This window comes from Rhopalosiphum maidis, chromosome 3 (genome assembly GCF_003676215.2).
Source record: "Rhopalosiphum maidis isolate BTI-1 chromosome 3, ASM367621v3, whole genome shotgun sequence".
Lineage (NCBI taxonomy): Eukaryota > Metazoa > Arthropoda > Insecta > Hemiptera > Aphididae > Rhopalosiphum > Rhopalosiphum maidis.
The window spans coordinates 44,052,031-44,124,119 of NC_040879.1; the positions used below are offsets into that span (position 1 = coordinate 44,052,031).

Sequence of the window (72,089 nt, forward strand, 5' to 3'; positions counted from 1 at the left end):
ACATTTTATTCTACATATTCTTATAATTGAATTTCGTGTTTGTTTAAATATTGTTATGACTTTATTTTTGATCGTTTCACATATAATATAGTTATAACATCATAGCATAGTATACTACGACATAAAAAATAATATAAATATTATATTTATTATTTTTCAATATTGTACAGGAATTAATGAGATAGATATGAATGATTTTGTGCTTACTCTAGAATATTATTTGTTTATTGTATTATTTATGAAATATCGAAATATTAAAGCAATAACAATGTTGTTTATTTCAAGCGTCGCGAGAAACAGTTTTTATGGAAATAAATGAGAACATATTAAAAGGCGTATGCCGTTACCAATAAAATGGCTTACCAATACACCACTGATTATACAATATAGTATATTATATACCTAATACCTATATACAGGCTATAGGCTTTGCTTTATAGTATACAACGCATGTCTTCCCGCGTTGCTGAAATCCAATTCGCCGGCATCCCAATTTGCCGATTATTAATAAATTCACATATACCCAATTTTCCGACTCTCAATTTGTTGACAAATCTGCTGCCCAATCATGAGTGTAACACTTTAAAGGGAGAGCGGGCAAAATAAAAAAAAAATCTTAAATTTAAGCTAAATAAAGGTACAACGTTATTTCAACACATGAATATAAAATAAAATTATATGCTATTATTTATATACTTAATATTAGTATTGGTATTAGATTATAATTAATTAAAATAAATTTTAATAAGTACAGGAAAAAACATAGATTATAAGCAAATCAAATATAATCAAACGTATTATATTTGGTATTAAATAACTACTCTAAGTTATTAATTAATAACACTATGGTAATATTTATTAAACTAAAAGCTATAATATTATACTTCCAGGTGGGGGATTTAATATAAAAATTATTTGAAATATACCTGAACTCATGCATGACTAATTATATTATATTATTTAAAAAAAAAAATTTAACTTTGTATATATGGGCGTGTTAAATTTGAATTCAATATCAACCTTATCACCAAGTACAATTCACGATATGTTATATATTATACAAAATTAAAAATCATTGTGAAATCAATACATTCATCGTTTTGCTAAGAATCTAAAATATTATAGTTTCATATATATATATATATATATATATGGTACTTACATACTAATTATTGATTCAATAACGAAAATTTGTTAATAATAATGATTTTAATTTTATTTAATTAGTAAGTACACTGATTCAACAAAAAAAATTATAGTTCCATAAACTCGTCTGTTAATAATAAACATATTATCGACTATCGTTCTATGTGTATAATGTATTTTAATAAATGTATTCGATTAATAACATTTATTATTTCTTCGGGTTTTAATTTGGAAAAAAAAATACAAATGTACCTATTAATAATTTTATGGGTAAAGAATTAATTATTTTATAATATTTTATCTTTGCATTTGGTAATCTCTCACTAAGTTTACAAAATTTCATAAATTTTAATCGTTTTAAAGCTACATGCTAACCTTCTAAAAGTGGTTGGTTGTCCGTGTCTTCAAGATGTGTGGAAAAACGTTTTTAACATTAAACTTAACGTTATTTCTGCTAACATTTTTGTCATTATCTGATGTTTCAATACTACATTGTCGCCCATCGGTGAATTGGGAATACTATTAAAAGTCAATAAAACTAGTATGTTTATCGAACGAATTTAATTGTCGACACACGTCGGTAAACTAGAATGTCGGCGAAATGGGAATGTTTTCAAAATATAACAAAACAGTATATTTGTCTGGGATGTCGGCGAATTGAAATTTGGTGAAGTGAGTGTAGTGAACCGTACCACGGTATATTATATTTATAGGGTAGAATACGACTGTGTCCATTGCTATTGCGCGCGTACCCTTTTGGCTTACGATTGCGCGAGTTTGCACGATTGTGCAATGTTGTCAAACCAGGCACCAGCGATAGTATAAATTCTAAGATTGTTAATGTCGTGTTTATCTTTTATCGTAGTTTTGAATTTCCCGCCTATCAGTTTATACAACAAACCATAAGAATGATAAAAAAAAAACGCCTAACGAATTAATTAATTATTTAAGTGAACTTGGCCAGCTTTGTAAATCTAAAAAGTTGTAAATTATTTTTATGTAGACTGCCGATTGTATACATTAAATGAATTTGTATTTTTTAACGTTATATTTACTATAGTTGCAATTAAATTAAACATTTATGGGTTAAAAATTAAATTATTCCATTGTGCATAATGTGGCAACGTCGCAATAAGTCTTACACGGAATTGTGTATATTGTATATTATATCTTACCCAAAATGTATGTTCGAATGTCCCGTCGAGACGTGCGCAATCGTATTTTACCGATTATGTATACCGTGTAAAAAAATACATTTTTAACGCTTAATTAGTGTAAGTACACTTACGCCGCTTAAAATAATAACATTGTGTTCAACGCCCGTGTTGTACGCTGATGCAATCACAATATATTATAAGTAGGTACCCAGCGGAATACATCGGAATATATTTTGTACCACTGTACCAGGTGTTATAGAAAGGGACGTATATTGTATGGATTGCTGGCGTTTGGGCGCAACTGGAAATACCTGTGGCGCATCGGCGAGGATCCTGCTTCGCTTTATTGTACCTTTCGACAGCTGGTCTGTATGCAACGCACACACACACACATGATGTATTATATATTTTTTTAGTTGGCAGGAAGGTAAGCATATATAGCAGTAGTTATAGGTGTATAGGTACGCCGCCATATAATACACGAACGCGGTTCATGCACGAACGGTCTCCCTCTTTATGCACACAATAATACATTTATATGCGACGATACAAAATAGTAGGTATACACAACACACACGCGCACGAGCAATATAAACGTGTATGGTGGCGTTGTTCCGTGTGTATGTGTATACAACTATAATGTATAACATGTATTGTATATACCTATGTAGGTCTACCCAGGTGCCGAGTTAAATGACTGTAAGAAAACCGTAACAACTATTGTTGCATTTGCTCTTCATTAAGCCGATAATATAGTTTATTACTATTGTGTCGGAAGACTTTTTTAATGGATTTAACATAGCCACACGTAAGAACACAATAATATATATATGTTGTTGTTTTTGTAGTGGTGGTGGTGGCGGTGGTTGTAGATGTTGTTGTTGTTATTATTATTATTACACCGAAACGCACGGGCGCCCCGAGACGAAGACTGCAGACGTATACTAATATATGTACTATAGTACAGTGTTCTACTATATACCATCAGTTTTGCCTTATCTGAATACGTCTTGAAAACACAATATTGTCGTATACACTGCAGTGCACTCCAGAACAAAGATCATAAAAAAATAATAATAATGTATCGTATGTGGTTTTCGTATAGTATTTCGTGTGATCCTCTCCCTCTCACTACAGGTAAAATGCTGTGAAGGTCATTCGAAAGGAAACTCATCTATATGTATCCATGCGCTGTAGGCATATCCGCTGCTTATTATAACCGAACCGTATGCAATAAAGGTTTAAGACAAATGACGTTCCGCAGTCACGACGTGTGTCATAAATCATAATACTAATATTATTATATAATTATATTAAACGATAAATTTATCGTGTTACAGTACTATGGAAAAAAGAAAATTGGTAGAACGCGAAATCGTTCGGATAACCATTTTTAATAATAGTATGTGTAAATCAGATTTCCAACTTTTCACTCGAGAAATTTCAGTGAATATATGAAAACGTAAATATTTTATTACATGATTCCATATCGAAATCAAATAAAATAAATGAACAGCAATAGAGGTACCTCTGCTATGAAGCTGTGCCTATACGTATTATGTTGCGTAACGCAAGTATGTAAATCGTAATAATATGTTAATTGAAACGATGTACTTCAATACCGACAAATTATGAACTCAATGTATCATATTATAATATATCACGTATGAAGTAAAAATGGAAAATATTTACAGTTTCTATAGTATCTAGTTTAATGGGAATCGCCTTGAATCTGATACGTTCACTGACCGCGAATCTTCTATGAAAATATATTATAGGTAATTATATTCCAAAATACGAAATAACCTAAAATACGTACTCAAAACAAAATATATACCTATAACGATTTACGACTACACTATAACTGATTATTGAATAGGATCATTATTACACGTGAAATTATCAACTATGACATTAACATGGCTGTGTTAAGAAAAAATTTCGCTTTGATGTGTCGTATACTGCACAGATTTTTAATATATTTATTTAAGCTGTTCTTATAAGACATAAAATCACAATAACTATATTGTTTTCTGTAACCAATGGCAATGACATATAAATAAAAAAGATTATAGTTTTTCGTGGAGTCAATTATACGCATTCGATATGATTGTAAAATAGAAACTAAAAAGTAGCCTATATGGTTATATGAAACTTATGTGGGTTTTGTTGAATCTATTGAAGAATATTTTATGGAAATAGGTCGAGAACTGTTAATTTTTCATGAGAATCGTCCACTGTTCTAAGCTTTTGATTTTATTTATAGTAGATATTATATTTATTAATTATAGCTTGAGACAAATATTAAATAATGCCAGTTGATTTACCTTGCCTTAAACTCTGTTAAACGTATAAATGACATGTATTACACTCATCTAGATGGTTTTGACCAAATATAAAGTGCAGATCGAAGATTATGTTCAATATTACTATAACTATTTTATTGTATATAATCAATAATCAATGACAACATGCGGATACGTAAAAAAAATCGTTTTTCTCGCGTCAACAAATCCCCGTGGTACCCTTATTGAAAATTTAAAATTAAAAAAATGGCTTCGAGGTGCATATCCTTATTCCTTGAGTATAGGATTACCTATTTATAAATTATAAGTACCAAATTTCAGAACCATGAGTACAATAGACTTGGCCGTAAATCGCTCACACACACAAACATTGTCTTTTTATTAATGTAAACGATAATATAAATATATATATATATTATAGGTTACGTACAATTTTTTAAAAGAAAACAGGACGTGACAGCTGAGCGGAAAAGTAACTATAGGCACACCATTAACGGTTTTATTCAAAATATGATGTCGTAAACGAAATGCTTCATATTATATTATATTGTTATAAAATACTAGTAATTATTTTTACTCTTCACAAATTCGTTGGTGCACGTTAATTTAAAAACTTTTTAGTCTACTCGTGTGGTTGACGGTTTATTTATACCCATAAGAAGTCTAGCAGTGTGCTTCTGTTCATTTCGCCTACGGATATAGGTAATATTATTGTGTTGGTATCCGGGATAATCTTTTCACAAGATTGTATCAACTCAAAAACCACTAAAATAAACGAACTATGTTCGGAATCTGAAATACTTTAAAATGTCGACGTTTTATTATTGCTCGTTTAATAATATTTTATAATATAGTGTTTTTTCTGTTTATATATTATACTTTATATGTAATATATAATACGTTGGTAACTGATACATTATACTGAATAGATTATATATAAAAATAATAAAATAAGTAAGTACGTACCCAAATTAAAACTATGTATAATATTATAGTGAGATTCATCAAGCATGCTCAACCCTATTTTTCCTATTAATAATTCAAATTATGATAATCGAGACTTTTTAATTTATATAATCAAAGGCCATATAATATTATATATATATACAAATTTTAAATTTTTAAATTTTTTGTACGAAGTATATCCTGTGAAAAGCAAACTCCTGTCTTTTCAAATAAGAACCCCCCTCTTTTTCCTGTAAATTATTTAGTTTACAAATTATAAATGTTGATAAATTAATATAAATTACTACAATTTTAACATCTTCCAAACCCATTATATCATAGAACTATTATCAATAGTACACACAGTTTAATGACTCAAAAACCTTGTATTTCAACAGGACATTCTTTAAAGTAGACCTAAGGTCTCGAGAACCTTAAAATATGGTTTAACTGCGTTATTAAAGAAAAAATGGGTTGAGTAAACTTGATGAATCGTCTTGTATATCAATAACGTGGCATGCATTTATGTACTCGTAGGACATAGGTATATATTTTATTGTTTGAAGTCAAAACAAAAAAACGTAACGTACTAATTTGCGTACACATTACAGGCGAAACGATTACCGTAAAATCTCGATTTAAAAATAATGTAGAAAAAAAACAAGAAAGTAAAAATAACATTATACCACTATAAATTATAATATACCTATACACATATAGTAATACTATATTCGTATATACGTTCTTCGTCGTAAACCGACGCAATATATTTGTAGTATTTGTAAGTACATACATACATACATAAGTAAGATATTTTGTGCTATATAATAATATAATGTAGTACACTATAGTCGCCTTACTTTTTTTGTATAATATATTAGTATTTTAATAATAATAAAAGTATAAAACTAATAGGTACACTACAAATTAAACATGTTAACATTAATTAGTGTTCTCCATTAGGGACCATTATATGACAAGAATTTGCTTTAAAAGTCACACGTTCGATTGCAGTAATAAACAGACGAAAGTCAATTTTCCTACAAATAAATATTTTTTTTTAATCATCATTTTTGTATAGTATGACATATAGGTACTACTATTTTTTTTATTATTATTAAGACTTTTAATTTATTTGATGGCAGTTAAGGTACATTTTAAATATCATATATCTAGATATCGAATAGCTTTTTATGTTAATATAAAATATATCAAATATTGAATAAATATTAGATAATTCTCTTTATTAGTAAGGATTTTTAGTTTGGATTCAAGTGGAGTAAAATTGCATGGGATACCCCGAAAAATTAGTGGTACACTTATATGACATTATTTATTCAAAACTAAATAGTAAAGACATCAACGTTTTAAAAGAAAAAGTAAGTATGTAGATATTCTGTTTCTAACTATGAAATTAAAAATGTTATGTTGTATACAAATATATGTAATTATTATTTATTATTATTATGTTGTAAAAAATTAGAATTTTTTGTAAAAATATATAAGTACATCAAAAATGGTATAATTTACTAATTTTACTCTAGAATATAAAAGCTGACTTAAATAATTAAAATAACAATTTAAAATGTATCATTTCGAGTAATATACAATGTATAATACTGTTACAACAGACACAATAAAGATTATACCTATTTTTAAGTTTTAATTTAATAAGGGTATTTTACCTAAATCTCTAGAAAAAACTTCTGTAAAAAAAAGTCCAGTAAATAAATCCAACATTCATTTTTATAGTTTATATAATACACGGGTACTATTATTTTTTGAATAAACACATATAACTATGTAATAATTAGGGGTCTGAAAATATAACGAGAAAAAGGAATTTCCTAGTACCACATAATTTATCCACAAAAATATTAATATTTAAAATTGTAATTAACTTAAAATAAATAAAGTATGAGTAGTAAATACATTTTAACATAATCGGGCTCTATGTCCGAGCTGGTACCTATTTATTAGTTATTACTTAGTATTGCCTCAATTAATATAAAAATGTCCATTAAACTCAATTCTACTATTTCGAAAACCCTGCAGTAAACACATTTCCATACATTAGTTTAAGGCAATCGTGTAATCTAAAAGATAAAATAATATATAAGTACGTCTGTCCAACAAAATGTATCTAACTTAATAAAGTCGTCCGCAAATAATAACTTAGTATTCATATTAATTCGAGTACTCGTAGACTTTTATTTTATTAAACTTTTTTTACCGGTTTTTTTTTATTGTTGGACTTTTGTTTAGGGGCCCCTTAATATTATTAACAAAAAACTATAGTAACGTATTTTGCTTACCTATACAAATTGGGTATGTGTATTACTATGTGTAAAAACTACCCGTCGTGCGTTATACTCACACACTGACACACAGTCACACTTACGTAATAATATTGTTCGCACTTAATAAACTAAGTGTACACGCAATAATGTACAAGGTGTGGCAAAAAACCTTCCCGGTTTGGTATGATTGTAATTTGGAGGTATATCAGTATATTTACATCGATAGAAACCAATATTTAGTATTTATCCCACACAATAACTTGTTGTTCACTCGGTATTCTGTGCGAGAAATGCTTCATGTGCAATAGTATCTTATCTTATCTCCTTGCATTATGATTGGTTACATTAAGTTGCTGTCGCGTTCACCAGATACGAACCCATGAGATTTATTCCTCTTGGACTATCTCAAACCCCAAGTGCATACATTTTATGCTAACGAAATTCTGTGTGTCCCGGTCAATTCGAATGAGATTTGTAATGAATACCACTTTGAATTTTTTAAATGTGTTATGCAATACAAATGTACAAATTTACAAATATAGAAACAATTTATAATTTAAAACTGTACAAACAATATTTTTGGTATGTCGGCATATATTTATTATGTCTTTCACTTGCATACGCAGTTAGACGTGCCAAGTCATTATTATTGTTTGTAATTTTCCGTTTAGAACGTTTCCGAATCTTCAATAACTTATGATATATAATATTATAAGGTATAGTTATAGTTGGCTCCTATAAGTTATAACAATAAGAAATAAAAACGCATATGCATGACTCACGTGAACACCGCGTGTATAATATATTATTATAATTTATATCAAATATGCGTACCTACGACGGACGACCACCTCGCCCTGACTTGTGTTGGCCGGTCCGTGTCGGAATAATTTCGACTGTGGTAAACTTGGTAAAGTAATAATAATATTATAATAATCGTTCGAACAATCGACTATAATATAAAATAATACCTAGTTTTTTATACACGGACGATGGAAAACGTAGGTAGATAATATAACTGTATAGGTATAGGTTATACACATATTATTATAAGACCATCGAAGAATATGGTGTCTGTACAGAAAACGTGTTTCCATATTCACCTTTACACGCATGACTTCAGCTTGTTTCCACTACCGTTTTGTGTCATGCTATCTAACATAAGTGCCTGCGTAATTCGAACCTTAAATCGCGATAACACCACAACAAAGATCAATATATATATATCTATTATGGTTATGTCAATTTTATAGGCATAGAAAATTATTCGAGAAAACACGGCAATAAATTAGGTATACATCATATACCTATTTTATTTCATTATGCAAGTAATAAAAATATAGGTTAATTAAGATTACTTACTTCATCATTAATACGATATCATGATGCTGACAATTAATATACAGTTTTAAAAAAATCGCCGCCTTTTTTCGTTATTAAACAGAGGCGGAAATCCATTGAAAAAGTTGAAGGGGGCTACGATTTTTCTCATAAACCAAAGCCTTTAGAAATTTATTAATTGTATGCAATATGTATGTATAATGGATTTTATTTTCATTTTCATTTAGCGAGATAGATCTCTAAAACTGGAGAGCTAATTTTGTTGTTTGGGGTCTTGTTAGATTCACATTGGCTAGGAGAAGTGCAGTGAAGATTTTCAGAGCTTTATATTTTATAATTAATTCACTACGGAGCTTCAAAAAAAAAAAAAAATTAAAACACATTTTATTGGGAGTTTTTTTTTATGTTTTTCAGCTTTATAGCTTCGTAGTGAGTTAACGATTGAAGATAAAGTTCTGAAAATATTCACAGCACTTCTCCTAGACTAAGTGAATCTAACAAAACCCCAAATAACAAAACCCGTTCTCTAGTTTCAGTAATCTATCACTCTAAGTGAAAATCTAGCAAAAAATAAAAATTTTTTTAACTGTGAAAAATTATTATACACGGTGATTCTTTTCTCATAAAATACTCATTATTTCAAAAAGTATTCATGCTTTTGAAAACATTTTTTTACATAGTTTCAAGTTTTTAAAAAAACAACGTTTTTATTAAAAAATTATATTTTTAAATATTTTTTTTCCTTACATTTATTTAAGATTTTTACTTTTTTGAATGACAACATAAAGTTTTATTTTCACATTTCAAAACAGAATAATTTTCTGAGTATCTTGATACATAAAAATCGAATTTAAGGCAAGTAGTTTATGAGTTATAAGTATTTAAAATTTATATGCGTGGAGTGGAGTGGTACGGAGTTATCCCGCAAAATGTTGGTCCACTACTCCGCTTGTCTAAACTTTAAATACGTATAACTCTCTAACTAAATTCGATTTTCATGTATCAAAATATTCAGAAAATTATTCTGCTTTGGATTATGAAAATTGAAATCAAAACTCTATGTTGTTATTCAAAAAAATAAATAACTTAAAAAATATATGGATAAGAAATATTTAAAAATATAATTTTTTAATAAAAACGTTGTTTTTTTAACAACTTGAAATTATGTAAAAAATGTTTTCAAAAACATGAATACTTTTTGAAATAATGAGTGTTTTATGATAAAAAGATCGCTGTATATTGTATTTCCAAATTAATATAATTTTATATATTTTGTTATATTCGACAGACGATAAAACAAATCATTATAGTACAGTGTTCCAACTTATAATTTTAATTTTCGTATAAAATATTATGTAAAATATTATACAAACAAATTTATAATATAAAAATTACTATAATTATTATGTGTTATATTTCTTGTTTTTTAAGAATATAATATATAAAAATGAAACTACAAAATTTTTATGTTTGCAAGGATGTTTGAGGGGGCTAGGTGGCCTTTTGAGAAGGCTAAGCTCCCTCAATCCCCCCCCGATTTTCGCCAATGTTATTGAACATCTTAACTTTTCGAGATTCGAGACCTAACACCGCCGTTCAGTTCCATACGATATTTGACAAGTACAGTAAAATTATAGACTTGTTATGTCTCGTACTAATAGTAATTAGTAGTATTGATTATCTATAGGAATAGAACACTAAATCATTGCTACTTATATAGCCGTAATAGAGTATTTATTGAATGAGCTATAACAATGTGCCTATAATAGTCAATAATTAATTTAGAGGAGGTCCTGCTACTGCTAAGCCTATATATAGGTATTATTGTTTAAAAAACATATGTAAAAATAAACTTAGAAAAACAAAAAGTATGAACAATTTAAATTAGTAGGTTTTTCATTTTTTTAAGTCACGGATACCTATTATATTATATATTATCATTTTTCTTAAAACGTTATTAAAATTGCCTATATTAAATTCCTTAAAAGCGCTTGTGAAATATCGTCTTAACTACCCATAACCGAGATTAACCATATCATTCCGATATATTAGGATTTTACTAAAGTTTTGAATTTTTCTCTTAATAAAAGCTTACCAGGATATCTAACATTACTAAAATGTAAATGATAATGAGTAGTTGTATAATAGATACGAATTTGAAATTTTTATTTTCTATCTCTCATTAGGATTTTTGACTTTTTGAGCGACAAATTGAAATTGCGGATCAAGCCACGTGTATTGGCACTCAATCTGCATTCAGAATAATCATTAAAAGCAAATACTAATAAGTGGTAATACGGCATATGACGTGAGTACGCGATGGATATAAGTATAATCTATTAAAAATATAACACTAATATATAATATTAAAGATAAATAATTAATAAACTAATAGTAGCAGTATCGTACAGCACATACAGGTCACCGACTCTTCTGACGGTGGTTACTGATTTTATTATTAAAATATGAGGTTAGATCTAAGGTCAAGACGTTAGCAAGCATTTTCGCTAAAGTTATATAACTGACGTTGTAATAATTCTAATTTTCAACTTTGTTTTTAGAAACCGTAAAAATAACATAATTAAACGTGCGTTAATCAAACATACATAATGTTGTCGAATAAAAATATTATCAACTGTTAATATTTTACGAGTATTATGTATATATATACATATATCCCAATAATATTACGAGTACTTGTATTTATATCGTTATGAATATGTTATAGTCATCGTAATAATAATTTAAATAATTATATACGCCGTAGGTAATCGTTATAGTCGGTTGCATAGGCGAACTATGCCGACGGGAATCGGGATTTTTCCTTGGAGCTGCGGCTGGTAGTGGGTAGTAGGCTGTTCATACATATTTAAATAATTAGAGGTATAATTCTTGTTTGTAGCTGCAGAGAAAAATCTATTGAATAATATTTTTACGTTGAAGAAATTATTGATATTGTTCAAAATAGAAGTGATTAATGAAATAAAAAAAATGTATCTACATTTTTTAAAATTGTATATTATGTTCCGTTTTTATCAAGTCCAAAATACGAGTTATTCTGTTTAATATTTAGTGGTTTCTGATTTGAAGGCAACATACTTTATAAAACTCCAAAATAAGTATAAATACCCTAAAAAAAAAAATCACATAATATATTTAGGATAAAACAAATATGATGGCCGGTAAAATAGTTTTCCTCGACTGAATTTTTTTTATAATCTAAAATTGGTAATTAGTATTAGTCGGCCGTGTATTGCGTATACATATATGTATATTAGGTGTATGCAATATAAACACCTTTTTTATTATTATTTATTAATATACTGAATCATAAAAGTTCAAAATATATTGTCCATCAAAAATGTCAAAATTAAGAAAAACATATTGATTTAAAAAGTTTTTTTTTAGCATTATGAATGATTGTTTTTAATATTCGAGCGATTAAAAGTTAAAAATTATCAGGTAGGTATCATTTTAAAAATTGTAAGGTATTATTTAACTATACGTGGTGTGCTCATAGATATTATTGTTATTTGTTAGACAAAAATAATAGTTCGACCACACAACTTAAAACTAAACAAATAGGCATGTGTTAGTAATATACTAGAAAATTGACGAAAGATCGTCGATCAAAAATATTTTTCATTTTATGCAAACGACGACAGTGAACATAATATAATAATATACTTTAAGTCCGGTTTCGACATTTCTAAGTATGGTCACCACTCGGCACAAGCTAAACTGGAACCGCAGACACGACAGCTGCACTTCATCGTCTGATCGTCATTAAAAGAATCACTGCAAGCGTCTGCATCTTGAAAGTCCAAATAATATAGTTAGGTACTACCTAATTATTGTTGCGCTGACGACAGCGAAGTACATATATATCGTCTCGTGAAACAGTTCTATACCAAACCGATTGGCGATTGACCTATACTCACACGCAGGGCCCCCGCAAAGGGGGGGGGGCTGAAGGACCTTGAGTACAGGGGCCCGGCTATTTTAAGAGCCCGTGGGCCCGTAATTTTTGAAATGGGCCCGGACTAGAGTCCGGATTTTTATGCAAAAACATATTTTTAACAAGCGTATGCTGTTTGACGGGAGTAAGAAATGTTTGCATTTCATAACCGGTAGAATCTGTCCAAATATTTTTTTTTGCATATTAGTGCATACTTTTACTTCAGAGAATATTTCAGAATACTTTAGTTTATGGTACATATTAGATAATATTTTAGCATATTTCCGTTATATTAGATTATATTAAAGGATATTCAGTATATATAGGACAATAATCACGGACCGCCTGTACTGACTTTACTCCGGAAAATTTGGAAAAATATATTATTGTACATTCCTTTAAAAACATTGTATATTATTTTTTATGTTAATGTATTGCATAATGTAGCATAAGATATAATTATATAAATAACAATAAATTATTAATTCATAATCATAATCAATAATCATATTGCATTTTTTTTTTCTTACTTATTAGTTAGTATTATCAATATTTTTCGGAATATTTTGAGAATATTAAGATTATTTTTGGGAATATTTCATCAATTTTAGTTGCATATAAACATAATATTTCAAACGTTTTAATAGAATATAAATCTGTACTCTAGCCCGGACAAACATTTAGTATAGGAGCCCTAGATTGTGTGTGGGGGCCCTGCTCACAAGGCAATCTTATTACAGACGCTCATTTATTAATAATTAATAATTATTATATTATTATAAATGGCATTCCATGATACCATGTTACCCGTACAAGTATATTGTATACAACCAGACAACCTCATCCTCGTAGTAGGTACAATCTGCGACCGCGGAATTCGATCTTCACTCGAATCTGCTATACCTGTTGCAGCAATGGTGCCTGTACCGTTCAGACTCGTGTTTATGACGAGAATATTGTAAGTAGTAAGTTTTTACCACAGTAATATTATAAAACCTAATAAACAATAAACTGATATTTAAACCAGTCTTAATCTTAGCTCGTCCTACTGTCTTAACACGCAGAGTAAGATTTGAAAACAAATGGAAGCTAAAGTGTAAAGTATAAATATACAGATAGGTAGATCAAGCCACATTTTAAGATTTTTAATTTCAATTATTTCGAGTAATTAATATAGATTATAAATGTAAAGTAAGTAAAATCGCATTACTAGGCTCCCTTCACTCATTAGTACGTGACAGTACCTACCTATGATTGACAAAAGATTGACACAGTTTGGTCGATGATCGTTTGCAATCTCTAAAGGGAATTCGACACCGGCCGTTTCTAAACGATTATGGTGTAAATGTGTGCGTAGTAAATGATCATTAGTGTGAGTGGCAGTAATGTAAAAGAAATAGCATAAAAACTACTACTACCACAGCCGTTTCCCAATCCACACACACGCGTGTGAATAAAACGCTACACGAATATTAATTGTTTAGTTAGTATTCCTAAAATTTTTAACTCTGAATTTTTCGTTAATTGTATAAACTAACATATTCATCCGATAAAACTTCAGAAAACATACTTGAATTTGTCATGCAGTAAGTTTATTTGAAAACGGCTTATTTGCATTTTTTAATTTAAATATCATAAAAATGTATAATATTCAAAACTTAATTTAAATTATTTAAATTTAGTTTTATTTTAAAACAAATGGAGAAGTTATTATTTTCAAGTAGTCTTGATAACTTTAAATATGTTTTCGGAAAATTTATCCAATTATTAGGATGATCTTACCGTTTGGCATAATTTACGAATGTAAGAAAGGTATATTTTTATAGAAAATCTAGCTGGTCGACTGATCCGATTGAATCCTCTTAAAAGTAGAACAAAAGAGAGTACCAAATAGAGAAAAATTAAATTTTTAAAATGAAAATCTTTTTTTAATATTTTTTGATATACATAGCCATATATGTAATATTATATTAGTAAAAATGTATTTAATTTTATGTAGGAAGCCAAGGCATTAATTATTTTTTTATGTTATTGAATTTTTTTATAATAAGTATGTAAAAAATCAGATGATCAATATGCCTTATAAGTTATCATAACTGTTATTTTTTATTTTTATTTATGTCTATGACTACCAATTCCTATTTTCTATTTGTTATTGGTAAATCTATTAACTAAGATTTATTATTGACTATTGAGTTTTGATTAGGATTAGTTTTTAACAGTATTAAAACTGTATTTTATTGTAGGTATGCAATGATTATTATTGATTTATCATTTGAATAAAAATACACATCCATTAGGTATAGCGAGCTACTCAAGGTACACCTGAAACCTATACTGTTTAAGAGAGCATTTAGCTATTTGACCTGTAATTTAACAGTATAATAATAGTTGTAAATAAATCAAAAATTTTAAATACGTAGAATTTTCACACGCTACATAGTAGCATACGCATGCATATGAGTACTTTTTTTTCTAATTCTACATTATTCATACCAAAACGTATGTCAACAATGAAGAAGAAAAAAGTGCCACGTCTATAATAGCAATAATGTAACATTTTTGTTATACGAACAAATTTAATGTGGTGAGACAGTACTATTATGTAGCAGTAGATAGAAACTAGAACATTGATTCATTTAGGCATATACTCAATGTCAATATGTTAAATATTTTCTATTTCTACTTATTTATTAGTTTTTATTCTAATAACGTTCACAAAATATTCCAAGTGTTTTATGTCATGTATAGCATTATTATCAAAATGTTATAATAACGTTCGCAAGCGTGGATCATAATTAAAGAAACTTTCAAGTATTAAACTAGTGTATAACAACTACACATTGTTTAAGCATACAGGCAAAAGGCACATGGAGTTTAAATGCACTCTCCTAGTTTGGCTAGTTTAATGGTTGAGTGAATTACAACAGGCAACAGCATTAATTCAAATGAAAGAAGTCATACTTCAAATAATAGTCACTCATTCAATATGATTCACAGAACCCAGCTAGGTAAATAAAACAACATTTCTGTGTAACAGAAATTTTCAAATATTCCAGAATTCTACAAAGAAAAATTTAGGCATGATTTAATTTATCTCAATTAAAAAAAAATCAAAATAAAATTAATGTCACTTTTACAAATTACATCAAAGCCACAGTTGCCACAAGCTTTAAACTACAATTTACATAGTTGAAATTTAAGATGAAACAATACAGTATACTATTGAATTTAAACTCAACATTAAACATATGTGTGTAATCTGCAAAGTTAGTGTTAGATATTATATAAATCTAAAAGTATTAAATATAATTTATGATCAAACTGGTAAATATTATTGAAATTTGTGATAAATACATTAAATAAATTTCATTATTTTGGGTAGATTTTTTTTTCTACATGTCAGGGACAATCAATTTGTGTTTAAAAATACTATTTGGAAATAACCACATTTAATAATATATAAACAGGTTAGCTTTAAAACTCAACATAATCATTTGACACTTGTAAAGAGACTTTTATTAGAATATAATAAATAATATAAAATAAATGATAAATGTGGTAATAATATTATACATAATGTTAAATAATATTATTATTATATGTTTATTAGATTAAATATTGTGTACAACAACAAATGTATACATATACTAATGGAATTAAATTTATGAAACATTGTTTAGGGTAACTTAATTATGTTATATTTTTACAATTGATTAGTATCTGTAGCATTATGATGTTGACTATATTCTAATATTCATACATAGTTAGTAGTATTATCACAAAATACAATAAATTAATAAATAATACAAATAATATAATATTAATTTTAACATGAAAAAATAAATAAGAAAATAACTGAATAAAATTGATTATACTTTTAACAATAACACATAAAACTTTATTAATTACATTAAAATAAATTATCAGTTTTTTTTTATTTACTATTCTAACATATTGCTTAATTAATTTTTTGATATTAATTATTTGTTTCTTATTGATTAATAGGTAATATAGTAAGAACTACTAAAACATATTGTGACTATAGGTAAATGGAGTAATAGGCAACATATATTTTTTACAAATAAATATGGCATTAATAAATAATACATCACAATTTATTAATATTAAAATATTTTATTGAATTTAAATCATCTTTGTAATTTTTATTTTTGTCGTAAGATTTTGTTATATATTTTTGGTCCATGTGCTAATGAATATATTAAAAATATGTTGTTAAATATTAATCAAACTATAAGTATTTGGTTGATGTAAATTAATGTATGAATTCAGAAATCATTGTTAGTTGTGAACAGGGGCGAACTGGCTCCTTCAGAGTGGCCCGGGAATTTTTTTTCAAAGCAGCCCAAAACCCATTGTTTAATTTAATACCTAATAACAGCACTTATGTTTAAAATACCACATATTTTCTCAATTTAATATTCATAATATAAATAATAACAGTAGATACATAACACGTGTTAGAAATACATGGTAATGAACCATCAATCAATCATTTGGCTTGAGAAATTAATAATTTATGAAATGTAATTTTTTAATTTTTTTTAATGTGCAGTCTAGATTTTTGGTTTTAAAAGTTTTACAAAATATAACAATTATAGGGATGTTTGATGTAATCATTGATGAAATAAGGATTAATAAAATACAGTAAAAAAAACCTTTACTCAATTTTCAAGCCTTAATTATTAAAATTGAATGATTTATGAATTTTTGAAACCCAATATCCCATAAGTATTGCCCTTTTATTATCTTTGTCAGTTTTTATCAACATTTTTAATCAAATACTATAGAAAAATATAAAATATGTGGTTTTACAAAAACGTAACAATTAAACAATAAGAATTAAGAAAAATTAAATTTCAAAACATTATCCAGGAAAATTTATTTGTGGAGACAACATGGTGAGATACAAATGGTCAGCTCCCATGTTGCCAAACTTATTTTTCGAGTAGTTTTTTTGAATGAGTTAAAATTATTCATTGTGTTTTATTAAATAACTTAAGTTATCAAAATAATCAATTCATTTCATCTGTAGAGTCGCTTGTCACTCTTTCTTTAAGACAACAAATCTTTGTTTGAGCTTAGTGTATCAACTGTAAATTTTTTAACTTGTTTTCCATATTGGAGAAGTTTCATGTTATCCTCAATTTTCAGAATTCAGATAGTGAATTATTAAGATTTAAAATCGGTAAATATTTTTTTGTGTTTATTTATCTCTTTATAAATAACAAAATTTATAACCATGTTTTAATATAAAAATAATTTGAAAATTATGCCGTGAAATGAAACGGCGTCAAAATTTCCCGATTTGCCTATCCTCCCTTGATTGTGAAAGTGGTGGAGATAAGTATATTTTCTTTTGAATATGGTTCTTATTATGAATTTTCAAACAAAGTGATTAATCCTTAATTTTTCAATAATAAAATCTTACTAAGTTTAAAATACAACAGATGTAAAATATGTGGATTTATAAAAAATTTTGGTTGAATACTGAAAAGTTTATTTAGTATTTTATAGCAAAGTTTGTTGAATAAACTAAAAAGATAAATATTTTTTTATATAATGAAAGTATCAATCATAATTACAATTCAAACCCATAGGAAAAAAAATATTCGATATCCATTATTATTTATTTGATTAATAAAAAAATATCAATAAATTATATTAATAGTTAAGAATGGGCAAAATAGGAATATATTTTAGATATCAATTTACAATTTATGTATTATATCTTGTGCATATTTTGAAATTGTATTATGTATTTTTCATTTTTAGTTAATATAATAATTAATATTGAGGATCAGGGAAAACAACATCTATATTACATAATTTTTTTCCCCTAGTTTAATCCTAACTCCTAATACGCATTTTATAACAGATTACATTTTTGAAAGATTTACTATTTATGACCATGCTCTATATTATTATTATTTTGAATAAATGGTATTAATATATCAATAGTATTATATATTATATTTTAATAATAATATTCAATACATATTTGTATATTATATTTAATATTTATTAATTTCAAAATAAATATTAATGAAAAAAATGATATTGTTACACTTTTTTGAATACATTTTTATATTTTATATAAATTATACAATCATTTTGCCCAACCCTGTTAATAATTAAATTATTAAATATTTTTATTTATGCCTTCTTAACATTCCATGATAAGATATTAATTTAAATGTGAAATATTTTAATAATAATTTTATATTATTAAAGGAATAATAAGTTTAAATTTTTAGTTGTATATTTAAGTTTATATATTTATAAAAATTTAATTCTAGGTAAGACTGGTAAGACATTAATATATTGCCAATCAAAATAATTTAAATCTATAATTAGATGTTTTAACATGAGATCTTATAATTTTAAAAATATAAATGATAATAACTCAAGAAATTATTTTATAAAGATTTATAAAATATTTTTAAGATAACATTTAATATTTATAAAACAGTTATTACTTATATTAGCATTTTGAATAGAAATAATTATAACAATGTTTATTTATATGCTAGTTTACCATATTTTATTCTTGATTTATCTTGCCAGTTAATATATTCATTGTAAATTAGTTTGAATAGGAAAAGGTGAAATACAACAATCAAACAACCGATTGCAACCCAGAAAAATGTAGGCAATCCTCCTAGACGGTGGCCGTGTTTATGAAGTGCTAATACATGATGTTCATGTGCAGGAGCTAAAATTGTATAATTGTTAAAAAATTTTAATATTAATAATACTAATTGAATAGTAAAATAAAAACTAGTAGTAACTAAGTAATACCTTCTGAAACTTCTTTAACATGAATTGCATGTTTTAAATCTTCCATATGTTTTTTATCATAGGTTAAATATAATATTCCGGTTACAGGATCAGTTAGCTTAACTGGAAATGTTTTATACTCGGGTCTGTAAAAAATATTGATTAGATTTTTTTTATAATTTTTTTGAAACAAAATTTACCCTAACAAAACTGGTTCATCTAAACATCCACCATCACAAGCATAATAGTTCTTATCGCTACGGTCTATAGCTACAGAGATAATAGCTTTATTATTTTCCTGGACTGAAACTGTCACATTGATATGAGTCATATTTCCATAATTGAGGCGCCTAAACAAAAATGTATTTAACATATTCATTAAAAATAGTAACATATAAAACCAATACATAAAATTTAATGTTACAGTTGCTGTTGTAATCAAAGTCTACATATCAAAAGTAAATAAAACTACAAATTTGGATAATTTAAAATAAATTATCTAATCAATTTAATTAAGTTTTTAACATAATAATCTTATGACTTATAGTACATATAAGTGGATCACCCTATTCAGGATTAGTTCTCGCCCGGCTCTAACCCCCCCCCCCATAGATATTTTACTTATACAAACTGGTGTGTGATCAAGGAGCGCTAGACCAAGCTAGTTCCCCAAATATTATAATACAAACAATTTTGAACACAAGTAATATTCTATGATTTCGAATAACCGGACCATGGCCAGCTGATTTCCTCATGATTTTAATCTACGATTATTCAACAATCACTGTAGTGCTGACTGCTGTACTTTATACAGTTAACGAGTGTATTTATTTTTGATAGACCATTATTTCTAATCGTAAATAATAAGTAGGATGACTATCTTCATTGTTCACTTTCTATAGTCTATAAAAGTGGCACGATTAAAAATGTTTAAAAATAGTGGCTTAAATATAAATATACTTATTTAAATTTTTTTCTTACTTAAATCTTACTTTGAATTGTAATTTTATTTTTAAATATTACTATTATGTATTAAATTTATGTAATATGTAGAAATTCACTTAAACAGTATTACAGATACATAAACCATTACTTAACTTTTTTTTTTATTATTATTAAATGAAGTAAAATTGTTAACTTTGCCCCTTTAAAAAATTTACTTGCACTTTATCGCCCCCCTTAAAAAAAAATTCAGATGCCTGACTAAAAGGTGAGCTGCCATGTTGTATGGTTGGTATTAAATGATCATTGTGATGAATGTGTTAAATTTGATTTCTTTGATTGTTGTAAACAAAAAAAAAACAATTTTGATCAGATAATCAGTCTATATAACTAAGTACATTTATACATGATATGTTTTTTAATATTGCTTTTAAAATAGTTTATTTCATTATAAGTGAATTTAAAAAAATATAATAATATATATAAATTACATCACAAAGAATATTGTTTTTGAACAATAACAAAACAATAAATATTGTTATTCATAGTTTAAATATGTAATTATATCCAAATATGAGCTTAAAATGTCTGTATAAAAAATTATACTTAAATATTTTTTAAATTCAAGTATAAATTAATTATAACTTGTAAAGAACTTTGTACTAGATTTTTAAGTCTTAGCTATAAAAATTATACATTTTAAAAATGTTCAATTGCAAAATAACAAATAGTGGAAATTCTAACTATGACTTTAAATATAAAGTAGATTCAATTAGCTATTCAAAACCACCCTCAAAATTGGAAATCAAAACATTTTACAACAATTAATTGTACATATGTGATATGTCATACATACACATAAAAAACACATCATTGTAAAATAACTAAATACATTGTCCCACTTAGAATCTAAAATAAAAATGTAATATGTAATTGAATTGTTGTATTTAATGATTTGTTGTGTACATTTTAATAATTTAAATAATAAAAGTACAGAATTTGGAATAAAAATCAAAATTTTTAGTATTATTCATTTCTGATACTAAAATTGCTAATTTATCAGATAATTTTTACATGTTGATTGAACAACATAAACAATAACACAAATTATATTTTGAAATACGCATATGGCATAATATTTTTAATATTACCGGAAATAAAAATCTCTGTGTAAAAATTTTGGATGCATATTAAATTCCAAATGTTGGTTGCTAAATCGAAAATTACCAAAACTTAAAACCATTGCTTGAGCTACTCCAGCAGCCCCTGCATTAACAAGATTATAACATCCCTGAAACAAAAATTAAAAGTAGATTATATGATGATCAACTATAAAAAGAAAAGTGTTTATATAATTGATATTTATGAAAATAAAATTAACAACATTTACTTGTTTTTCTAAAGTAAGAATCCATAATGACACAGCATTGTTAATTTTTTCAATTGAAGAAAGATTTGTCCATAAACCTACAGCTTGTCTAATATAATATCAAGATATATATGATTAAATTAATTTTTTTTTTATAAAATACATAATATACGTACAAAGTATCATGGTTTGCACCATAACAACCTTCAACATATGAAAGACTACTTGCAACTTTAGCAAGAACGGCAGGAGAAGATGAAATTTCATAAGAAGGTGCTCGAACACTGGATAGAACATTGTACACTGTTGCATTGATTAAATCTCCATTTAAGACACCACTTGCTTTTGACATGCTTATTGAAAATCCAGTACTCCATAGCTTCTCCCAAATATCAATATGTGTTTTCTCAATGTTTTCATAATTTGAGACTTTCAATATTGACTGGGGATTATGAAAACAGATATGAAACAAATATACACAAGTATTGAAAATAACAATAATAAAAAGAATAATCAAACTTACTTCAATTGATTTCTTTTCTAAAGTTGACTTAATTCCAGTAAATTCTAAGGAGTTTTTCAAAGCCAAATATTCTATTGCGATAATAATACGTAGTTTAAATATACTATGTGGTGTGACCTATAAAAATAAACATAATAAATATTTCAAAATTATTTAATTTACTTTTTAATTTACCTTAACACTAATTGGAAACTGAGAATATGTTATTGAAACACCATAAATTGGATTGTCAGTTGTTGATGTACTAATACCAGATTCAACTATAAAACTTTCAGTCAGGTCAGGTAATCTAAATTAATAACATAACAATTTAATAAAATGTATTTATTTAAATATGAATTTATAAACCAACTTACTGTATGGAACGTGTGCTATACATTGACCAACCATGTGTTTTATGAGATTGTTTCTTCAGTTTAGCAAATAATACAAAATCTGTAGGATTTGTTAGTTCTATATCCTGGACAAGAATTGTTGGTAAGGCTCGGAATGCATAATATTTAATACTACTTTGGAGTCGGTTGGAAAAACATTCGTATCGGTATGCTATACCATTTTTATAACTGACAACTGTAGCCAATTGTGATGGAGCTTCAATATCTATTTTGATTATTGGATACCAATAAATAGGTATTGATAATGCTCTGTTGCCTTTTATATATATAGGAGAATCATAATCTAGTGTTATTCCAAAATAACCATTTCCTATAAATTCTTTGTAAGGCTTTTCATCAGGATCCAATGGTTCATGTCTAATGTTGGCATCAAACATATCATAAGCTCGCTTATGAAAAGATAACTTCTCAAATAGGCCATTCTTCATAAATAATTCATCTATACATATAAAATATATATCATACATATATTATTGAAAATAATAAATTGAAGTATAAATTAAATATATATAAATAGGTATTTAATACATTTATTTAATACTTATAATGATCATTAAATAACTATAATATGTGATTGTTCTATGTCTTACTTGGGTACCAATAACATATTAGATCAACTAATTTTGTCTAATGATTGAGCTAAAAACTTTAGACATTATTTAATATTAAACATATGAAACCATTTATAAGATTTGAGTAAACCATTGATAGTGAGATGCACTTATCCAGAAATTTTAAAATTTGTAAGATTTTAATTGTGTATGTTTACATGAATCTATATGTTTTATAGATTATTATTATTATATTATTATATGTTTTATGTTTTTATGCTAGTATGAAGATATTAAAATAGTTTTATTTAGCAGATACTGATATTTTTACTGATAAAAAAAATGTCAAATAATCAGTTAGAAGTAATAGTATTCATGGATTTTAAACAGTTTTAACACCATCATACAATTTTAAACTAATACTTCAATTAGTATTGAATATTTTTATTTACTTTGTATTAAAAATTTAAGGAATTCTATAAGTTAGTTTAGAATTAACAATACCTACCATCTATCTAAAATATATTGCATTACCTACTTTATACAATTGTATATAAAAAATAATGTTTCAATAATAATTTTAATTTCAACTATGTAATTTATATTATTTAAGATAAATTATACCAATTACGCATATAAATATTTTGTGCAAAAGTAAAATATTTATTTTACAAAGCAAATGAACTTCATTGTGTATGGTCTGCATACATAAACATGAATAATAAACTTTTGTACATAAAAATAAATTCTAAAATTTTAGAAATATTTATAATATTAATTGTGGGTACCTATCAAAAATACTTAATCATATAGTATGTACTATATTTTATACAAACATTTTATCAATGTACACAATTTATTAGATATGATTAAAGACGTACCATATTCTAGACTTCGGTTGTTGGATGATCTCCAGTAAGGACTTAGATAAAATATTAAAGTGACAATAATAGTGATCACAATGGCGATTTTCTTTGATCTGTAATTTACAATGCATAGTTGTTAATCTATTGACAGACACGCGACACTCGAATAAACAAATGCTAACATTTTTATTTTTTCTAAGCTCCTTCTCAACCGGTACAGGAAATCTCGGGGACTCATATTGTCGCGACGTGTACGAACTACCAACAACAACAACAACAATAATTAATCAGACTAACAGGTACATTTGGATGATATAGTATTATAATAGTTACATGCTCGCGTCACACGGCGTAAACAAAAACAATTCTATTGGCGGTACACCCGCGGAAGAGCGGAACTAGATGCCAATCATGCCAATAATGGTTTCACATTGTTTTTACTGCCTAATTATCGACACTAACATTGGCGGCGAACGGGTGTTCTACGTTCAACGAAATTTTACGATATACTACTGCTAATAATAATAATAATAAAAGTACTTGACACAACGATAATTCCGGTGTTTAGTGATACTGTTATCTCAACGAGTGAATAATAACCGATAAGATAGTCGTATCACACTATTCACACTACTTTCGCCGTTCCAAAATGTCATAACTAGCAAATCACATCACGTATTTTTCAACATTAATATTATTATATTTGAGCCGTCTATATGTACAATTATTGTACTACAATGTGCGAATCGAAACGATTTTTTTGTCAAGCTGATCTTTCTCTTCGCAGTGATAAGTATTGATATGTATTTATTTTATTTTTTTTCACATGTGGGCACAAAAAGGTTCATCTCTGATACTTACGCGGTAACAGAAATGATTTCCTATTTTATTATTTTATGTTTATCTGTTGTCATTTCAAAAAAATAAAAAATATTAATTACAATGTACAGTTTCACTGTTTATTTAAAAAAAAAAAAAAATGTTTATGTAAATATTGCAAGTAAAATCAGCTATTCATCGCATTTTTTCCAATTTACAACAGTCCTACCTTTATCCAAGATAAGAGAAAATGTCTAATTAATATTGATCAAAACGAAAAAACCTTTATTATCCAGAAACATGGAGTAACAAACTACACTGGATTGCCCTAACGCCCGACAATGAAATAATTTGTAGTCAATTCTGAAAAATAATGATAGAAATATTATTATTGTGTTTTAAGTTTTTATTTTTTTTTTTAAATAAAATTATAAATTTTTTATTTCATATTCTAAGCAGAATACAATTAGGAGTATTTTAATCTATAAATCAAATTTCAGACGTGTAGTTAATTAATTATTCATTCAAAATTAAATTATAATGTATCAAAATTCTACTTTGGGAAATGAAATAAAAAATGTATATTGTAATTTTAAAAAGTTTTTATATATACCATAATAATATACCAATATCAATATATATATATATGTATATATGTATTTTTTATTAGGTAAAACAGTAAAAACCTTCGTAGAAAAAAATTATTAGGTCAGAAAAAAATACAAATATACGATAACTCTTGTATATGATTATTATAGTTGATCAAGATAATCAAACCTAATGAAACTAATAAAAATCGACAACGAGGACAAAATAATTTTGTTAATGTAATTAAAAAATGAAAATGTAACTAAATACTTAATATACTCAAAACTATTCCCGGTATTTATTTTTTAGTTTTTAATTATTGTAAATCAAGGTTTTGTTAATTTTAAAAATTTTTATTTTTTAAATAAATAAATTGATTCAACGAATAATTAGTGAAAGAATTATAACATTTTAATGTAAAAAAATAGAGTGTAATTTATCATATATATTTGTAAAATATAAATGTTTTATATTTTATATTTAAATTTCCATTGAATGCAATGTACAAAGTATTATTTTATTATATATCGTCAATCAAGGGCATACCCATGGGGAGGTTAACGGGCTTTAGTACCCCCCCCCCAAATGGCTAGCCCCAAACATTTTGATCATTTTGTTAGGTATATTGTGTATTGACTTTAAATTATTATAAAAAAATTATCAACTATCGAAATTGAAACATTAGGTATAACATAATAATATAATATTATATATTTATACCTGTAAATCTGTCATTCCGGGTCCCGAGTGAGACCTCTGTTGTCTATTATTATCGTCGTGACGTCGCTAGTTGAAAGTATATTGAAACTTACGTAGGATACCGAAAACTTCTTAGATTATACATTTTTATCGATACAATTAAGTTTATCGTTAACCGCAGGTATCTTTGCGTTAACAAATTCCATTTTCATTTTATTACTTATTTAATAGATTAACTAGTATTGTCGTGCAACTGTTCATTCAAATCGACATCGTTGGTTTTTCGCGAGCTTATTTATTTATTTATTTTTTGTTAATTATTTATTGTTTTTTGTTGATTCCAATAAGTGGATTTAAATACAATGAACCGTAATCATTCTTGATCATTATTAAATTATTTTAAAGTTTGGTCATACACTACACCTGCAGAAGTCCAAAAAACAACCAGTTGCTATAGACAATTCATCGACAATAAATAATGATGTACACTTTCTGTACATATTTCAAAATAAATACTATTAATATTTAAAAATTATTTGAATTTAGTCCCCCCCCCAAAAAAAAAAAAAAATCTTGGGTGCGCCCCTGTCATCAATAATGTTGTTATAATTATGTTTACTGTACCCAAGTACATAAGTAAATTATTTAATAAAAATACATATGTGGTATGTTATATAGTTTAAAATGAAAGCATGTAGGTATAATGTACTTACGTCACATACATATCATTAATATTTATAATTTAATTTTTATAAATTATACATAATATAGTACATAGTTTCAAAAATAATTATTAAAATATATTTATGTTGTAATTTAATGGAATGAAGAAGATGTTTAATGAGCTCTGCACATTTACAATTTATAATCATTGACCTTAACCTTATTTACGTTACAATAAGTATACAATTCTGTGGCAAGGTACACTTTTTACATTTGGTTTTGAATGCTAAAAATGCATGTTCACTGTTCATATATATTTATATTCAAATACTTATTGATTGTTAATCGATTTTGTTGTTAACCTTTTAAAAATTATAATAATTACTAATAGCTCAACGTGAAGAGCTGGGGGAATAGTTATTTTTGATTAGGTAGTGATTTCAATATATTCTTATAATAATTTGTGCAGTTGTGCTAAAAATTTATATCATAACTTTTTTTACTTATTAGTTACTATATTTTTATTTACCATACCTACTAATTAATTTTGATTGTGTTTGATTAAATATGTATAGGTTCCTATCTGGACAAATGAAGTTATCGATTTCTATGGAAAATTTTGATAAAGAATATTTCATAGAATAAATTTCGATTAAACCCTTTTTCAGAAAAATTACATTTCCGTTATTTTGCTTATACTCTATACATACATTCTTTATTATTATTTAAATCCTTATTCTAAAAATTATAATCTAATAAATATGTAAATAATTGAGTAAGGAACTAATTAATTAAATTTATTATACACATTGATTTATTCGATAGATACTTATCTATACTGTAATCATTAAAATAATATTATTTTAAATATTGCTAAATATGAAGAAAAAACAAAGAAGTAAAAATGTGCAAAATAACTCTTAAATTATTCTGAATTCAAAACAAACTAATATTATGAAACTAATTTATATATCTTCAAAAAAATAAATAAACATAATATATGAGCCGAGTAGTAAAGAATATATGCAAAACATATTACAAATTAAAATGAAAATCATAGAAGCATTGAGAATAGAAAATTACTACTAACCGGGCACAAGCCCTTGAGAAGATAACGCAATAAAAGAAATAGGTAGGTACTTCGGTGTATTGGGTAAAGCCAATAGGAATATTATAAAGCATAATATATATTTATATTCATACATGATGTGTTGATTGATACAAGATACAACACTAAGACAGTATAGTCGATTGAATAAGTTATAAGAAAAAAAAACATAGTTTTCTTCACTGTATTATGAAATAATAAATAATAGATCTTCACTATAAACTATAGTATATGAAAGGAAAAAAATTGTTATTTTAAACTTATTTATTCTACGAAAATAAAATAATAAACAACAAAGACAAAAATTAGTTATTTTTTGTTTACAAAAATATTAATTGTTTTTAAAATATAATAATATTAAAAAGCATCTTTTATGTTTTGTAGCTGTCGAATAGCTAAATCTGCAGGTAGATCGAAATTATATTGGTTCAATTTTTCCAGTGAATGCAATGCATCGTCGAAACCTGAAATAAAATTAATTATCCATTGTTATATGCAATATGTGATGTAGGATATCAAAGTTTTATTTTGAATTTTATGTAGGTGCAGACTAAAAATTATAGATACTTAGTTTTATCTACAGCCTATTACTATAATGTTTTAAAACCTTTTTTAATTTGATACAAAATTTTAATGTATAAAGTGCACAATTTGAACGTTCTAATGCATGTAATTCCGGTCTCTAAACTTATAACTAATAATGTAATATCATATTTGTGGGATACTAGGATAAATATCTATGTGGGATATAAGTATAAGTGTATAATATTATAACTGCAATATCACTTTCCTCAATGCTTTAGAAAATAAAATAATATATTAAATTTTATTATTTCTGTCTACAACGCGTAAGGACACCACAAAAACTAATTTTTACGAAAAAGGTTATTATGTAGATATCAATGTTTTGATTAAATATTTTTAATACTATGTTTAAAAAAATAGTCGTTTTTAGTAGGTACTACTCATATATTTTACACGCGAGACAAATCAATTTATCCATATTTTTTAATGAAGTAAAAATAAATCAAACCTGTTTGCGCTACATAACTCCAAGGTTGATAGTAAAGTTCGACCAATGGTTGACATTTGAATATAAATTTTAACCAATTGATTAACATTTTTGAACTGAAAAGGTAAATTATTGTTAAAAAAATATAGTTTAGTAGTTTAGGAACAACCAAATTTACTACTATTTATATTTTTAACAAACATTTTAAATACAGATAGTGTTAAATTGTATGTATCTTACTTCAGTCCAGCGCATACGAATGCTTTAAAACATGAACCGTAACTTCGCTTATATCTTGAATGGGATGAAATTATATTTCCAATGATAGAAAGTAGACACTGTAATAAAAAAACAGTGGTCGGTTAAAAAGAAAATTACTAAATTTATAAAAAGAAATGATCGTGCGAGTAATTACTTGTTTATAAGAAACTGACGATTTGCAGCCTTCAATATCTAAATTGAAACTCTGAGATAGTTTACGGGCTGGTGTCGAGTTGAAATAATCACCGTTTTTTATCTCGTAGTATTTTAATATGAGCTCCCATGCGTGCATTGATGATTTTGAGTTGTTCATCTTTGGATGCAAACAGTCCACAAATGGTACGACACTCGTGCTTTGACCCACCTGCATAATATATTATTGTTACGGAATTAGAATTTTTTCCTATCGACTAGATATCTGTAATATAATTAATATAATATTAATGTCTAAATGCCTTAATGTTGAGGTTTTTTAAATCTGACTAATGACTTTAATATACATTATTATTTTCATTAAATTGTGTAGTTTAATATACAAATAATTGCAATAGAAAATAAAAAAATATTGAATAAGTGGGGTACCACTTTGCTGTATGCCTATATATAGTCGGTGTCTAGTGGATTATTAGCTGTGATGGATGTGTTAAATTTGAATTTAATGATACGGTATCAATGTATATGAAAAAAAGATGGAAGACTATAAGTCTATAATATATCACCGAATGATACATTTCATAGCATTTATAATATTATTATAAATTATTAAAATAGTATATATTTATAACATGTATTTTTATTTTTTTAAATAAAATCGTGTATAGTAAATTAAGTTGTATATATATAAAAATAATATTTTTGAGTTACATATAAAATTAACTAAAATCATTATTATTAATTTAAATATCTAATTTCATCAAAACGTTAATTTCAAATGAGTATACAAAAAAAAAATGATGCTTATATATTTTTATGAATTTTTATTTTCAGTAAGTACTACTAATAGTGAATCTCGTATTCTCGTGTTAAGTATTAAAACTATATAGGTATTATAATAATATTATTGTACAATTATTGTACATTTTATAAATTTCAAAATTGTATAAATCAGCACGGAGTCGGTAAATTGCGCCCCCCCCCCAAAAAAAGGCCATATTCATATACTATGTAAATGTGGCCCATGTACTTTTAAAACATACGTAAATTGCGTCCCGGGTGTATATGGACCAAAAATTGAAAATTGTGTTCACCATGATTAAATGTTAAAATTATGATTTATGATTACAATTTTTATAGATTTCACTTTACCACCATGAGACCATGTTGAATCAAATGTTGAATGGCTGGAGCTAATCGATTCCGAACCATTAACGCTATTTTCCCATTGCATTCCATCGCGGCTATAGCACCTTCGGAGTCCGACATATAATCACTATCGATATGAATTTCAGGTAGAGCAAGCATTTCTAATAGTTCTGAAACAACTAACTCCAAGTTGGCTCTGTAATCACTATAAAAAACATCAAACACAATATTATGTTTTAATGTATGTACATTTTTTTTTTAATACAATACAAAGCCGTATTAAATCAGTTTTATGTTTTAAACTTTTAGAATTTTCCATTTTCTAATTTAATATTATATTATACTTTTTTAGGCACATTATTTTTATAAATATTATTATTTACATAATGTAATACGAATTGAAGATGTATGTGTCTAATGTCTTTATTATACACATAGATATATATAGGTATATGTAAAGCTTAGACTTACCCCCAGTGATTTATTTTCATAGATTTCTTCAAAGTATTCATTTTGAAATGACGTTGACTACATGATATTTGAGTACCGATGAACATTTGTATTATTGCAGTCAACCGTTTAACAGCACCCACCGTTTTCTGTATGTATTTAAAATATAAACATTTTTAAAGATTAGGATTAAAAGAAATACACAAATAAAATTAACATAATTTTTTAAAGCACAGAATTTATATTTTTTATCACCAACACTGTAACTAAGTTAATAATTTTTTAATATATTATTCTGTATTCGGTCTTTATAATAAAATAATAACATTAAAAATGTATATTAGTTTGATTTAATTTTACTATTTTATCTTTACTTACAAAAATGTAATGCCAAGAATAAAATTCATATTATTTTATGTTTGTTTTTTGTGTCTATCATTACTTTGTTGAACAGTAAAAATGTTACAATCTTTAACTTTGAAAGTGGTTTCTACATTATGTTAGATATCGTTAGGAGTAAAAAGTTTTCAAAAAACTTTATCGGCGTTTTCGAATAATTCCCATTTTTAGACATGAAATACTTTAAAATAAAGTTTAAAAATATATTTACTCTTTTTAAGCTATTTATAAGAATTTTTATAGCTATTATTATTATTATTATATTGTAATTCAGAATTATTATAATTGTAGATTCTTAAAACGTTTCACCAGCCATAATAACCGCATAGTCATTATTTTTATTTATAATGCGTCAATTTTCAACGTTTTCAAACTAATTTTAAACTTTGTTTTATATTTTTATTATTTAAAAATCCAAATGAATTCGAGAAACCCTATAACAAGAAATATAAATGGAAAATTATCTTTGATCATCGACATTTGTAGATGGGAAATAAATTATATTTTTTTTTCGAAACCAAATATATGTTGCGTTTTTACACGACTAAACAATAATAATTAGAACGCGATCCTTTAAAAATTAAAAAAAAAATGATTGATTTTGATTATTATTTAACATATTAAAATCACTCTATACGAAAAACAAAATGGAGACAAACTGTCAGGCTATATCACTATTTAAATATGAATGTATATATTCAATCGTAGTCCGTAAACGATTTATTTTATAGTATGTATAAAAGTTTAAATGAAAAACATATCTACTGTCACTGAGAGCACTAATAACCTTACAAAACTATTCTGAATATATTATATAATTAAACCAATATAATTCGAAAAATTTTAGGTAAACAGATAATAGAATTAGCAAGAATGCCCAAAATATAAACTAGTCCTGACAATTATTCAAAAATCTACTATAACAATAATCAATCTACTTAATCATTTAATCACAAATAATTTTAGCTTGAGAAAAATAATGTTTTTGACTATTTGTTTAACACTTGTTTTCAAAAATGTTAAAAATCATTTTTAAAAAGATAGATCAGTGGGTACAGTCCTATTCATACATTAAGTGTTATGTGATTCACTATAATTGGTGTAATAAATTTTAATTTAATGATATAAGATCACTGTATACAAAAAACGATTCTAAGCGGAGACGAATTGTCAGGCTATATTATCACTAAGTATTTTTGAATGTTTTTTTAGTGTAGATATTAAAGTCATTTATTTTACTTTTAGTATTACAGCAATAATTTTTTCTAATAACATTGCATTTGTTATATTATTATTTATTATTATAAATTTATGACTTATGCTCATGAATAATTAATATCTTACTGTAAACACTTTATGAATAGGTTCATAAAGTTCTTAAAATTAATCAACATATTTTTAAAATATCATTGTATATAATTATATTATAATATACATAAAATTTCACACGAATAATGTTTCTGAATTATAACTAAATAATTTACTTCATTAGGTATTAATCGTTTAAATATTTATTTTGTTTAAACTTTAAATTCAAATGTTTAAATATTTTTATTTTATTTTGTTGGTATAAATATGAAAAACTTTATATTATATTTAAAAGCCACAACTATAAACACACATTTTGCAAATTTTCAGGACTTTGTCGAATATTGTCAAAAATTGAATTTTAAATATTTATATTTATAAGATTTTAAATTTATTTATATAGCTATAATAACAATTTATGGAAATCGGTGGATTATATATTATATTTTCAAACTTTGTGACCAAGCGAATAATTTTTATTGTTGAACTATAATTTTTTTTATTTTTCAACTTGTATTTAGGTTTTTTTTTACTGGTAATAAATATTGTACTTTATGTACAAAATTTAAGACTATAATAAAAAAACAAAAGTATATTACATAATTAAAATGTGTAATTACCACGTCTCTTGATTTTCGTTCAAAACATTTGTCTTTAGATACTGCTATTTTCGTAACTTTCTCTCCGGGTGTTTTTAATTTGATTTTACCAGCTGAAAATATTAAGTATAAAAAATTTGAAAATATAATCAGGTAACAAGTATACTATGTTTTAGTTCTGCATCGGAATGGAAGTTTATTAAAAAAAAAAAAAGGAAATACATAATTAATTATATTTTTTGTTATTGATTTAATTTAAAATATTTTGTTTGCCAATTAACATAACTTAAAAATTATTTTGCATTTTTAATCATATTTAGTCGTGGTTTTGGGTAAATATACTAGTTAAAGTTTTATTCAATTTAGTTATTAAAAAAAAAAAAAAAAATATTAAAATTGTATTCAAGAATTTACTTACACGTTATATTTTAATTATATTTAACTATATAGCGGATAAAATGATTTTTTTCTTAGGTAAAAGTATACGAAAATAATTAGCACAGTTCTGTTGGCATGTATCCCGTAAAATAATTAATTAATATTATACTTACTTTGTAAATATTGTATAAATCTTTCAAGATCAGCTATTTGCGTTTTTAACTGATCGACCAAATGTTCTGTGGCTTTCATTGGATTTACCAACTAAATAAAGAATTGGATATGTGTACTTTACTGTTTATTAAACAATATACTATATTAGTTGGTATAGCCGGTATAGGTAAAACAGTCAAACCGTACGGGTGCAACTCAATTTATTAAATCGATTTTATTAATTATTTTAAATTTTACTATTCTAATTTTAGTTTTAAATTAAATTTTATTTATACTTAATACATGTAATATGTTTTTATTAAAATAAAAGTAATTATAGATAAAAAATTCACTTATTTTACAGAACTACAGAAGTACTCGGTAAGCAGCATATTATGTAATATGTATAGAATAAACAAATATTGTTATAGGTTTCACAAATAATATATTCCACGAAAATGTTATTGAATAACTCAGTACATAAAACTTGAAAGTTAAAGATATTTTTAGACATTTGAGTAGGTACTCGACACTTCTCAATAACAGTGGCGTGTAACATAATAACAAAGTGGGTGGGCAATGCATATTGATAGAAAACCAATTATGAATGAAGTATAGAAATACGATATAAAACTTAGGTGTAATAGTAGTATAACAGTACTTAGTATCTACTACCTAAAAATAATAAAAAGATTTTCTAAAAAATGTAGGTACTTACTCAAAAACCGTATTTACGAAATTTCGAAAAATTTACGTAAATATTATAACGAGTAGGCCAATTAAAAATTTATATATTATTTGAGCTTGTTTTGTTTACACACGCCGCTGATCAATTGTTCAATAACACAATATTAAAATAGACGTATACAACTTTCGTATTGTACTTGACATTATTTATAATTGTATCGATACACTACCGAAAATAATGTATTCGCACTTACATAATGTTTGCCGACAATAATATTATATAATGCCTATCGTTGCATCATACCCACACACCAGGAAAACACTAATTTTGTATATCTTTATGTAACGGACATTTTATAAGTAAATAATGTAATAGAATAAAAGAATAATCACGAATATTTCGTTTACAATTTTCACATACCTAAACTAACCTCTACCAGCTGTATTTATTATATGTATCAACAGATATAACAACAACAATACTGTTTTAATAAACTAGAGATGTTGTCAGCATTAATTTCAAATGACCTACTTTTGAGATGACAATACAAGAGTTTAGGCATTTTACTAAAATATGAAATCACAATAACTTATTATAGGTGTTTAGCATAGTATGATTTAGTTGATTGATTACGTACCTTTTGAATTGCATTATCGACTTCTTCTTTTAGTTCTTCTACGGACATGTTTTTAGAGTTTTTTATACTTAAATTTAATTTTTTTTCTACTTGATCTAAAAACAAAACCATTGGATTATCATTAAAGATTATTAATCTGAACGGAAAATACTAAATAGGATAATATAGATTTGATGTAAATTAAAAAGATAATATTTACTAATTATGTTATTTTGTCTTTCGCGGAAAACGTCTACGAAACTTTCTGGAAGATCGAATTCATCTTTATTATTGTATATATGGTTCTCTAAAGCTTCTAGCTGTTTTTTCATTTCCTTGATTACTTCAATTTGAACTTGATGTTTTTTTTCCACCATTTTGTCGTCATCGTTCTAAGAGTAAAAAGACTACCTATACATTTTCGTTCATAAAATGCAATTAATAAAAGTCTACCGTTGTTACGAGTAAGTGGTTCAGAGAACAATTCGTATACACGTTTGGGATGCCTTTAAATGCAAATTCCTCTAAATTTTTAAGTAAATGTTTTTTCTCTTCATCGGGTGACTCAATAATTTGATGAATTCTCAACTGTACCTGTATATTAAACACACGTATAAACATAATCAATTTAGGTACTTTGTGTTAGTAGAAGAAGAAGTGTTTCAAAATTTGAAATATGAAAGTATTATAATTTTAAATAATTAGTTATCAAATCTATATAAGTTGTAAATTTTAAATTATGGTGCAATTAGTTAAAGAGCCAGAAGCGTGCAATATGATAAACAATATATAAGTGCTTGTACTTATCATAAATTTGCATGCTACCTGTGAAAAATGTGAAGTCAAAGCTATAACAGACGAATGGAGAATTTCATATTGTTCTTCTAAGTATCCAACTTTATTGTTTTCACTAAAAAATCAAATTTTGACATTTCATAATTTTGCCTTATTTATAATAATATATTAATTAAGCATAACTATTTATTAGTTTAGACTAAGCAGTTATAATAATAAAATAATATTAGGAAAAAAGTAAAATTTGAACAGCTCATTGTTTGAGATAATTAATTATAAGCAGTGGATCATATAATACTATGTTAATGAAATTAAATTAATTAAAATATTAATAATCGAGTATCAAACACAAAAATATATAATATTTAGATTTGATGCCTCTATATATATATAAAATATGACTGGTAATTTTTTAAAGAAATTTTACTACATACATATATTAAAAATCATAATAATATTTGCTCGTCGATTTAGTCGGACATTATAGATTATAATTTTTAATTTTATAATTAACAACAGATTTCCAATTAAATTATATTATTATAAAAAAAATTATAGATTTTTAAATATTTAAATGTGCGCCTCATTTGCATTAACATTCAACAACTTGGATATCATTTTTAGGTACTGGGTGGATAGGTGAAATAGTCTCTCGCAAATATCATAATCCATAAATATCCTCCCAATAATTTTCTAGGTCATAACGCCCCAAAATTAATCTTATTACAAATTTTCTTGTCAAACTCAAGTTCCTCAAAATTGTGACTATACTAGTTTCGTTCTGCGCTAAAAATGTCTTTTGAATGAAGGATTTTTAGGTTTTTTTAGCCTCTATTATACATACGAATTTCTGCCTATGTTTTTTTTATTTAGTTATACGCTAATTAAAAAATTTTAAATACAAAAATAAATATTATGTACATTAAGGACTTTCATTCTCCTTCCCTTTACACAGAAGACTGTCTAGATATATAGCATTGCTACGATATAAGTAGGTTATAATTTTGTTTTGCCGTTTTTATTTTAAATTGTTATCATATTTAAAAATAATAATAACAATATTATGGCACTGGTAAAATTTATTATTTCATTTTATAAATTTGTAACTGCTATTATTATCAACAATATTTTAATAATATGATAAATATGTTTTAAAATGATAAACAATACAACATTATTTGTTACTTTGTTTGAAAATTTGAATTATTTATTTATTTATATTTATATTAACGGGCGAAGGTTAGGAAATAGGTTACGAATTCAATATTCTATTATGACAACGTGTTATAATAAACTTGAATTATGATTGTTGGCTGTCGTTATTATTATGGAAAATTATAAATAATATTATAGATGTGAATGAATGATAGAAACTTTTAAAACAGTAAATGTCAATAGGGTTACAATTCGAATATAATGCAAAAATTCAAGTATATTAACGTAAACGCTAAAACACGGGCAGAATTTCGAATTAAGACTCATCATTTTTCCAGTGGCGGATCCAGAGGGGAGCGATTGGGGATAGTTTTTGACGTAATTATACTTCAAGGGTAACAAAATTACAGTGATATATTTTTTTATTACTATTATCTACTATAAAAAATATTTTTTTTGTTCTGTACGAGACTGTACCTAAATAAATACTTTATCAACATTAATATGTGCCCTTTAAAAATCGCCCCCCCCCTGTTATCTTGGTCTGGATCCGCCCCTGCATTTTTCATAATTATCTTGGGGATGCAACTAGTGTGTAGCCAAAATTTTAGTTTTAACGCTTATTTTAAATATTTCATTTTATTTTCATAAATATTTTAAATGCACGTTAAATTGGTTATGTAACGTATGGTAAAAATAAAAATTCTTCGTAGATAATAGGTAGATACTTTAAGAATTCAAGTTTTGGTGTGCTTTTTAATTAGACACCTTTGGAAATTTCCCCACCGAGACCCCCTCCAAATACTGACCGAGTTATACTGGTCAAATACAAGCTACTGGCTATCTACATTATCAAAACGTATAGCACGTTTTTAAGAGTATTCCAGACAGAAGACAGTCTAGTCGAGGATCATAGATATAATTAATTGTATTTAATAAAGGAAATTATCATAGAGATTGAGCAATAAATAAATTTAATTTTTGTGAACGTTCAAAAAACCTTAATTAGGTAAGTCAGAAAAAGAGGTTTTTATAATTTTGAATCGAAAAATTAAAACCATATGGTGGTATTTTTAAATTCAATCAATATAATACTATTGTATTACTTTTTAAGACTCTGTGCTGTAAATAAATTTTTTTTTTTGTATTCTAATTCAGGATTTATACTATATAGTAACCTATAAGTACTTACTACTAAACTTTAAATCTAAAGACGAAATGTTCATATTCTAAACATTTATATGTATTATTTAAAAACATTCTAAAAATAATGACTCTATAAAAAAATATTTTAATCATTTTAATGGCTTATTAATCGTAGAACTTACTTCCAATTCGTGTGACTAGTTTCACAAAACGAGTAAAGTGCACTGTCGTGTTCATCTGCAATATCCGTTCGGTTACAATTATTGATGTTTATGTTGCTATTATCATCGTTTGCCTTTATTATTTCCATTGTAAAATCGGTTGACGTCCAAATAATCGTTTGTAAAATTAACTTAAGTGAAGTTTGTTCAATATGGCAATTTAAATGATAAGAAAAAAATCGTGATTAAATATAATTAAAACAATATATTTAATAATATTTCGAGTAAGCGGGTGTAGTTATGATTTTTTTTTTGATTTTTATTATCGTAGTCGCTTCAACTTTATAGGCATACAAATTTTACACGATAAATTGCGAAAAAAACAAAGGATATTTATTTTATATATTTTATATAAACACTGGAAGTTGTTGTTTGCTATAACAAGTTCGCTATCAAACTGTCATATGTAAAGCGATTCGGTAAAAGAACACTAAGTACGCAACCCACACGTTTGTCAGTTGCAGCTGTTAACACTATATAGAAGCCTAGATATGTGTTATAGGGAGGGCCTATCGATTTTTAGTATGACGTCAGCAACGGGTTCCCAAAGTTCGCGTTCGACTTGGCGCATAGCGCATCACTACGATACCGCCGCCGACTACAATATCGAATATATATATACGGCGGTAGTCGCACACTACACACACACACATATAATATAATTTGAAGCCGAATGAAGTCGACGAAAACTATTTAAGTATATATACCTAGGTGGTGCGCGTGAGGATTTAAATGGATAATTATACATGTATATATGTTATATATAGGTATGTGCTTTCGCACTTTTAAAATCACGTCGAATAGCATAATAATTATTTAATGTTAACGTGTATAGTGTACCCAAACGAGTTAATAATAAATTATATCATAAACCGTCTGCGTATGTTGCGTGTGTATTATACGACCCGCAAGTAGATACACTAATATATGTGTATTACGCTACGGTATTTTTGCATTGTGTTAAACAAATATTAACTGAAATCGTTAAAACGATCAGAATTAATGTTTTATGACAGGCTGTCCGCCTATTTAATACCTATTAATGATTTTACGTTATCCATTTTCATTGCATACGACGGTTGAAATACACCGTTAGAACATATCAAATATTTTTTATAGAGGTAGGTACGCCTAATTTTGTCGTGATTGGATATTATAAACCTAATCGAGGAAAATACAACTACGTATTCGCATGTCAATATAAAGATGATATGGAATAAGTTAATTTGAAATAACCTATCTACGTCCGGCGGTGTACTCTAATATTACTATATAGCGGCCGGCACGGGATATCCGGACTTTCGCCGGAGAGCCCCGACCGAGTAGGCTGTTCGAACAAATAATATAATTAGAGGGATTCTTTTGTTTACGCGGCTGTAGAGAAAAATAAATTAAATACATTTTGTTTAGTAATGATTACTAATTTAAGGGTAATATTAGATTCTATATAACCAAAAAATAATCAAGCGTCAATGAAAAGCACAAAAAATAAAAAATAGGGTGAAACAAATTTAAGGGCTGGTAAAATAGTTTTCTCGAACCAAATTTTTTTCTTAGTCCTAAATTTGTGTTAAAAATATAAGTACTTATGGAAAATAAAAATTATAAGAACTTCAAAATATGTAAGACAGACTATTACTTTATATTTTATAATAGAGGATACAATTAGGTAAATAAATATTTTATCGTCATATTTATTTTGATTTTAGAATTTAACAAACAACATTTGCAATTAAATTATACAGAGTGATTCTTTTATCGAATAACACTTATTATTATTTAAAAATCTATTATCCTTTTTGAAAATATTTTTTTTTCATAGTTTCTAGTAAAAATAAAACATTAGGTATTTTTTTAATTGTATTTTTATCATTTATTTTTAAATTTTTTTGAATGAGTACATACATTCTTAATTTATTTTTATTTTATCGAACAACGCTCTTATTGTTTCAATATCTATTTTAATGTTTTTGAAAATATTTTTTTACGTAATATTCAGTTACCTACTACAATACTATTTTTCAATTTTTTACCTTTTTGAATGAGTAATTTTATTCTTAATTAATATTCTGAAATAGAATATTTTTCGGAGTATTTTGATACATAAAAATCGAAATTCAGATTACTAGTTAATGTGTTATAACTTTATAAGTATTAACTTTAAATATCTACTAATAATTCATAAACTAGTCGTCCAAATTTCGATTTTTATGTATCGAAATATTCCGAAAAATATTCTGCTTTAAAATATGAAATTAAGAATGTATGTACTCATTTCAAAAAAATAAAAAAAATAAAAAAAATCCTAATGGAAAAAAGTGTTGTTATATATATCTGGATATTATATAAAAAAAATATTTTCAAACACGTTAATAGGTATTGAAATAATGAGCGTTGTTCCATAAAATAATAATCCAGTATATATAAATGTAGTATACAAATAAGCGAGAAAATCAATCCGTTGAGTGGTCTTCGTCATTGCAGAGAGTAGGTAACTGTAAACGTTTTTATAGTAACGTTATAAATACATGAAAAACATTAAAATAATAAAAAAAAGTATTACTCAGATAAATCAGACACCATCCAACCACACAAAACGCAGTTATAAATAATTTAAATTAAATCCTTTATAGTCATAAATTTGAGTATAAAATTCATCCGATAAACAAAATGGTATTAACAATATATCGTGGACTACTAATTACTGTGCACATTTATATATCTATAGTATCTACTGACCAATGATAATTCATATTTAAATTCATTTTATTCGAGTCTTCAATTAATTTTATTTAATATAAGACCCTATATTTTTTTACAGGCGTAGGTATTTTATTAGAATTAATTTTGAATGCATTCTTAATAAAACTTTTTAATAGCGCTATAAATTAAAACTTTTTCACCTTTTTATGTTTTGTGTAAATACATGAACAATTCATTGCAAAGATTATTATTATTTCGTTAAAATACATTTTTAAATTCTGAGCGGAGCAACGATATAGGTTATATAATATTGGTTTTATACAATGATTTTTTTTTTTTTTTTGTGTCAGTCGTCACATTTAGAAGCAATACAAATGCTTTATTTTTCAACTTTAAGGGTGGTGTATCTGCAGGTGACAAATTGGATCTAATTTGTACTTTGATAACTTGTATGGCCAAACGATTAAAAAAGCTAAGAATTTAACATTAATTAATAATTTTATTATAAATGTGAATTAAAACGAAGGCACTTACTAATAAAACATATTATTATAGTCAGTTTTTTCAATTCACTCAAAACGCCCAAGTTTAATATCGCCTGATAAAACTCTAAGACTTCAATAAGACGGATTTTTATTTTAAAAATTAATTCTGATTCATTAAACCAACTTACCACGTCTTAATATAAGTAATTTTCAATAGGTATTCAATTAAGTAATAACTATTTTAGCCTGTTCGTGTTTATGATAATTAATATTTATCAGTTAGAAAAACAATTACTGATAGTCGCTTAAATAAAAAAATATAGTACGAACCCTTTGTTAATGAATCAGAATATATATTTTGAAATTAAAACCCACCTTTACTGGTTACCATATTAGTCGTATAGTTTTCTCGTTCAAAATTAACGCATTTTCTCACGATCTACTATAGAAATTGGTAATTTTTATGTTAACGCGTATTGATTTATTAATCTGTTAAAAATTACAATAAGTAATCGTTTAAAGGTTTAACAATAAAATGTAGATGGCAGGTATTGTAATAGGAATTATAACATTATAAAAAGATAATTGCATAGGATATATTATTTAGGTATATTACAATTTATAACAATAATAATTAATCGTATTATTATAAATAAATTAAAAATGTACAATTTTGTGAAAATCTCACTACTCGTTTACACAATAAATATTATTTAATAAGTTATTAACAAATCCAAGTGTGCATTAAATAAAATAGGTAGCTTAGTATCGCCGTAGAACAGAAGAAAAAATAGCTAGTACACAAAAACAAAATGTATAGTTTTATAATTAAATCGTATCTGGTGATTGCGATGTTTATACTTTTCACGTACACAATAAAAATTATGAATTATAAATATAACATGTATCACCTGTCCTGTCGTATCAAATAGATCAGAACATTTTACGTTGAAATCATAAATAATACACTACAGGTATGTGAAGAGTCAATCGAAGAACGAAAATGTTGTATAAGTAGTACATATAATTTGTACGGAAGTGAAAAAATCGAGAATACTGCATCGTATATTCGTATGCAACACGGGCACACAAACGCATCATAATACTGTCACAATCAAATTCACGAGTCTTCTCAATTATAACTTACTATTTTTTCTATATTCGTAGATTATTTTTTCTGAGAACTAACTAAAAATCGAGAAGATAGTTTTCATTCATAGTCATAAAATATATCACATAGTTCCTCGTAGGCACAACCTTTAACTGTTTTTAATTTTCGTCCATTAAAAACATGTAATAATTAATAGTTAAAATATTATTATCTTATAATAAACGCAAGAGAATTCCTAAAAGGTATGTACATAAGGATATCGAAAATACGTCGGATAAAGTTATCCGGACGGTATTCTGAAGTAGATTATTCTGACAATAATAATTAGGGCCGGGATTTCTACACACTTTGTATTATTGTTTTCTTGATATTAATATTAAAGTATACTCGAATCAGAACAAAAAGTTTTAATTTTGCATTTTTTTGAGAATTTTCATTTTTAAGCCGGTATTTTGTATTGTTTAGAGCATTTTAGAGCATTCAACACTTTAATTACGGTTTTTAATTTTATTTTTAATGATTTTTACTTATAACGTGCCAACAAGTTTTTCGAGTTTAATTAATCGAAATTTTTCGAAACGATCCGAACGACGAAAATCGAGATTATGAGCGGCGACGGAAAATTAAATGAGTATAATAATATTCTTTCATCATATTAAAACGCACGGAAGACTTGTTATCGTGCAGCCCTGCAAAAGTTTTTCTTCGAATTTAAGAAAATGCATTGTTTTGAATTTTTAGAGCAAAAAAAAGCATTTTACGGGATTTTCTCGCGGCATTACATTCCCGGCCGTATAGTGATTGCGTAACGTCATTATATTTATGTTATGGAAATCGACGACCATATGCAGCGTGTGCCGCCGCGGTCGTGTGCAGTACGGCGTACTGCGGCGCGCGCGCCTTAGCCCACTTCGTAGCCGAAGATGTTCTGCAGGTTGTAGTTGAACAGCTTGAAGTCGAGCTCGAACGTGCTGTACAGCCTGAGCACGGTGTCGTGGTCCAGCGGCGCGAAGTACTTGACCAGCTGCGTGGACGTGTTGGAGTCGGGACCCTTCGGGAACCGGACGTCGGCCGCGCCCACCACGTGCCGGAGCAGGTAGTCCGAGTCCTCGACCAGCGACTCGTGCTTGCCGATGAAGTCGTAGTCGACGGCGCACGGCCGGCACAGCCTGTCGATGGGCGCCCAGTGCTCGTTGAACACCGTGTCCCGGGTGTCGGCCACGAACGCGGCGAACTCGGCGAACGTCACGTCGTCGCCGTTGCGCAGTGACTGTTCCGTAGCGTTGGCCCGGTACCGCCTGACGATCCGCCGGCCGAACCGCGACTGGAAGTACCGGGAGCTGTCCTGGTGCCGCTGCTCCAGCTTGTTCCGGTACGCGGACAGCAGCCGCTCGAACGGGTGCCGGACGAACAGGAACTTGGTGTACGTGGCGAGCATGTCGGCCGCCCGGGCCGCCGGGTAGTCGCTCAGCCGGTCCAGCGTGCTGGGCTTGTGCACCACGTCCGCCGGGATCTGCGACAGGTCCGGCGCGCCCGGCTCCGCGTTCCCGGACAGCGCCATGAACACCCGTTTCCAGTTGGTGCACGCCACCTGCGGGACGACGCGTCACGATTATGTGTGTTTTTTAATCACTCTATACAGCGTATCGGTATATTATTTAAAACCCCTTTAGGGAAATTGGCATTCTCTGGTTTTCAACTTTGAGGACGGTTTTTGACAGCAAATTGGAGGATATAGTCGAAATACTTCAAAAGAGGAATGTTCATACGCACAGTCGCGAAGATAACGCACACCGCTGCCCTCCCGGCTCCCGCCCACCATACATTATTAAATCTTATATTATTTTTATAACTGTTATTATCATCATTCCTCTTCTTGTTTATACAATTATTATGCGTTTATCGGCGATTGCACTTTTGCGGTTTCGGGTTTTTGTCACAGAACACGGCACCGGCTGAAATAATCACCGATAAACAGCGTATAAAAGGCCGCACGACCGACGACCAAGCACCAGTCTTTTACCTGATTTGTAGCAAGACCCACCCGGGCAGACTTGCGCATTTCGGGTAGAAACATCCCAACCAAACCTATCCGACGGTATCTATATCGGTCGACAGTGCAACAGGTCAATAGTATTTCGGCATTGCACTGATCATCCATATATCTACCGCAGTTCATGGGGCAATAGTCGGAGTATTCTGGCATTGCACCGACTGCCATACCGTTCGATAGGAGGTTCCATATCCCCGTCGTGCCGTTAAAATGCTTCGACGTTGGATATTACAAGTAAAATATTAATTTCTCCTCAGTTCGATTTTTAATATTTTGTTGTAATTTAAAAATAAAAATTCCACACGGCACACACATCACCAAATATTTACATTAACATTTCCTAAACATGGTATAATTTTAATTTTTTGAATTATTTATAGACATTTGAATTTTTTTTTTATTATATATATCAATAAAAAAAATATAAAAACTTGAAAATTGAAAACACAGTTCCTCATAATTTGTTATTCTAACAATTTAAAAATGTTAAAGATGCATAAACTCACAAATTTTTTTATCAATATGAAAGTTCAAATTCTAACAAAATTCCTTAACATCACGAAAATTTGAAAATAATTTTGTAGTTATAAATAGATCAAATATTAAATTTTTAAGCTATAACATTGAAAATTGAACACAAGGTTTCCTTAAGTGATTTAACCCATAACCAAAAACCTTAAAAATGTATATACATAGTTTTTTTTTATACATTAAACATTTTAATTGGTACAAAATCAGATGTTTAAACGGAGAATAATAAATTTAGTTATTTTATCGTAATTTAAAAATATTACTAGTGGGTATTTGAAACTATATAAATATATTTTACTATTACAAAAACGTCAAAGATGGTAGGTTGAATAATTTTATTTTTGCTGAAAATATTGCATTTGTAAATTTAATTGTGTATGTGAAATATAATTATATACATTAAACATTACCCACGAATATTATTTTTAAATTACAATAACAATATAAATATAAGTAAAATCGTTATTCTTTGTTTGAATACATAATTTCAACAACATTTCAACTTGAAATCTATAAAAATGAAAACGCATCTATTTTTTAGATTTTTGGTAACAGTATGAACTAGGAACTTATTTTTTTGGTATTAAGTGGGCAATGCCCTGTTGCCCCTATTACAACTATTTAGTAAGAATAATATTACGATCGTTCGTGAATTTGAATTAAAATAATTATGTTATAAAATGTCCTATGAGAAGCCTTGAAAAATACTAAAAAAATATATACACACCGTGTATAAACAACGATAATATTTGATATAAACATTTAGTGAAAATTTCAAGTATTTACGGTCATTTGTTTTTATGTAAAACCAAAAAACTAAGTTTGTAGAACACTAATTTCACGTAAAAATTGCCGTTTTTCCTTTTAACTTTTGATTTACCATAGTATCAATCACGGTGAATTTGCTACCAGAAACGATTAACTAATAAGATGGTTAGGTTGTTCTTATACAAAATAAATCCTATAATATTGTATTATTTTAAGTTTTCAATTATACACATATAATACATTTATGTATTCTATATATTTTTTATATAACACATAATAAGTAATATAATATGACGTACTTAGGCGATTTGTTTACATCATATTATATTAAGACAATTAGTTATAAGCTATGGCTAACGTCAATTTAATGTCCAAAATAATTATTTTATTATAATTTATAATATACATCATACTATTATTACCATCTTATATTTCTGTTGTTCAACCTGAAAATGATTCTATAACACCCCAGGGCACCACGGTTCGCGTACTTTGGGAACCACTACAATATATAATATATATATACGAAATAACCTGGACACCTGGTTTAATTGTATGTGAGCGTGTATTTATATTTTACAGTATTATATAGTACTTACATATAATATGTAGAGGGAAAACTATACGAATATACCTCCTAATCTGTTTTTGAAGTCGGTCGGTAAAGTGTAAGTGGGTTAGTAGTTGTTAATACCATGGGCTATGGAAAATAAAACTAGTTTTAATCTTCGTGGTCATATTTACCTAAACGACTAAACATATACACTGTGGCCGGCGGCCGCTGACGTACTTAATATAATTATATTATTATGTTAGAGTACACGCCGTACCTACATGTTTATGAGTTTATGACGTATTGTCTCCAGTCTTTAATGTATATATCACAGCAAATTTGCGTCCAACAAAACCAATTTTGTGTTACTAGATTTAATATTACTTATTTATATTAACTGTAATTATTTGTATTATCAGATTTAAAAAACTGTTAGCATATTACCGGTATTTGTGCGTTGGTATTTTACAATATTGTACATAGCCAAATTAAAATATTTATACCGTAAAAAGTGGTGTTCAAAAATAGATATTATTCTTTTACTTTTAAATTTGAATAACACCATAACCTTTCTGCTAATCGTCAACTTTCCATGTTGTGAGACGTCTACAACACTTACGAGTGTGACGCCCTATTAGTATTAAGATGTAATAATGTATAACATACTATTAACTCACCTTTGGTACGTAACAATAGAGCAATTTATGTCGATTGTCGACCAGAATGTGGTCCAAGAGTACGCTATCATTGATGGCTTGCTGGTAGTCATCGTCGTCCTTAGGTAACTTGAACGAACGGCACATCACTGACACGTGCTCTTGTCTTTCTAGATAGATCAATCTCTCTAAAAACGATTGTGTGTCATAATTTTCTTCTGTAAAATCATCTAAAAGACGAAAAAAAAAGAAAGTTATTTTAGCATTTTAAAAAAAACCACTTGTTATACAACGGCAGTCTTTGCCATTGTAGTATCTGTATAATTTATTTTCCTATTATCCGTAAAATGTTATACGATTATTTAAAAAAAAAATTTACAGAACACCTTTTACTCTATAAAAATATGGAAAATGTAAAAATTATGGATTTTGATGTTAAAAAAAACTTATAAGAAACCTTGTATTTAATTTTCAGCTCTACCAGCTATTAAATTATTTTGTGATTTGACAAAATCTAACGAAATTCTAATGACAAATACTTATAAAAAAAATTTGCTTAAAAAATACAGAAAATACAGCTTGTACATACAGCATCATGATTTAACTATGAGAATAATTAAAATAAAACAATTTAGTAAGAAACCATTGAAAAACTACAAAAAATTAAAACTTAAAAAATACTGTTCTAATTTATTTATTTCTCTTTCCTCGCATTTGCCTAGTATACCGACATAATTTATTTTGTAAATATTGCCGGAAGTAGTACCCTTTACCGTCCAAAGCCTACTAATCGCAATTAAGCATTAAGCGTACAACAATAGTGTGTGCAAAATAGAGACATGCTGCAAAATATGTTACGCTGACATACTTTCAAAACGCACATCCGAACACACGTATTATTTCTGATTACAAGCATTTTCTAATACCTGATTACACTTCATTCCTCGAAAAGAAATCAATGGTGTTAAACATCTTATAATTAGATAATCAACGTTTATCAAATATATTTGAGTTTTTGTTTTTACACGTTTAATGTGTTAACACATAATAATTGAGTAATAATTAATAATTAATTATTGATATTTTATATTGTTTATCATTTATTCATACATTTCTGAAGGCATTAAAAAGTGTTTGTAGTTTATAATTTTAGATTCTGAGTGGAGCGGTGAATATTATTTACTTTTTTTTTTAATGATATATGTTTTTTATTCTCTTATTTTTTTACTTGTTATTAGTTTTTAGAGTAGTAGACAAATTAAGAGTTTGATTTCTAACTTTGAGGGTAGTTTTTAGTAGCATATTAAATCTAGTTGGTACTTGCGTCAATTTTGATTTTTTGTTGCAAACTAAAAATAAATAACTAAAGAGACTCATTTTTTTAAGAATATCCATATAAGCAATAACTAGACGTCAAATAATTTTCAAAATAGATTGCTTGTTTTTGGATTTTTTAAATAAAATACAAGATTTCTATTAAGTTTTTTGTTTAATAATAAAAAAAACGTTGAAAATATAATATATTACCATGTTTGCTCAATGAAAATTTTTGAAATATTTATAGCACTGGCCTATTCACATTGTTCTACGATAAATCGGTATTAAATCAAAAGTTAATAATAATATATACTGTCATAGTAACTAATAAGTACGTGTTGGGCAAAAAATGAGCAACCTACCGTATGTCCGTATTAGTTATAATAAAATAATTAAATATATAATTATATAATATACTATACTTGGTAATATAGGCTACCAGACGTCTTCACTCAAAATAATTTTTCATACACAATAATTTAACATTGAATTCAAATAGAAATCCACTACAATGACCTACTCAATGTTTGAGGCACACTCGAAACCTACTGTACAGTAGGGCGGTTACCTACTTCTCCTTCTTTTATTTTAAATTCAATTTTAAATAGATTACTCACTTTCCAAAACAAACCAAATTTTTTTTAAATGATATAAATAAATTTTATGAAATTATCATATTTTAACAAAATTAAAATAATAAATTCAAAAATTTTTACTGTACTTCAGCATTATTTTTATTATATTTAAAGTTTCATATTTATAGCATTAACCATCGTATGCATATTTGTATTTATTTTAATTATTAGTAGTTAGTATTTTATTTATTATTCTCCACGGTTAATATTTTATAATTTGTTTCCATAATTTAAAATATTATCGTTTTATTATAGCATGTTTTAGCCTTATTAAATATCGAAAGTGATCAAACCTCATCTATGACTCCGCCAATTATGATGATATATATTATTTTCACGTGATCAACTTGATCAATATTCAAGGTTCGTATAAACGCTAAAAGTGTGAGTGACTATTATTATTATTTCCAGTCACTTTGCAGTATTCGTTTAATCATTATTTAATTTTTATTAATTTTCCATGAATTAAAATATTATATAAAAAATTTTCGTGTTTTGATTTTACAATTATATACGTACCTATCTCATTTAAAGATTCCTTCAAATAATTTCTCTATTGATAATCAAATAGTAGCAGATAGACACTTGAGATTAAAAAATGTTCAAGGTAATATTGATTCACCACGACTAAATTTTAAGGTAGGTATTAATAATTATTATGTTTAAACTTTGCAGAGACAATTGTCAATAGATTCCACATTTTAAATAAATAAACATTACGAAAAAGGTTCTGGCATAGAGGTTACATTCGGCGTTTTTCAAATAAACACACAAACAGTAATGGTATAAATATTAACATAATATTCTTTTTTTATATATACCTAGGTAATAGATACAGTAAAACGTTTAGCCTTATAATATAAATACTATAAATAATGTATAATATAACCATATAGATACTTTATTAGAATAGTCTTTCCATAAACACGGTCGGCAAGAATATGAAAATAACGTACATTAATATTTTTCAGTATGAAATATAAGTATTTACTTTTTCACGTATAGATTTACCTCGCGCGTTTTAATAATTAATAATGTACGCGTATCTACCTGCCATCTATCTACGTTTGTGGCTTGTCAAATTAAATTAAATAAACTTCAAGAACTTTGAATTGTATGATATTGATATAATAATATTATGATGACAACAAATAACAATAAAAAATGCCGCCATGCTAGCTAAGGCATAGAAATGTATTGTACTCAGCAACTAAAATTGTGTGTTGTACGGCACATTTTTGTGTAGTACAAAATGCTAAGTGTGTTATTTGAAATTAAAAAGTGCGTAATGGTCTAACTGTTTCTTATAGTTTTTTCTTAGTTTTATTTTTGTTTAATTTATTTATAGATAGGTATTAACACATTTTGTAAAAATATTTTTTCTGTATAATAATTAATATTTATAATTATAATTATACTATAATAAATGATCGTGGCAAAAGTCAAAATCGAACAAACCTCAGGAATTCCCTGACAAAACGCGAATTGCCCACGATACTCAGACAAAATGTCATACTTCGTCTTTTGCCCTGATACATCTGGTTGTAACCAACCTTATTTGAGCAAAACCGTAGTGACTTTTTTCGTAAGATTTTATTACAATTATTAATGACCACCATAAGCGGAAATTTGGTTGAATTTTTAGGGGGGCTATAATAATCCAATGTAAAGTGACCCCGTACCCTCTTTCTATACACAAATATAACATATTACCTTCGATTTTTCGGGGAACTATTAAAATACCCGGGGGACTAAGCTTCTCTAAGTTCCCTCCCCCGATGTCCACCTATGATGACCACACGTAGTCCATACTCCATTTATCATTGTTTTTGTATTTAATCTACTTCTTATATTATAAACACACGTGTACAGAATACACTTTATCTAATTGCTGTATAATATTGGAATAATAATAATTAATCATGTATATAAATACCACAAAAATATATTTTTTTTAAATAAATGTACCAACTTATTTAATTCTTAAAATTAACGTTATACCTATATCATTAAATTTTTATTATTATTTATGCATGTTTAATTATTTTTGAACAATAATATTTATTTGTATATAATATTATTGTATATAGTATTTAAAATGCCATGGTTTTGCCTAAATAAGGTTGATCACTTCTTTGTTTGCCCGGCCAAAAGTCAAAGTATGACATTATGCCCAATTATCGTGAACAATTCGCGTTTTGTCCGAGCATATCTGAGGTTTCCACGTAACAAATATATATATATACAAAGTTAACAGTAAGCACTGTTAACTTTGTATGTATAGATTAATTACATACCTCCTATATATTATATATATAGAAACTTTGACTAATTCATACTTATGTATATAATTTAAATACAGTTTGAAGAATGTGAGAGCAAAATTCCCCGCGTTAATGCAAAGTTTAATATAAATTGAATAGAACGAAAAATATACATTTTAGTCTCTATATTTTTATCTCTATTCTATGTCCCTAAAGCGCAGTGTGTCTCAACATTTGTATTATACGGTGACACGCTATAGAAATATTTTATACTTTGCAGCACGATAAAAAAATAAGAATAATAGGTAATATTTAATTTTAATTTACAATGTAAAATTAAAAATAACAAAGAAAAAATATTATAAATAATAATGATAAATGCCGATAAAAGATAACTTATTTTTATTCATCAAAGAAATTATATCAAATGTTCCCTATTAATTATTGTTATAAGTCGTATCGAAAATGTTTGTACATTTTGCGTCATTTAATATACTTCGCGGCACTTTTGGACTTATCTGACGACACACTAGTTAAAAAACAATGCTATAGACTATAGATTATAGAGTTTAGAGTTTTGACAACAATTTTGGCCAGTAAGTAATAAGCTAGTTTAGGTAAGGAATAAGTATGTGCTACAGAGAAATACACTTATGATTATATTATATTTTTTATAGTGATATATTTGAGTCTATATTGTGTATTTATGTGTTTCTTATTATCATACTACTGTGCGAACCTACTATATGTTAAACTAATCTGTTTTTGTTTAAACGATTAAAAGTTTATGTTTACTATAGAGTATAGACTAACATTAAAGATAAAATTATACTATGACTGAATTTCAATACATTATGTACCTTATTTACTATATTTTACTTTACAATTAATATACCTAACCTTTGTCTTTTTTTTATTTGATCATGACTATATTATTTATATTCATACTCTGAACAATAACTTACTGTATTTTAAATTATAAAATATTGTCTTATGTATTAGTTTATAAATGTATAATAATATATATAATATATTATAATGACTTTTGAGTAACTAATCATTTATTCAAAAGCTTTTACTGATTAATATACAAGTATTTACATGATAATTGATTATAAAATATATTTGTATGTATTTAGTATATTATTTTACGTCTGTATAATAAATGTTTTTATACGCAAAATTTAAACAATGTAAATAACGCATTTTAATAGTACTTACGGGTTTTAAAAATATTTATGTAAAAATGTTCAGTGTAAAATAACATTGCTGTTGAACAAATTATAATCCAACACAGTATCACAATTTTGAGTATCATAATTTATTTTCTTTGGGTCGCAATCGAAGAATCATTTTTTTCTCTCTAAAAATGGGTGTCACGTAAAAACTTTTCTAATCACCTGGTTAAATTTAAATTTGTAACTAATAAGGAACACATGGTTTAATAATTAATAATATAGTTAAAAGGTAAAAGAGAAGAAGAAGTTGTCGTCTTTAAGCCACATAACTGAATATTTCTCCAACCATTTCAGTAGGTCAACAATCTATTGCCGCTATTGACCTTGACTTTAAGAAGGAGTAACGGCGACAGTACTTACCACCTCCAACGAAACAGGTTTTCCTTCATAAATAATATAATAAGTATTTTATCATTGAAAAAATAAATATATAACAAAATGATTTCCTATAATATTTTAATATTATTATACAAATAATTACTTTTGGTACTCGCATAAACAACTAAAAAGTTATAGTTATAACTTAACAAATTGGCGAAGTAAATTTATTATTATCAGATGTTCAATATAAACTAAAAATCATTAAGAATTCTAATAAGAATGTAGGTCAAGTTTAAATAGTTTCAATATTTTAGTTATTAATGTTAACAAAAAGTTAAAAAGATAATTGAGGAATAAATTATATTAGCGTGTATATACCCAAATTATATAGAAAAACCAAATAAATCACTAATTACAATATAACAGGAGAGGAGTGTTATCTATTACAGACCTTAATCCCAATAAAAGTTCATAACATATGAGTAATTACTTTAAAAAAACTAGACTTAATTACCATCTCACTTATAATTTAGGAACCAAGGATTCTTTAGAAATCGTTCTGAAAATGAAGAAGATTACAAACGGTCATCAAATGAAATTTGTCAATTTTTTGTCGATCATATCAATGGACCTGTATAATAGTAATGTGATTGAAACTGTTTTTAATTTGTTATTATGTGTACTGAAAATTGATCGTGCTATATTTTTCCAATTGCATTCCTAATCTATAAGCAGGTGTATTAACCAATTCAAGAAATCTTTGGATGTCTTTTAAATGAGGTGTATGTGTACCGGTAGAATTGACTAAAATTATATACGATGGTGGTGAATTGTACAATATGTGCAGGTCGTAGCGCTTCACTATTTATTTTAAATTACGCTCGCATACACATTCATGTTCACTTGTTACACACAAATTTATTAGATCAGCGTACACACTCAAAAAATTGCCTATATTTAATCCGTTTGTAATAATTATTATTATAGTATCTATTGAAATAATTCAGATTCAATACCGACCGTTATTAAGGAGATCAATATAAGCAATTTTCTAAGCATAAGCTTGTGTATCGTGTAAATGTATGCGTAACAAGTGATTTATGGTGTGTTACACTGTGACAGTAGTCTAAAATAAATAATAGTGGTAACGCTTCCAAACGTGCACACACAAGTAAAATGCGCATTGTATCAATAATAATTAATTAGTTTTTTGTCATTTATATCAACTAACCTATTTTATTTTATTTTATTATAATACACGGGTTTGAAACTCTTTCGAACATTTTACTAATAGTTACATAAATACAATAACTACAATAATGCTCATAATAGAGTAGTAAATTAAATTAAGCATTTTAAAAATTATGATGAGTTTGATAGAATCAAATCTTCAAGAAAATAAATATTAATATATTAACGTATATAAATAGTATAAATAAAGATCCATAGAGAGATCTTCATTGGCCATTAACATTAAACGTCTAATAGGCTCATTTTTCATAAATTTCTCTAACATATATATGGTGATTAGACGTACTCCTTTTCGTAGGATAGTACTGTTTTTTGATGTGTATCCTAGTGTCCTTAACAATAATGTTAAGTACATGATATTATACTCTTTTTTTTAAATTATTATGGACTAATACGTGTTTATGTGTTTTTACTGTTTTTTATAATTTTATTATTATTTTATATTTTATGGTTTGACGTAAAGCATTCTTATTGGTTGGTAGCACGATTTAAGGTATACTAAATCGTATATATTTAAGTTTTACACTTGGTATTTTTTACCTTTAAAAAATAATTTATATTTTAGTTAAAGTTTACTTTAAAAATCGATAATTATATAACAATAAGAAACGGGCAGAACAAAAGAAAAATTATTTTATTGAAAAAAAATTTTGGAAAATGGGTAAAATAAATAAATTTGACTTTGTAAAAGCTCTATCTTTTAAATTTTTACCAACCATGTGAATTTGTTTAACCATTTTATACAATTGTATACCATTTTATAATTATTTACTATAAATTAGAAACACAAAAAAATAATTTTAATCATATGTATCTGCATTCTAATTTATAAATCACTGACAGTCCTATAACTGAAAAAAATGAATAGGAATATGTGTTTTCCGTGGACCCAACTAAAGTAGTACCTGAAAAACACCAGGACCTAACTAGACTAAATTTAATAAGGGTCTTGCGGACCCAACTGTAAACGCCGATAGAACGGTTTATCTGATACCATTTCTGAGAACATAATATTAATATTTGAATTTTTCATAAAGTTTACTTAAAAATGAATATCACAAAATAATAATTTTTTCAGTTAAATATTATTAACATTTAAAAGTTATTAATGAAAGGTTTAAGAGTTTAATTTTTTTTAAAAAATAGAGAATTTATTTTCAAGTAAACTTCATTATATATATATTAAATGCCTAAATAATTGTCGAAAGCTTTCACAAAAGCACGATTACTTATATTCATATAAAAATAAAAATAAATGAACCTATAATATAATATAAAAGGTAAAAGTATTATTTGTGTTCTCTTTTCGAATTTTTTCGACATTTAAATTTTTAAGGCGGAGAAAAGTTTGTAAAATGGAACGTTAAAAAGTTCTCATAATTTGTTTTAAAATTTAAACATTGAAAAAAACTTTCAACAGAACATAATTGCTCTAATAGTAGGTAATTATAATAATTAACTATATTATGTATAGGTATGTATAAAATAATAAGATATTATAAAAATATAATTATTAAAGTTCTGTTTTATTAAAAAAAAAAAAAAAAAAAAAAAAAACGATCATAGGCGGAGATCCTATGAAATATTGAGGGGGGCTCAAATATATGATGCCAAACAGACCCGTAGGGGCATTGCCCCCACATCCCCAACAAACTAATTTTTACATTACATCACTCATAAAAAATTTTCTCGTTATCATAATAACTTAAATAATTACAAACGTAAAAAAAAGAATAATTAATAAAATACTATTACCATTTTTTAACATTTTTAACCATAATATATGGTAGTATAGTATGCGGTAAATCACGCTTTACTTGGCGAGGCACAATGCCATAGTCGCCAGGATCAAGAAGGCAGCGTCCATGAAGTTTGAGATCCTCTCCGAGAATCAAGCCTTGGATGACCAAGGCTTGAGACTGGATCTCGTTCTTAAGAAGGGCCCTAACATTTATGTTGTGGACGTCACCGTGCCGTTCGATAACCGCCTGACGGTATTTGAGACAGCGACGACGAAGAAAAAGTCAAAGTATGACGACGTGAGGACTAATTTGGCGGCACGCTACGGTTGCGAAGCAGTGGTTGTTCCTTTTATTGTGGGTACCCTTGGGTCTTGGGACCCTGCGAACGACGCGTTCATGAAAGTTCTATGTAACTGTTCCTATGGAACGGTGATGAAGAAGCTGTGTGTCAGTGATACAATTGCCATTTCTAGGAACATATACATAGAGCATATGTTCGAGGTCCGGCAGGTTTGATACTTTTTATACTTTGTTTAATATACACTATGTTTTTATACTTTTTACTTTTAACCATTAGATTTTAGATTTTATATTTTATATTTTTATAACCATTTAAATTCCGCTTTTGGCTTTGTCTTTATAAATATTTGAAAATTCTGTTTCCCCCCCCTGTATTGTTATAACTCTCCGTTTTTTCTTGTAATGTTGATTCTAAGCATTAATAAACGAACAAAATCTGTTCTTATCAGCTTAACATCTGATACACCTTTCATCGAAAGGTTCAAATGTTAAACTAATTTTTTCAAAATTTGGTGGAGATTTCGGGGCTTGCTCCTGCTTCACCGCGGGTTGACCCGATATTGCAGTACCATGGGGAACGGCCCACATAATAAACTGATATACCTATAGTAATTTAAAATTTTGGTTAAATAATTTCTTAAACTCAAAATATTTTTGATTTTTTCAAAATCCAAAATTTTTGAAATTTTTTAAAAATATCGAAAAAATTTTGTCGGATTCATGATTTGTTGGTGCTACGTCCCGGCATCGCATGAATTTAATGTATTGAAAATATTACAATTTAGTTATAACATTGATTAAATATTTAATCAATGGTTATAGTACAAAATTTTTATATAATAATAACAATATTAATTTACAAACATTTAATACTTACAATTATCACTATGAAAAATGTGCTTCTATCTTAAAAATGTTATATATTATTGTGCAAGATTTATATTAGTCATAGACTCAATGATAGTAGCACATTTTTCATAGTAAGTACAAAATGTTTGTTACTAATATAAATCTTGCACAATAAAATATAACAATGTTAACAATCAACGCTTGCCGTGTGCACCCAACACCATCATGATTTTTTTTAAACACAAGATACAAGCGTTTGATTGCTGTAAAGATAAATGAGAAATTTAAAAAAATTAATTACAATTAACTTTTTACTATTTACTATATGTCTATAGTTTTGAGTTTTTGTATTCAGTGTATTAACAAATCGATGTACATTGTGTATTTCTGCGTACATATCGATGGTTTAAAGAGAAATTATGTTATATTTAACTATATTTATATCCAATTTTTCAAATAATGTTTTTATATGTGATATGTCCAATCGAAATATCTAGCCTCTCTTTGCGATACCTACTGTAACAGCTCAACAAGGTGAATTCTTATGTCTTGAATCGTGTATATTTTTAATAACTACCTAATTATGTAATATAAAAAAATATTTGAATTTAAAAATTTAAATTACGCATTATATTATAGATAATTAATACAAATACGCGTTTGAAATGTAGGCATATAACTATTAGTCTAGAGCTCATATTTTTTATGCACTTGTAATATAAAATATACCTAATATGGCTTTAAAATTATTAAATGTAAAATAAACTTGGATTTTCAAAAATTTACAATTTTCACTCGTCACGTCATATTTTTTTTTTATATTTTAGAAAAGTTTATTGTGTAGGCGTATACATTTTGTAGTACGTATATCCGTAAATAGTTAAATTATTATTATTTCTAGAAAGAAAGGCAATTTAATAAACACATCTATCTTACTATGTATATTAATCAATATTAGGAAGAAACGATTTTTTCAAAAACACACGATAATTTCTAATTTGTTTACTAATAAAATAATGCATTGCATGATTTTGTTTTAACAAATGAAATATGTAATGATAATCAGTGTACACATATTTTAATTTTTTTTTGAATTTACAAATTTTAAAATAATGTGAACTCAAAATTCAAAATTGATTTCCATTTTTTTAATGTTGGAAATGATATATTGATATAAATCTGTTTTTTATTCACTTTAAACATTGTTTACAAGTGATGATAAAAATATGTACAGTAAGTTCAAAGCTGATCTACTTTTAGTAGTTTTAGTTCCAACCAACTTGATTTAAAAAGTCCTCGACTGATTACAAATAATTGTAATTGCACGATTTGTGAGTAATTAAGAGAGTGAACCACATCCTAAAACAGATAGTAATTTAAATAGTTAGGTACAATTTTACTAGACAGGGACAGGAAAACCATGTTAAAATAATTGTGACAATTTTATTTTCTTAAGTTGTAACTGTTCTACTCCTATTGAAATATAATATAGTTGTAATATATATGCATTTTAAATTATTATTAGTATAAACACAGACACACAGTGCAGCGAATCGAATATATTGGTCTAGTTCACCTATGGTCTTATCAACACCAAAATTGCCAAGTTCATAGTCAGTAGTCACTCAGTCATAGTATAATATTACCTATACAAAATGCAAAAAAATTGTAAAAACTATAACGTCTATAACTGTATGTCCGTGTATAACACAGTACAGACATTAGACATTGAATCAATTACAATTAGGTACACATAAAGTTATCATTTATGAGTAATAAAATATCAAACACTAAATAGCTATTGTTTTGAATTACATAGTTATATGATTTCAAAAAAAAAATATTTTTGAACTATTTTATTTCCTACTAATATTTATTTCTTGAATTATGAATATTGTTGTTTATTATTGTAAATATTAGGTTCAACAAAAAATCAATTGATATTTCAAATCTTATGTTTTGTTGTTCATTTGCGAGTCATGTTAAATAATTATTTTATTTGAAAATAAATTTGTTATAAATCATAATTGACTTTCTTTAACAAAATAAAAATAAATTGTGACAATTGTGTAATGCAGGGTCGTATTAGCGCATAAGCACTATAGACACTGTGCCTAGGGCCTACAAACATTTTTGGGGCCTACAAAAATAAAATGTGTGGCTACTATTTTTTTTGATACAATTATCTTGTTTAATACTTAAATACGAGGGATAAAGAAATATTCAAATTGGCGTAAAATAAGTTTTTTTATGATTTTAACAATTTAATTTTCTATATATTTGTAAACTGAGTAAAATTAATTGTTTTTAAGATTTATTAAAATTATTATCATATAAAAGTTTATTTCTAATAAAAAAAAAAAAGTTTAGATTTGATTTTTTTTTGTTTTTAAAGGATTAACATTGAAATTCAACACTTCCTCTCCTAAACAGAAGGTTTAATTATACCCATTTAAATACTGGACACTGCAGTGCTGTATAAGGGCATAGGAATTAAAAGCACTGTGCCTAGGCCAAGGTTGCAACTGAAGAAAATTTCGGAGGGGGGGGGGTTCAACATTTTTTTAAAATATAAATACTGAACATTTATATATTTAATTTATTAATTTAATTCATCACTATAAAATATTTCTATTTTAAAAAAAAATGTTGAGGGGTCCGGACCCATGGACCCTCCTCCAGCTACGGCTTTGCCTAGGGCCTACGATTGTATTAATTCGAGCCTGGTGTAATGTCAATTATAATATATATATAATATATACCTATCAGTTTATTTTTTCAATATAATATGTATAGGCACAATTGATACTTATTACTTAATCGATAGGCTATAACGTTATATTCTACTAGCTATAAGAGTAAACTGTGCAAGTACCATAATGTATAATATTCGTGACTTGGTAAGCCATAGTTGTATTCCTTGTATAATTGTATTATATTATTATGTTTTAACTAGTTGACTTATGGTGAATAGGGAAAACATGACGACTAGCTCTGTATTTATAATTTAAAACGCGAGTCTTAATACATTTACAGTGACAAAAAACACCTTAATATCAAAGTAAAATGTTATTAATTTAAATAATTGTTATACACCATCTACTTACACAATATTCAACAGTTAACACGGGAAATGTGAATTATATTGCCTATGATCTATAGACCACCGTATTATAATATTAGTATTACATTATATACGATGTGTATCATAATAAGTATCGGTGTTTCGCTATAATTATTTGTACTTGGCGTGTTTTAAAAAGCTGTAAAAATTTAGTCAGCACTCGACAGTAGCGACACTTACAAACAAACTTTTTTGTTCGGCGATCGAACCGTTCACCGTCAGGAGTGCTAGCGACGCACGGAAACCACTGTTCTGATTTGATTTTTCAGTTTTTACCCGGTTTATCGAATACCGACGAGGCATTGGATCAATCGGGAATTCGGGACTAATTGGAGCAAAACAATATTATATTAGTACGTGCATTTCAGTCTACGGGACGCCTCGTAAAGAAATTCGAGAAAAATTCGACCGTCATTGCAGCGCTCGTCGTGAACTTGCTAGGACTAAAACGATCAAGAGATTTCGGATTTATGCTGCGTATACCATACGCTGCTTACAATGTGTTATTACGACACATTACTTGGACGACCTAATTTCAATTATAACGAGAACAACTTTACATATACTCTGATACTCTGTTAACAGCAGTCTGCGATCCTCTTCGTAATCGTAGAACGTAGAGCGTAGCGACCCAAAGTGACTAGACCGCAACTGACAGCATGACCAATTAGTAATCGGAAAGAGGTCGTTGACGGTGGCCCACGACTAGTCAACGACTATGGTGGTGTCGCCGCTAACTGTATTATCATTTATCATGATAATTATTAATAATATTATGATGATTAAAACATTCAAAAATCATAAAACAGAATGGATTTTATAAATTATAAAATATAATGCTCAATAACTATGTGATCAAAACTTCAAAACGCGTTAAGTATACAATGTAAACACAAGACTACCGGGTCACAGTACCACAATCCAACCAGCAATAATAATTATCATTTTCTCGTCGATCGCTATCGATATTTTGTGTCGTACGATGCGCTGGCCGCCGACTGTTCTGTTCGATCACGAATTATAGAATACGAGCAATGGGATATACGGCTCGAGTGCTTATCATCAATAGGAGATAAACATAACACATTACAGAACCTTATCGATCACAAACACGATTTAACTATTAAAAGCACGGACGTATATATAAATATAATATATACGTCCGTGATTCAAGTTTTTATGAAGTAGACCGTGGTGTGGTGTCAAATGTCAACGCGTTTAGGACCAAAGACCAAACGGCTAAATCACTCGGAAGTTATCTGATTACAGCGGTGAGGTAAGTGCATCGGTAACGACTTGATTGTTTTTTTTTTCAAACGCTGTGCTTCGTGCATGCCTTATTCTAATGATTTTTCCCGATTGCCCCAAGTAAGATCCCGATGTCTAATACTGTCCAATGGGAAATGTCAATTGAGTAGTAAAAGTGATTCTTAAATCTAACTTCGACAAATATTTGCCCGTTTACTATTTTATAATATTGTTTATGATGGATACTTAGGTATGAGTTATGATTATTTTATTTCATACTGCCCAATTCAAGTACCACTAGTCACTACCCATTTGTTAGAATAAGGCTAAAAATGTTGCATAACGGTTTGACATTTTATATAATCAATTTTGATCTTATGATGAAATTGTATCTTGTAGATAAGTACTGCAAATTGTTGGAATCATTCATTTTTTGTTCAATTCTTTTGTACATTCCGCCCAAATCATTGAGGTGTCTTTTTTGTGTCTTGACCTGTTGATAAAAAAAATCATCATGTCGACTGACGAAGTGGAATCCGAAATCCATTTCATGAAAACTTACAGCATAATGAAATGGGACGAACTTATGTAAGCATACTTTTATTAAACCTAGTTGTATTTTATTAATTACCTAAAATATAGACTTAGTAATTTTCTTTACTTTATTCTTACATATAAGAAAGCTTAATGATGATCGTAAATCACTTAACCAGAAAATTGCACTTGGGTTGGCCACCAGAGAAGAATTGTCAAAACAAATAAAAGTTGAATTAAATATGCTGGATACGTGTCAACTTAAAATTGACGTAAGATTATAAAAAATGATTTTATTACAATTATTATTTTTATTTTTATCTTATAGCAAGAAATGAAAGAAAATGACACAGAGTATATTAACACTGAAATACTTACCATTTTATCAAATCGTATAAATGAATTGTACAACAATATGTTTCTACTGTTTCCTGTCGAAAGAACTTCATTATCAGAATATATTGAATTTTGCTCAAATAATGTAAGTGAACAAATTACAATATTTATGGTTTTAAATTTTCATAAATAAGATGGAATATATCTTTTGATTGCCCATAAAGACTAGGTATTGAAAACTTTCTAAAGCCTACTTTATATAATAATTTTAGTTTAAATTTATGATGAATAATGACTATTAAAATTAAATCTTCCCCTGATTATCAAAAGTATATTTTAGACTACCAGTTGGACTGTATATAAAGATAAATATGATGACAATTCAATAACTTATATTTTGATTAATGTCTTACGTATGTGCAATACAAGATAATACTATTATTTACAATAGCTTAAGGATTTTAGTTCCTTATTCCTATAAAAATATTTAATTATTAAAATATAAGATATGACAAGATAACAATATTATCATACATATTGAATACAGTACTTAAGGTCATGTATGAGTATTGAGTATTAATTATAGTTATTCAATAACTAAATAATTAGTACTCATTTAATATGATAAAAAATATTAGTCTAATATGATACCTATCTAGGAATATGTACTTACACTAATATACGACCTGTATAATATTATGCCCACTATTCTACCTAAATATTATACTATATTAGAAATAATAATACTCATAATTTTTTTGTAGGAAAATATATATCCAATCAGTTTGAAACAACTTTTATATTGTTTAATAACAAAACAGATATATTAATAGGATTGTACATTAACGCCATACTTCTTTAATCTTTAAATGTATTTCTAAAATGTTAGTAGCATCTCTTATTTATTCTGTATTTAACCTTTACATGACACCTTAACATTTCAATGGGTTTTATTTGGGCCTTAGTGTTGAAATTTACAAAACTTTCTGATTGGTTTAAGGTATGATTCTCAAAATTGTTATTGTTTAATGTATTATATATACTCTCCATTAGTCAGTATAAATTGTACCCTATTTCACTTTTCATCTATATTTTTATTCCACAGTAAAAATTTACCACTTTTTATTTAAAAGTCCATGTTCTACTTCACAAAACAAATTTTATTAATAATTGCAAAATATGTTCATAAAAATTTTGTAATACATATAGAGATAAATTAACTGTGCAATTTATTTGTAATTGTAACGATCAACAAACTTTCTTATAAGTAGAGACTGGATTTTTATGTGCTTATATATTTTTACTAAGAGTATGCAGTTTCAATAGGATTAGCTTTCTTGAAAATTGATTTTCCTATGAATTTATGTGCAAAATTTGTTAGTGCATAAAAAAATATAATTATTTGCATGAGCTCTAATTTCATGTTTTTTAGATTATCAAAAATGTAAGTAGAATTTATTTTAAATAAAATTGGTGTTTATTTGACTCGAACCACCAATAAGATTAAAGTAATATCCGCGAATCATCAACTCCTAACTACTTAAATTAGTTTAATTATAGGTGCTAAGCAATACAGGATAGATGCTATCATAGCATATCTACATCTTCTGTCAATATATATATATGTATTTAAAGAGTAGTTAATAACTTAATATTGTAACGCATGTGTTTAGTGTAACTATAAAATGTTCAATCAATACTACATAATTGTAAAACATTTTTTTTTTTTAAAAAGAGGGGGTTTCCTTTGGTAGCTGAATGTATCAATGGGACTCTAATAATAACACATTTAATGAACACGTAGAAGAGTACCTAAATAAAACAACAATTATTTCATAAATTTAAGAATATGTGTGGCAAACCATATATAGTACAACCAAGTTAAGAGACGATTACCAGTTTGGGGTGATTAATCGTTTTATTGCATTTTAACTGATCTATATAATTATACAGTTAATGCAAACTAGTCAGCAGAAGTGTCCATTATTCAAAAGTTTAAGAAATACAGATATATTATAATTTGATAAGAGGTAATAGCGCATTCAATAACTTATTCCCTCCTCTACTTAAAAATCTGGTATGACAATAATTGCATATTTAGTATTCCGCTATATAGCATAAACTATAGACAGAAATCAAGAAGTGTATGAAATTCAAAGGAGATTAAGAATTTATTGATTAGTCCAGGCTCTGAAGTTATTGAACTAAAAGTGTATGTTTTATCACTTTAATGTACACCTAAAAACACCAAAATAAATGAGAAAAATTGGTAAATATACCAAATAAAATTATCAACAAAATTATTTTTAATTTTAATTTTTTGTTAAAAAATTTTAAATCTTATTATTAATGATACAACTTTATATTTTTTTTTTTTGTAGAATATGGTAGTAGGTATTTAGGATCTATTGGTCAGCTCTGGAATGTAAATATGATGAATCCGATCAGCGACAGATTGGCTAAACAATTCGGCCGGGAAATTTCTGTGTAACAAGCTCACCCAATATATTATAATAATCATATTTTTTATTATTTAATATATTATTACGTATAATATACGAGTGGCATAACTTTTTTATTTTTAACATTACAGACATTTCTCATAGTTAATAACCATATTTATTAAGCATCTGAAAAAAATCAATTTAAAATCATAATGAAAAAAATATCAGCATTTTTACTAAGTGTGACCAAAATGTCATGCATGTATAGTACATATATAATAATATCTATCATCAAATAAAAAAAAACGTTAAAACAAATTGTATAAAAATGTTGACTGTTTAAAATAAAATATGAAGCTAGAATGATAAGCTTGCAAATTAATTATGAATGCTTTAATAGATAACATTATTTTAAATAATAAAATATTGAATCAGTATATTTCCTTTGTTAATGAATTACTATTTATTTCTGTATCATCAATTATCTCACCTATATCTAAGCTACTATATAAAGACATTTTCCTTTACTGTCATAAGCATAAAAGTGTCAAGCTTTAATTCACTTAAAGTACTTCTAAGTCGTATTTTAATATTTTTAAGAATTGAAAAAAACTGCATGCAACCTAAAATAAAATCTTAGTATTTTATAACTCTTGTATAAATTAAAGTTAATACTTGTGTTAATGGAAAGGTAAGAAGATACTTGTAAGCCAAAGTTAATTTGTTATATGCATTACAATAGTATTACTTTTTAAGTCAATTAAAGCAACAAACAGTATAAGTGCATGATTATAATAAAGTACAAACTCTGTCTTTGATTTACTTGTCATTATTGTCTTCATTTTTGTCATTATCAAGCTGTATTGTTGTTGTTTGGTATGACTCAGATGTTGATTGTTTAAATACTTTCAATTAATGGCAAAACTTAATAGTTTTGACTTTAGATTTTCAGATATAATTCTTTGGTCAAATTTTTTGAATTTTATAGCAAAATTGACAAAAACTTAATTTAATACTTTAGGACTAATGTGCTAAAAAATTTAAGTAAAAGTAAAGATAAATTAAACCTTTTGTTTATACTATTAACTACTGTTTATTACATTGTATACTTCTACTTTGGATGTTAAATAGGTATAAATCACTAATAGACTCATTTTCAAGTAACTCAATATATATATATTTTTTAATTTTAATTTTGGTAAACTAGTTTCTATTAATAAATCATAATTTTGTTTTCATATCCTTCTAAGACTCTAGTATTGTATTAGGATGTATTAATAAATTGTCTAACAATTGTATTTAATTACTGACTCATCTCTTTATATTTATTTTAAACAATTTAAAGTTCCATTCACCAAGATTTGTGAATATTCATACCAATGGCTTACTAATATTTTAAGATAGTAAATATTTAATTTGCTTTACCATGGATCACGGAAGAAGCAGAAGTGTTTCTGTATGTTTACTAATATGATAATTGAATTGTCTACATTATGCTTAACATTGAACTTTTTTTTAATTTTGCTACAAATACTGGATACTGTGAAAAAAATCATGATACGATACTAGATAACAGAACCACCTAGTTCACTAATAAGAGGATGTTATACTCCTGTGTATAGACTCTGTCTTACTAACGTAGATCATAGCAATTGTGTTCAACATAACGTATTTTGTGATGTTAGCTTTAATATTAGAGTAACTTACCTATTATCAAATTTAAGGTAAGAATATTATCTAGGAAATGTCATATGCTTTTATTGATATTAATGATATTATTATTTTTAAGTGAGTTATAGCTATATAAAGTATTAAAACTTTAAAATGATAATATTAAATATTATAAAAGCTTATGACATTTCCTATATAGACAGTATTTTTACCTTTAAATTTAAACGCAAATTTATGATGTATGTTAGTAAGGCGAGACAACACTTGCAATATATAGCAAAAACTGTGTTTAGCGTGGAATAGAATAACTCAGGACTGTAGTGTAATAATTAAAACTCTAAATTTATATATAATATAATTATGAACATTTTCTGTGAAATATCGTATTTAATTTTTTTTTTTTTTTTTTATCGAATTCATTATAGAATAAATTGCCTCATGGCTAAATACTTAAGTATGACAACAACTTCGTGATACGTTTGTCTTGACGCTAACTGTTATCCGCTACTCATAGTACTTATTATTAGTACCTTAATACCCATGGATAAATACTAAAAAATTTATTATTCTGTGTAAATACTTTAGATTTAGCCGAATAAAAATTCTAGCTAGCTAGTCATATTATCATGGAATAAATTAAGATTGTTAATTACTCCATGAATACATTAAAACGGATTTTAGTATTATTGCTGTCATTGTTATAAGTATTTCGACATGCCGGATTGCCCGATGGCATAGCACTCATAGCCACAGATCTAGATATTAAATAATTTATGACTTCTACTAGGTGATAATATAACCGACCAAAAATATGAAGTCAACCCCATCTTTTCGTCAATACGAACAATTTTTAATATATTTTTAGTCGGTATATATGTATAAACTTGTAAAGAACGTGTTTTATAGTTAGTGCTTTAAGAAAAAAAACATTCAAATGCACAAAAATAAATTTTTTCTACCCGTGTATTTCTTATAGAATGAACCGTGATGACCAGTTTATTTCACGATTATAAAGAACTATTTTTTTTATTATTTTAAGAAGTATTTCTTTATAAATCGTGGTTGTTTTTTAACCATTGGTCTTATTAATATACAATGTGAAGTAAAAATTTTGTGCTTATTTGAAAATCAAAATGCATGTTTTCATGTATTCATGTTTCAAATTTTATTTAACAGTTTTAATAAATTGAATCTTTTATCCTAATTTTCTTAGAATATCCTTTTGTTATACTGCCACATTTGACCACATTTTTTTATTTTAGTACAATAATATTGTTAGATTACAGTTGTTAAATTTCAAAAAATGTAACAAGTATTTTCGTCCGACATTACATGCTTGTAATAATATCGCTTCACTCTTGTTAATATTGTCCATTAAAATTGGAATAAAATTTTAGAAAAACGCGGCCACACATATTTTTTATCACTGATATGTGTTAATAATATTTCATAATTGGTTTTTTCTGTAAGTAATAAATCTAATAAGGTAATTAAAGTTAGTGTAGATTTAGCGTAAATACATCTTTCTGTGTAGGTATCATATTTGACTATTTCCAATATAACAATATATAATAAATAATATACAATTATTTTAGAATAATCTCGGGTTAAATATTTTTTTCTTTAATAATATAACACATTTTAAATGTTAATGATAAATTTAATTATTTATACTTTATAGCTAATTACTGTTTTAAGGTTTTGAATATTTAAAATTTTAAAATAATTATTGATTTACACATAGTTAGGCATTCCATAGTTTTTTTTCCATTTCATTACCGAATTCAAATTAATTTGTTTTACTATGAAATATTAATTTAACTATTATTAATCTTGATTTCAGACATTATTTATTACTAAATGTAGCAACATGTTTAGATACCCTTATGTCAAGATATCATAGTGATCCTGAAGTTTATATAACTGCAGCAACATACGAATTTGATGATAGAAATGATGTTGAATCAGCTAGAAAATATTTTGCAGAAGGATTAAAATATCACAGTAATTGTAAAAATCTATATGTAGAAGAGTTCTGGGTAGAAGTACAACATTGAAAAAGACTGCAGGTGTTTCACTCCGAACTTGGCCATTGAAAAATATAAGGAAATCTCATAAACTTTTGAGGTGATATTGAATTTCATTTTATATTATTGGACAGAGCAAGCTACAATTAAAGTGGCAGTTAAAGAGAATTACAATGCAATGTTGTCAGGTATTGATTATGTTTAAATAAAATATATTTACATTTCAATAAATTATTTTTTTATATATATTTATGTCTATATATATATATGTAGAGATATGGTTAAAAGTATAGGCATAGTGAACTAATGTGGCAAAAATTAGCAAAAATTCATTTTGATGGTTTTATCTATCATCAGGAGACTGAACAATTACACTATGACAAAAATTATATTAGTGGTATTAGGTCAGTATACAAACATTTTAATACATACATTTTTTCATAATACTAACATATTTTTTTACAGAAACTGTATTAAAACCTATGAAGATGGATTGTAAGAAAATTTACCACTAAAAAATAAACATAAGCTTTGGAACTTTTATATTGATCATGTTATAGAAATTAGAAGATCTTATCGCATGAAAAAGAAACAATAAGAAATTTTATGAATGAAACAATGGAGCGAGCCTTTCAAGAAGCTCATGATAATAAGGCATTACTCAAAGCTGAATATTATATATATTGGGTATGATTTTTTAAATTATAAGTTTTAATTTATAAATAATAATGTGTTTATTTTATTTTTATTTAGGCTAAAAATACGAATAAAGACTGCCATAGGATTCTGAGAAAAGCAGTTGAAGTGATACAAGATAGTGTAGAACTCTGGATTAATTTAATATCATATTATTTAAACTATGACAGTCTCGAAATGGGCATTGAAGCCTTTCAAGCCGGTGTTCGGGCTTTGACAAATAAATCAATGCCTTTATGGGAGATTCTAATTTTATATATGGGGAATACTCATCCAAAATTGGTAAAATAACTAATAAGTATTAGTACTATATCTTTACAAAAACAATTAATTGAAACTCTAGTATTTAAAGTTAGCCTTTCGATACTTGATGAACCTAAATAATGTTTTAAGACTTTGTTGACCAACATAATTATGTATAAAAAAATTAAAACATTTAACATGTTATCTAGCCGCATTCTAGCCCTAAATCAAACTTTGTCCACATCATATATCTGTATTTTATTCATACATTTATTCTGTATTCTTATTCGATACTACATTGAATTATTGTTATTATCATCACATGCATTTGAATCATAATATTTTATTAATGTCCTAGACAATTAACCTAAACTTAACAATATTTAACTTTTCTTTTAAAATACCTTAGATTGACAATTAACTTTTTTATTTTCCTATAATAGTTGAAGTAATTTTCTTTTGATATCTTGTTCAAAATGAAATGATTAAATTTTATAAAATTAAATCTTAACTAATAATACATTTCAATAAGTAACAGTTAACTCAATATTTTTTATTTCTTAGGTATTTTTTGCAGTGTATCTATAGTTTTGATTCAAATAGCATATATCTTCTCATAGTGGACAATATTTAATACTTGCCCATGAGTCTTTTATAATAATACTATAAACCAAAGGTTCCTAAAGTGGTCTATATTGATCCCTTGGTATCTATTCTGACTTGCAAGGAGTCCATATTACCAAATGAAAAAATTGGAGGTACATGAGATATAATTAGTAGAGATCCACGACTTATTAAATAAAAAAACGTTTCATTGTAATTTTTACGAAAAAAATATGTGCTACAATTTAAACGTAACAACATTTAATATCAAAGCATCAGAAACCTTCCCATTAAAATTACAAAAATTTTTTATGTTACTACATTTAAGTTGCATTTCCTATCATTTAAATAATTAAATATTGTCATTACTATATAGAAAACCTTATTCAGTGAGTAACTCTGTATAAGCTATAAAAAATACCGTTACGTTAATTTGTAAAAATTGAATGTAGGGTTCTACAAAAATTGAAAAAATTGGTACGTGGTCTAAAAGAAAAAAAAATTTGGGAACCTCTGCAATAAACATTATTTTCTATCTATCAATATTTTATTGTTTCTTTATAACAATATTTATTCATTTTTTAGCTCCAACAATTATATCACGAAGGCTCACATTTTCCATACCCAGAAGTAAATTTTGTAATCAGGCCTGAATATTTGGAATGGAGTGTAGTTCATAATGGTATACTTTCAACTCGTGAATTGTTCATTGAACTTAGAGACATAAAACCAGAATGTAAACAGTTGTATACAACCATGATTTCATTTGAACTCACTCAAAACTCTGGAATTACAAAATTAAAAACTATCAGAAAATTGTATAATGATGTATGCAATGTTTTTGGTCATAAAGACATTGGTGAGATAGCCTTAATTTTCAAATAGTATTTTTTAATTGATTTTAAAATGGTTTTACAGGAGTATGGTCTGACTGCATTCGATTTGAATACATGTACGGATCTCGTAAATTAGTGAAAGAAATTTATAAGGCATCATTACTGTGTTTGGAACCAGATTTAAGGAGTGGTATGGCAGAAGAATTTGAAAAACTTAAAGAAGAATTCATGTATGTTTAATTGCTGTTAAACATAAATTATATACTTACATTTTGTTTTATTTTTTAGGGAAGAAGATCCTAAAGATGAAGGAGTTATTGTTATTGATGATGACGAATAATTTTAAAGTTACAAAATATTATGTTTTTAATAGTAATTTGTGTACTTCTTTTTATGTCTGTGATATGTAGTGTTAAGTTAAGTCTGTTTATTATAATGATTATTTTTATTTATTTTTAAGTAATTATATTACAATATATTTATTTCTTTTTAATATTATACCTATCATTAAGCATAATGTAATTGAGTGTATAGCATTTATGATTAAGACATACATCATAATTATTTTATTTACAAAATATAAAGAAAAA

General features: G+C 26.7%; 3 protein-coding genes, 1 non-coding gene and 1 pseudogene across 4 annotated transcripts; 2 read left to right on the forward strand and 3 right to left on the reverse strand.

Annotated features, from left to right (window-relative positions):
• Positions 1–19,658: 19,658 nt before the first annotated feature.
• On the reverse strand, positions 19,659–25,117 carry LOC113556941 (uncharacterized protein KIAA2013 homolog). The gene is made up of 12 exons (XM_026962184.2): positions 24,934–25,117; positions 24,783–24,858; positions 24,616–24,713; positions 23,145–23,622; positions 22,963–23,077; positions 22,789–22,905; positions 22,442–22,707; positions 22,287–22,374; positions 22,048–22,187; positions 20,155–20,304; positions 19,976–20,100; positions 19,659–19,889 (listed from the first exon to the last, which is right to left on the reverse strand). The coding sequence occupies exons 2-12, from the start codon at positions 24,836–24,838 to the stop codon at positions 19,693–19,695; spliced, it is 1,830 nt and encodes a 609-aa protein (XP_026817985.1). The 5' UTR covers positions 24,839–24,858; positions 24,934–25,117; the 3' UTR covers positions 19,659–19,692.
• Positions 25,118–28,784: 3,667 nt separating this feature from the next.
• Positions 28,785–39,445, reverse strand: LOC113556690 (RUN domain-containing protein 1). Its single transcript, XM_026961788.2, has 13 exons — positions 38,922–39,445; positions 36,469–36,553; positions 36,097–36,237; positions 35,864–36,035; positions 35,665–35,759; positions 34,360–34,450; positions 33,830–33,921; positions 31,524–31,651; positions 31,056–31,257; positions 29,905–30,114; positions 29,730–29,827; positions 29,511–29,605; positions 28,785–28,941 (listed from the first exon to the last, which is right to left on the reverse strand). Exons 1-13 carry the CDS (start codon positions 39,047–39,049, stop codon positions 28,835–28,837), a joined length of 1,644 nt encoding a protein of 547 aa, XP_026817589.1. The 5' UTR covers positions 39,050–39,445; the 3' UTR covers positions 28,785–28,834.
• A 3,399-nt stretch (positions 39,446–42,844) lies between these two features.
• Positions 42,845–53,525, reverse strand: LOC113556663 (carbohydrate sulfotransferase 11-like). Its single transcript, XM_026961750.1, has 3 exons — positions 53,258–53,525; positions 47,842–48,050; positions 42,845–44,850 (listed from the first exon to the last, which is right to left on the reverse strand). The coding sequence occupies exons 1-3, from the start codon at positions 53,352–53,354 to the stop codon at positions 44,161–44,163; spliced, it is 996 nt and encodes a 331-aa protein (XP_026817551.1). The 5' UTR covers positions 53,355–53,525; the 3' UTR covers positions 42,845–44,160.
• Positions 53,526–57,280: 3,755 nt separating this feature from the next.
• LOC113559504 lies at positions 57,281–57,479 on the forward strand. The gene has a single exon (XR_003406004.1). It is a non-coding gene; the product is annotated as a U2 spliceosomal RNA (small nuclear RNA).
• A 4,110-nt stretch (positions 57,480–61,589) lies between these two features.
• Positions 61,590–71,852, forward strand: LOC113557016 (annotated as a pseudogene).
• Positions 71,853–72,089: the final 237 nt, after the last annotated feature.

Excerpts from the sequence above, each read along its gene's own strand:
- LOC113556663 (XM_026961750.1), bottom strand. The coding sequence starts at position 53,354 with ATGATACTCAAAATTGTGATACTGTGTTGGATTATAATTTGTTCAACA. Across the intron at positions 48,051-53,257 it reads CATAAATATTTTTAAAACCC|ATGATTTTACAGAAGAAAAT; the intron begins GTAAGTACTATT and ends TTCGTCTTTTAG. Across the intron at positions 44,851-47,841 it reads TCTATTGTTACGTACCAAAG|GTGGCGTGCACCAACTGGAA; the intron begins GTGAGTTAATAG and ends GTCGTCCCGCAG.
- LOC113556941 (XM_026962184.2), bottom strand. The coding sequence starts at position 24,838 with ATGAGTCCCCGAGATTTCCTGTACCGGTTGAGAAGGAGCTTAGAAAAA. Across the intron at positions 22,375-22,441 it reads GGTGCAAACCATGATACTTT|ACAAGCTGTAGGTTTATGGA; the intron begins GTACGTATATTA and ends ATATTATATTAG. Across the intron at positions 19,890-19,975 it reads TGTTAAAGAAGTTTCAGAAG|CTCCTGCACATGAACATCAT; the intron begins GTATTACTTAGT and ends ATACAATTTTAG.
- LOC113556690 (XM_026961788.2), bottom strand. The coding sequence starts at position 39,049 with ATGGAAATAATAAAGGCAAACGATGATAATAGCAACATAAACATCAAT. Across the intron at positions 35,760-35,863 it reads AAGACAAAATAACATAATTA|ATCAAGTAGAAAAAAAATTA; the intron begins GTAAATATTATC and ends TTTTGTTTTTAG. Across the intron at positions 33,922-34,359 it reads ATTTATACAATATTTACAAA|CTGGTAAAATCAAATTAAAA; the intron begins GTAAGTATAATA and ends TAATATTTTCAG.